The sequence below is a fragment of the Danio rerio genome, chromosome 2 (genome assembly GCF_052040795.2).
Source record: "Danio rerio strain M-AB ecotype USA chromosome 2, GRCz13ab, whole genome shotgun sequence".
NCBI lineage: Eukaryota > Metazoa > Chordata > Actinopteri > Cypriniformes > Danionidae > Danio > Danio rerio.
Window position 1 is genome coordinate 12168963 of NC_141022.1, and position 72089 is coordinate 12241051.

The following is a 72089-nucleotide window of genomic DNA, read 5'->3' on the forward strand; positions in this document are numbered from 1 at the left end:
CTACACACATTTAAAAATGTATCAAAAATTATGTATATAACATATGTATATAACAAATTATATATATAACATATATATGACATATAGCCTATATTTCTGAGGTAATCTGCCACGTTTTTTGAGAGGGTGCTCGCTGCAGAGCCATTTGAGGAGAGGTGAGCTCCAGAGAGGGGGAGCATGAGCTGTCGCTCCTCCACCTGTAAGCTGTTTTAATGCGTACACCAACCCCACCCCTAACCCTACCCTCAGTGACATCACTCGTAGAAGAAGTGCAAAAAAGGTGGAGCTCAAGCTTATGCTCCCCCTCTCTGGAGCTCACCTCTCCTCAAATGGCTCTGCAGCGAGCACCACTTGGCGTTTTTTTAACTGTGCAGAGTTGTAGCTGCTTTACTAGGCCTACTACGCTACTGTATTTCAATACTGCTCATTTTGGTGGTACTTGGAGAGACAATTTTTTTCTGAGGTGTTACTTGATGAAAAAAGTTTGAGAACCGCTAGTCTAGGGGGTCGAATCGAAATCGCGATCTTTTTACGATTAATTGTGCAGCTCTATAGTGGACCATAATTTAGTGAATAGTGCTTATTATTTACACACACACACATACACACACACACACACACACACACACACACACACACACTTTCCTTACAATTCACATTGCATGAATTTGTACAATAATCACCATCGTGTAAAACATGCGTCTACATGTGAAAATGGTTTGGAAGAAGCATGTTTTGCATCTAAATTACATAGTAAATTTACATACACAGTGGGGAAAACAAGAAAACTTGTCACAATTTTCTTAGAAAACATATTTGTAAAGGTGCTGTTGACTTGAAATTTCCACAGATGTTGGTTTAACCCTGCCAGTTCTACGCCACCCAACCTGCTGCGAGCTGATATCGGACCGGCAACCTTCCGCATGGGAGTCGGTAGCTCTTCCAAGGAGGCTAAAGACCATGGCCTCTACCATTTGTCGCTAGAGCTAATGTAGAGGTCAGAGGAGTGAGGTTTACCAGCACAGCACTTACTAGCTGGCCTCCGTTACGTTGGCAACAACCAAAGAAATCCATAGATGAAAAGAAAAATCTCATTAGATTACAAATTGAGTTATGCATAATAAAATAAAATGACGCAGGAAAAAAGTAGGGGTAGAAATGCAGTGAAACCCCAGAGAGTAGCTAAAATCTCTTAGTAGTTCTTCAGCAACCCTCTGCCCTTCATAATAATAATAATAATAATAATAATAATAATAATAATAATACCTTTTATTTATAGGCGCCTTTCAAAGCACTCAAGGACACCTTACAGCAGGGGTGTCAAACTCAATTCCTGGAGGGCCGAAGCCGTGCACAGTTTAGTTCCAACCCTGCTCCAACACACTTACCTGTAGGTTTCAAACAAGCCTGAAGGACTCAATTAGTTTGATCAGGTGTGTTTAATTAGGGTTGGAACTAAACTGTGCAGAGCTGCGGCCCTTTTGGAACTGAGTTTGACACCTGTGCCTTACAGTATGCCACAGGCACATTATAAAAACAAGACAGAAGAGTAATAAAACATAGTATTAATCCAGAAAATCATTAAAAGCAATCCTGAACAGAAAGGTTTTAACGTGGGATTTAAATTTGGAGATAGAGTCCACCTGAAGAATATCTAACCGCAGGGAATTCCACAACTGTGGTTCTATGCAGCTAAAAGCTCTGCCACCCCACCAAATGATTTCATCTCAAAATTTGGAACTAACAACAGGTCAGCTGCAGAAGATCTCAGTGAGCGCCGGGGAGTCTACCAGTGAAGAAGATCAGAGAGATTCATCGTTGTAAATTAATATAAGCTGCTTCAGTCCAACATCTACAATACCAGGATGATGGTGAAGGTTTTAGCAGGACAATGATCCAAAACACAGCCAAAGAAATTCTCAAATGCTTTCAGAGAAAGTAGATCAAGCTGTTGAATGATACATACTAGAATCCAATAGAAAATGAAAGCTCAGATTTAATAGATGAGCCCCACAGAACCATCAAGATTTGTACACTCTGTTGAATAATGTGACAACAATTCACACCAGAGCAATGCATTTGACTTCATTCTTCATATGAGAGGTGTCTTTTAGCTGCCATCATAAAAAAAAAAAACTTTTATATAAAGTGGTAAATACATCTCAGTAGTTTAGTACTTTCTCCTTGTGCCATTTCATTGTTTTGATTTGTTTATTTTTTTATGTTTGTATTGTTTGGGTTTTTACCAATATCTGGTTCAATCCATGTCATATGTCCATATATTATTTCTAAAACAGCTGGTCATTGAAGAAGTACTCTCAAGATATTTTACTGTGTAAATATAAAATGACAGTACTGGATTCCTTTAGCTTTCAGAGATGGCTAGCTGACATGTAAATCAGCCAATCACAGTTATATTTTTATTGATATAACCATGACATTTTAGGAAATACAGTTAAAGCCAAAATTATTTGCCCTCCAGTGAATTTTATTTAATTTTTTCAAATATTTCAAAATATTCCTTCAAATTTTTTACAGTATTTCCTATAATATTTTTTTCTTCTGGAGAAAGTCTTATTTGTTTAATTTTGGCTGAAATAAAGTTTAATTCATTTTTTTTTTCATTCAATTTATTTTTTCATTTTTATGGCCAATAACAATAGTCCCTTCAAGCAATATTTTCACAATCTACATTGTAAAAGTGCTATACAAATAAAGCTGAATTGAATCGAAAAGTAACAGCTGACGGTCAGCTCACGTCACGTGTGATTTTGCGGTCGCATATACATTACATGAAGACAGAAATTACATTTTTGATTGTACAACAAACCAATAAAGCCTAATAAAAACCTAATAAAGCCTTTAAATGTCACTTTAATCTGAATACAGGTATCTTAAATAACATCTAGTAAAATATTATGTACTGTCATCATAAAAGATAAATGATATCAGTTATTTAAAATGAGTTATTTAAGTGATTACGTTTAGAAATGTGTTGAAATAATTTTCTCTCTGTTAAACAAAAAATGGGGAAAAAATACAAAGAAGCTAATTCAGGAGGGTTAATAAATCTGACTTTAGCTGTATATAATAAATAAATGACATAAAACCTTACAAACATTTATATTAAATCAAATAAATATATACACATTACATTATAATGAAAAAAAATAATTGCATTAATGAATAATAAAAAATATTACAACATATTTTAATTTTATTTTAAAATGTACATAATGTAACTTAATATAAACTAAATATTTAACAACTAATATTTAGGCCAATTACTAATGTGATAAAGATTTTTCAGCAAAAGACATTATACATTGTTTTTTTGCATATGCATTATCATATTTTTGACCCTGTAGCCATCTTAGGTTGTACATGTATGTATGTTTTTTTCTTTTATCCCAAAAATTATTAGAATACAAAAAAATCAAGCTCCATGAACACATTTTGTCCATTTTTTACTGTAAACAGATTGCACACATTGCTATGAACTTAATTTGTACAACTTTTTCAATATTTAGATTTTTTAAATTATAGATCTTTAAACTTCAAATATTGCCCTATTCTAACAAATTATACATTGGTAAAAAGCTTATTTATTTAACTTTCAGATAATGTACAAATGTATTGTTGTCCTGGTTCATATTCTGGATCCATGCAACCCTTGCAGAATTTTCTGCTAAAATTAAATATTTAATATAACAATTGATTTCTCAAGTATCTCTTATTTTACTCTGTAATACCAGCAAAAACAATGATTTGAACACACAAAGTATATTTCAAACATATAACTAAACTAAAACTTTGAACTAAAACTGCAGAAGATGCTCATTTTTTTAAAAATACCTTCTGACAAACAAATAAAAACACAAAGTTGTATCTTAATTTCAACAGTGAAAGAATGCAAACACTTTTTACAATGCATGTCAAAGCCGCTTATAAATCCACAATTCTTATCAAACTTCAATTTGTGAACTGTTGTTTTAATTCAATATCTTCAGGTCTGAGGTGATAGGCTACTGTGGTCTCCACTGTTTTTCATTGATTTGCTGAAAGCCAGCTCACCACATGATGCCCTTGGCAACACAAAGTTGCTGCCTCCTCTATTTCAGCAATGTAAACAAACCACGGCAACCAATAACCATAGATACGTTAATATATAATAATAAAAAACACGAACCATACAACTAATCAAACACTGATCACATCATAGTTTGCGCAACTGTGGCTATCCTTAATATTTAAACCGAATATTCACAAACCACACAATAATTCTCAAGGGCAACATTTTTCCACGTCTGAACACAAATATCCATTTTGAACTTTAATTCCAGCATATGACAAATGAGAACGACCACTTCTGCGGCATATCTTCCGTTTAATATCGATGTTATAAGTTGCGAGAAAGAGAGAGGGAAAAACTAACACCGCAAGAGGATGTACAGTAGGCTACATCAAGTAGGCTATGAACAGCAACTTACCATAATACGCAGACGGGACTTGGGATTTTCTTGCCATCTCAGCATGGGTTTTGTAGGGTTTGCAGGCGCAGGTTGGTTTGAAGAACAGAGTGTCGCTCGCCAAATTCCAAGTTTAATAGATTCCCTCACGCGACTTGCGCGTCAGTGATGTTTACAGCGGAGCGTCATCAAACGTGCGGAGCGTCAGACTGTCAGTGTAGTGAAGCAGTGAACTAGCTCCAGCATCACTGCAAGTGCTGGATCTGAACAAAGGTGTACAGGATGTATATCCATCATCTAGCCAACCCAGCCAGCACAAGCAGTCTGCAGAGTTATATTCTTATTGAATAATTGGACTTAAATTTAACTATATATATATATATATATATATATATATATATATATATATATATATATATATATATATATATATATATATATATATATATATATATATATATATATTTGATTTTTTTATTTATTATTTTACAATTATTATGTTATATAAGGCTGCATACAATTTTACTGTTATCTGTCACATTATACATAGTTTATACTGAATAAATGAAGCTGTCCGTGCAGATCTTATGACTGTCTCAAACGCGTAGCTTTAGCGACGACTAGTGGCAATATTCTACACTGCATCATTCATTTTTGTCTCTTCAGACTCAGAATGAGATTTATTCGCAAAGTGTGCCCAAACACAAAAGGAATTTGTGTTTTGTGTGTGTGCTTTACATGCAGGAGCTCAGGGTATCCTGCATATCAATACAAGAGGAAAAAAATAAGAGGAAAATAAAGTAAATAATTCATTCATTTTTTCATTTTCTTTTCGGCTTAGTCTCTTTATTAATCCGGGGTCACCACAGCGGAATAAACCACCAACTTATCCAGCACGTTTTTACGCAGCGGATGCCCTTCCAGCCGCAAAACATCTCTGAGAAAATAAAGTAAATAATAGCCTACAAACCATACACTTATATACAGCCAAGTCTGAATTTATTAATTCCCCTGACAAATCTTGACTTTAAGTTTTTTTTAGCAAAAGTTGAGAAATATTTAAAGAAACTTTAAGTCAGAATTTATATATACATTTTTTTGTATGGCCACTTATCATAAAAGCCATTTATTATGAAGCCACTTATTTGTAAATAGATCTTGTATTTCTAATTAAAACTTAACAATTGCACATAAATCATGAAGATGCATATATATATATATATATATATATATATATATATATATATATATATATATATAGAGAGAGAGAGAGAGAGAGAGAGAGAGAGAGAGAGAGAGAGAAAGAGAGAGAGAGAGAGAAATAGAGCGAGAATGAGAATGAATAAGAGACTTAGTAATATGATATGAATGATATGTATATATTGAATAATAATGTGATATATTGAATAATGGCAATGCAGTGGCGGAGTAGGTAGTGCTGTCACCTCACAACAAGAAGGTCACTGGGTCGTTGGTTCAAGCCTCGGCTGGGTCAGTTGGCGTTTCTGTGTGGAGTTTGCATGTTCTCCCTGTTTGTATTTCCTCTGGGTGTTCCGATTTCCCCCACAGTCCAAAGATATGTGGTACAGGTGAACTGGGTAGGCTAAATTGTCCATAGTGTATGAGTGTGTGTATGAATGAGTGTGTGTGTGTGTGTGTGTGTGTGTGTGTGTGTGTGTGTGTGTGTGTGCGTGTGTGCGTGTGTGAGTGTGTGTGTGTGTGTGTGTGTGTGTGTGTGTGTGTGTGTGTGTGTGTGTGTGTGTGTGTGGATGTTTCCCAGAGATGGGTTGTGGCTGGAAGGGCGCCCGCTACATAATAATGTGCTGGATAAGCTGCCGGTTCATTCCACTGTGGCGACCCCGGATTAGTAAAGGGACTAAGCCAAAAAAAAAATAAATTAATTAATAATGATATTGAATAATATGATATACAGAATAATAATATAATGTTTATATTTATATATAAATATATATAACTGAACATGTCCATCCCTTATGACCGCAATGCACCCATCTTTTGCTACTTCCAGCAGGATAACGTACCATGTCATAAGGCACGAATCATCACAGACTAGTTTCTTTAACATGACAATGAGTTCAAAGTGCTCAAATGGCCTCCACAGTCATCACACCTCAATCAAATAGAGCAGCTTTGGGATGTGGTGGAATGGAAGATTCACATTGTGGATGTGCAGCAGACAAATCAGCACTTGCGTGATGCTATCATGCGGACCAAAATCTCTGAGGAAGATTTCCAGTACCTTGTTAAAACTATGCATTGAGGGTGGAGGCAGTTCTGAGGGGGGTTTCAACCCAGTGCTAATAAGGTGTACCTAATAATGTGGCTGGTGAGTTTTTATTTTTACCTGTTTTAATAGTACACATAAGAAATACAAATATGTATTTACAAATAAGTGACTTTATTGGTTACAGAATGCATAAAATGCAAGGGTACTGTGTAGTTTATAGCCAAAATAGGTAGCAACTGATGTGCCAGCTATTGAAGTCGCACATGGCCTGAGGAAAGAAACTGTTTTTATGCCTAGATGTTTTTGTGCATAGAAATTTGTGGCGTCTGCCTGAGGGAAGAAGTGTGAACAGTTTGTGGTGTGGGTGAGAAGGGTCTTCATTGATGTTACCCGTATGTTGGGCAGGCCCATACCAATAATTCTTTCAGCTGTCCCAAAAGTCCATTGTAGTCTTCTTTTGTGTGTAATGTACTTTCATTCAAATAAAATATATTTTATTTATTTATGAATACATTTATTATTACACCAGATAAATAAATTTTTTAAACCATATTTTATCTGGTGTGAAAATAAATGTATTATTTTTTTGTCGACTTAGTCCCTTTATTAATCCGGGGTTGCCACAGCGGAATGACACAGTGGATGCCCTTCTAGCCACATTCCATTTCTGGGAAACATCCACACTGCAGACAATTTAGCCTACCCAATTCACCTGTACCACGTCTTTGGACTGTGGGGGAAACCAGAGCACCCGGAGGAAACCTATGTAAACGTAGGGAGAACATGCAAACTCCACACAGAACCGCCAACTGAGCGGAGGTTCAAACCAGCAACCCAGTGACCTACTGCGCCACTGCGTCACCAAATTTATTCATACATAAGTAAATGTTTACACACATTGAGTGAAATTGTTACCCAAAAATATACTTTTAATTGTACTTAGACAGTTTCCTAAAAACTTACAACTGTATCATCATTTACTCACCCTAAACCTGAGTTGCATGCTTCTGTTGAGCACAAAAGAAAATGGAAACCAGTAACTATTGACATCCATGTTATTTGTTTTTTTCTATTATTGATGTCAAAGATTACAGGTTTTCAGCTTTCTTCAAAATATCTTCTTTTGTATTTAACATGATTGGAACCAGAGTAAATAGTGAGAATTTTTCTCTTTTCTTCTATTTTATTCTACTAAGTTCAAGCAGACAATTTAAAAAGCAAATTACAGTAACCGAACAAAAATAAAATTGTTTCACCATCATTTAGTAATGCAAAGTGAAAGAAATTGCATACAATTTCTTGTCAAACAATCATATTGCATATGTTCCACCATGTATATAACTCCAAATAATTTTCTCATTATTCTTCTTACAACACAGAAGTAAGCTCTTTTCTGTGATTGTTTTAGGACTTAATATTCATTTTCCTGTGGAGGGAATGACTAGGCAGTATAAAAAAGCAGTAAACCTTCAATTCAATTTAATTCATGTTTATTCCTATAGCACTTTTGCAATGTAGTTTGTGTCAAAGCAGCTTCACATCAAAGATTTTAGTAAATTGAAACACTGTCAGTTCAGTTTTCTGTGTTGAAGTTCAGTTTAGCTCAGTTCAGTGTGGTTTAAAATCTACTTGCTTCACAAACAAGTGTGACTATTATTATACATAAAGAAATAGCATAATAAGAAAATACCAGTTTGGAGCATCAGTCAGAAAAACTGGCTTTTTTGGTCAAAAAATCAATACAAGTAAATGAGACTGGTTGTCCCGAGCCAATAAGGTTTCAATGGCTGCCTACACCCTTAAGTGAAATAATAAAAACAATATTGTAAATACTGATTTTGATGGATCCATCCTGCCTTGCATCAACGGTTTAGTGGTGGTGGCAGTAGTGTAATGGTATGGGAATATTTTCTTGCCACACTTTGGGCAAACAACCAATTGAGCATTGTGACAACACAACAGCCTACCTTGTTGCTGACCATGTCCATCCCTTATGACCGCAGTGTACCCATCTTTTAATTGCTACTTCAGGCAGGATAACGTACCATCATCACAGACAATCATCACAGACAATTTGTGAGAAAGAGATTGTAATAACAGCATTGTATATACTGATTTGATGGTTATAACTAGGACCAGGCAGAATCTGCTGATATTTTGTGATATTTCTGCAGAGAATTTAGTACAAAATCTATGGATATATGCAGAATGATTTTAGGAGTATCGTACTAAAAACTTAATATGTGAAATAAAAAAAATAACAGCTTTTTAACCTATACTTAATGTTTACAATGCAGACCCGATTAGATCCACTTATTTGGTAAATAAAGCTAGTCTCTTATATAAGATATCTACAAGAGAGAAAATATTACTTAACAAATTGTATTGTAAATGAATCATATGAGCATTTGCAAACATGTCAAAATTATTACTGAAATTAATTTAAAAACTAAATAAGTATAAATTTACACAGTTTTCTGCAAGTAAATAAATGGACTCAATGATGGGCTAAAAATCTGGATTTCTCCATGCAAAGATTCTGTGTGGGCCTATTTGACTTACAGCTTTACAACTTAAAAAATGTATCTCAAAAAAAAAAAAAAAACATGATTATGCTTGATTACCTGTTTATAACTAATTCAAAACATGCAGCATCAATTTAGTGGGAGATGACACGTCCAGAAAAAGATCGTCTACGAACTTTGTCCTATTGTGGATGTCAATGGTTGCATGGTAATAAACAAGAATACTAAACCACAGAAGCTCATTGATGAAAGGGCTGGAGAGGCACAGAGTCCAAGTTGCTTGAAGTCCATTGTAAAGTTTTCTCTGTCTGTGTTGATTTGAGGTGCAGCTGTTGTTGGTCCACTGAGGTTTATCAAGTCTAAAGTCAATGAAGCATCAGAACCAGAAGATTTTAGAGCACTTAGCACCTGCACCACAGTGTCAAAACAACTTCTCACTGGTTTACTGACCATATATGATTGGCCTGCCAACTATCCCGAACTAAACCACATAGAGAGTTTATGTATTGTCAAGAGGCAAATAAGAAACATCTGACCAAATAATACGGAGGAAAAGAAGGCTGTTATCAAAGCAACCTGGGATTCACTAAAGCCTCAGCAGAACCACAGGGTGATCGCTTCCATGCAACGCTACATATTGATTCATTTAAAATTAGCCCAAACCAAGTACCAAGTGCAAAAGTGAATATACTTTGGAGAACTTTTTTTTAGCAAATCTATTTTTGATTGGTCTTTGAGAAAATATTTTTTGAGACAGGATGAAAGTCACTTAGGATGAAAGTTTCATATAAAAAAATTCATATGTAAAATTCATATATAATACTTTTTTTGTTTCAAGGTATTGAGGTCAGTTCAAATCTATATATAGTGCTTATACTCAGACAGTGTGTGACTTCAGATGCACCATCTGTCATACAATAACCTGTATGTCCTTTCAATGCATGATCTGAAATTTGGAATAAATCTGCTCTGCGCTGCTCACAGACACTGTTTTCTAAATTTCACCACTAATGGAGTGTTATTTGGCAAGTTAAATAGTTGTATAAACATATTCTCCAAAAACTACATCAGCCTGCATTGTAGAAAAAAAATAGAATCCAGCTGCAGCTGCCACACAACTGTTGGAAATCTCTTGTCACCCTTGTGACCTACAGTCCTCCATATGCAGTATATGTATGTATATCTAGGGATAGTTCACCCAAAAAAAAAGAAAATTCTGTCTTTTATTCTGCAATAACATCCACCTGGATGTACTTTATCCCTTATGTGTCAAAGTCAGCAGACAAGTACAGCAGAAGAAGAAATTTGGTACCAAAACCAGCTTTGGCAATCCGCAGGGCTTCAGTGACTGATAAACTATAGTTGATGGACTGATAAACTCGGTTACTGGAGGACTGCAGCCCTACACAGTAGGGCTACAGTTTCAACCCTAATTCAAGAGCTCACACTTTGCTGATGATTGATTATAAAGCTTGTTTGGCATGCTGCCCAGGAAGAGAACCCTGAGCTCATAAGATCCTCGAGCACGGGGCTCCCTCCTGTTTGCAAGGCAAGAGGGGAGTTTGAGCTCAGGTAGATCTCGAGAACTCCCCTGGTGTAGTAGCTAATGAACAGATAGTGATTGCTCTTAAGAGATTTATCTATGGTGCCGACTTGGATTAGTCAATTAACTTAAGTTGCATGTTTTTTGATGATGGAAGGAAACCGGGAACCTGGGGCAAACCCACTTGAGCACGGGGAGAAAATATAAACTCCACACAGAAACATCCACTGGCTTGGTAAGGACTAGAACCAGTGACATTCTTGCTGTGAGGCAAAAGTGCTAACCACTGGCCAACCGTGCCACCCTTCTAGGAAAGGAGGAGGAGTAGGAGTGGAAGAGGGGATTCTGCAAAATGAAGATGGCTGTTTTATGGAACTTAGGGTATTAATAGTGGCTTAGGAATTGTCTAATTGGTGAATCATAAATTGAATAATTTAGGGCCGGCTGCAAGCAATCATAAGCATGTGATCCTCTCGAAATTAGTTTAATAATAAACTTCAGTTAAACACACCTGATCAAACTTATTGATTCCTTTAGGCTTGTTTAAAACCTACAGGTAAGTGTGTTGAAGTAGGGTTGATGTGCAGAGCTGTGTCCTTTCCAGAACTGAATTTGGCACCCCATGTTCTAGGGCAAGGGTTTTCAAACTTAGTGCTAGAGGTCCGGTGTTCTGCAGATTTTAGCTGCAACTTTTCTCATAACTGGTTTCATGCAGTCATGTGATGCGATTCCACAGGTCAGAGTTCACTAAGCTTGAACTTTGCAAAGCAGTGAACTGCAAAACTTGTCAAATGAGCTTGTGTTTCCGGTCTGTTGCATTCGCATGCAAATGAATAGAAGTCTATGGGGCGAAAAGTGCAGTGTGAAGAGTAGGTTTCAAACAAAACTGAAGGAGTTTTTGATTAGGTGTGTTTAATTAGATTTGTAGCAAAACTGTGCAGAGCTGTGGCCCTCGAAAAAAAGTGATTTTGACACCTGTGCTCTAGAGGGTTAAACTTTGAGACACTGTTGCTGCATTCCAAAGGGAATATATTGAAGTGACAACAATCATGGCCCCCAAAAATTAAGTGTCAATTTAAACCAAAGTGCTCAAAACTAGCTACTTTAAAGGGCCCTTCAGAATTAAAATATGAAATCAAGTTACAACTGATGTATACACTTCATGATCCTTTGCACAAAGAAAGTTGTTTAGTGTTGCATATTGCATTCCGTTCAGAAGAGCTCATCCGTATGCCCCAATCTTTAGACATTAGGGCACGAAGCCCACCTAAATCTATTTTCCAAACTTATTATTTGAATTTATAACCCATTGGCCTCCAGAATTTGGTGGGAAAAAATTGTATTCAAGGGTCTACACACTCTGGCTTCTAAATACCTATCAGATCTTCTACCAAAAACCCTCCTATAGAGGTCTAAGACCATGTAATTTTAATTTATTGAAAATACTTTGAAGCTTAATCGCAGATGGAACCAAGTCTTTTCAATGGTGGGTCTACAATTATGGAATGGCCCCATCTCTACCAGTTTATAAATCTCTTCTATAAACTCATTTGTTTTCCTTTGCTTTTAAAATGTAAAATCTGCTGTTTTTCTATTCTATTTTAATCCTCCATGCTACATAGAGCAGTTATTGTCATTTTTATTCACTGTTATTATTTGTTTTTTTTACGTACAATTACTTTGGTCAGCCCCTGCTGTTTTGAACGTACTTTAAACTAAACTAACGCAGTGTCTATGCTGTGAAGATCCACCCTTTTCAGTGCTGAACTGCAACTGCAGTTTTATACCGACCGTCTAATGAGATTCTCCTCATTATTCTGACCTCTCTCATGCATTTGTCTTGAATAGGGATTTTGAAGAGACTTGAATCATTCAGTGACACTGTAAAAACCAAAAACTATAGAAATCAGACATAAAATGACCAGCATATCTTGCTAAGGAGTTACAGTTTCAGTCACTTTGGAATGACTTGCAAAGTCAGACATGTTTAGCTGGCGTTTATGTTTAGACTGCTAGTTAAAGAGGGATTGGCAAATAAAGAAATTGCCAGCTGGTGCTAAATTAACAGTAACTTGAGAATTGAAGAATAAAATTGAATAAAACCATATTTGTAAATGTTAATGAGTGTTCTTTGACAAATATCTCTTATACTTGAGAATATACAGTGCTGAGCATAATTAAGTACACCACATTTTGAAAATGAATATTTTTATCCTTTTTTCATGAATAGAGGCAAATATAATATAAATATAGACAAATATAGATGTGTTTTGGTGCATTTAAACTAAAAATTAATTACAGCCTACAAAATTTCAGCTAAATGTCTTTTTTTAAATTTAATTAATAAATTAATTTGTTAATTTATTTATCTATTTATTTTTGCTTTTATTGATTTTCCCTCTTTTTTAAATTTGTATTTAATATTTTGGGTATTGGGTTAAGGTGTAAGGGATGGTAAACAGTGTATTTACAAATGTAATTACAAAAGTTAATTACAGATGTAATTACATACATGTATTTAATCAAGATTAGGTACACAGTAAATACATGTATTTACATAATAAGTACATTGTAAAAAACTATTAATTTCTGTGTAAGTACATATTAGTTAAGGCCACTTAATATAAAGTGGGACCAAAGTAATAACCCAAAACAAGCTTAAAACTACGGAATGATTCAGATTTTAATGTCTTATCTTATGTGCTAGGGCTGGTGCTGTGCTTTGAATATCTTTTCTGTGTGATGAGCTGTGGAATGAGGTGCTGTGATGGCAAACAATAAATTGAAAATCTATTTCTTCCTCCCTGCAGAACTCGTGTTCTGCTCTCTAGCCAAAATCTCAAATGCAGCCCTGCCAACCAATTCAAATCTCTGCTCCCATTTGTGTGAAAGGGTCAAACCAGAGACGTGTCAATCACTTTAAGCAAGAGTGCCTTACACTGATTATTTCCAAGTCCCTGCATTACTGTAAGACTGCAAATTGGACACTGCATTAAAATGCTATACGGTTCACTATCTCAGAATCTGTCTGCATAAATAAAAATGTGATTAATATATTTGTCACTGTGATATTTAAAAGGGGTACTACAGTTCCCCCACAAGTCCTAAGACATGGGCTATTGGTCAATTGGAGCTAATACGATGCCAAAAAAATTTTGATTTGAATAGTTTTAATTTAATTAGTATTTTAATAAATCTGAATTTTTATCAGGGTTTCTGGAGATATCGTAAAGCCAAATTTAAGACTTTTTAAGATCTTTTTAAGACCATTAAGAATTAAATTTAAGACCTATATCGCAATTTCAAAAACACGCGAGAGAAAATGCAAAATCACAAAATTAGTGGTAAAATAAATTTATTTAAATTGAACAGTACTAAAGACAGGTTAGATGCACCATTGAAATACAGAAAAAACAAACAAACAAACATCTTAATGCTGATTTATGCTTTTTTAATTTGTTTGTTTGTTTGTTTGTTTTAACAAACTTATCCCTCAGACTTTTCCAAACTTTTACAAAAACTTTCCTCCTATCCCACTGCTATTGCAATTTCTAGCCAAGAATTATTGGTCATCTGGTTCTCCCTATGATCACGCATGGATGGATGTCGGTACAGACGTACCCGTTTCAGACAAAATATCATCAAACTGTTTTATATTCAACTTAAATCAAATGCGGCACCGCATGAACTGTTCACCCGAGTCTCAAAAATGTCATTCCATATAGCTCCACTATGGCGTTATTTCACTGACAAATGTCGTGAGCGCAGTATTACAAGTCAAGAGCGCATTCATGTAATACGAGCGAGTGCATCCCAGCAGTGTTATGGAGGAAACACAAGACACAAAAATTGTGAGTCCGCATCGTCCGACAGAGCGAGAGCAGATCCTTCGCACGTGAGCTGCCAGTGTTTTGAGAGCTTGCGTGCAGTTTTGTCCACGAACAGGGAAACCGGCGCATGAGCAAAGAGATTCGCTCTTGTAATACTGCGCTTACGACATTTGTCAGTAAAATAACGTCATACTCCGCCAGCCGAAATCATGTGGCGCGCAATCCCAGCGAACCTCCGCAAACACAGCGATGACGTCACATTCTCCAATAACAGAAAGATGATTGGCTATTGCAAGCTGACCTCACTTGTGGTTATAATACCGCAAATTACAATTGGACTAGTGAAATAAAGAACTACAACACCACGAAAACCAAGCAACAACAACAAAAAAGAATTTAAATGAGCATTAGAATAGAGGTCTGCATTCCCGAGGCTGTCCCGCAGGCGCCGCGGGACCCGACCAGATTTCTACGGCGCGGGTATAAATTTCCGAATAAATCACGGGAGCGGTCGGTAATGGGTTTAATTTGGGACGGGAGCGGGCTGTCTAGCAATATCGCTCCCGACTCCCGAGTGAGCACGCGTATGTATGTGTGTAAATGAAATAGCGCGATGCTGTGTTTAGCTTGTTTGTTGCAGTGTGTGTGTATGTATGCGCACGCGCGAATGAGAGATATATATGTATATGTGTGTGTGTGTGTGTGTGTGTGCGCGTGAGCTTTGCCTGTGTTTGTGCTTGGTGCTTATGAGTGTGTGTTAGAGGGCACGCGTGCGCGAATGAGAGAGAAAGCTTTGTTTGTGTGTGTGTGCTTGGTGCTGTGCGTGTGTCAGTTTATACTGTTATAGGCTGTCTGGACTGTATAACTGGGTGATTTTCGGTTTTGTTCTCCCCCGCTCTTTAGCGGGATCGGGCGAGGCGGATAGAAAACGGGGCGGGTCGGGCAGCGGGACATCAAGTGCTTAATATAAGCGGGAGCGGTCGGGTTCCGGCTAAAACCTGGCGGGTGCGGGCGGGAGCGGGATTCAAAATTTAGTCCCGCGCAGATCTCTACATTAGATGTAGCGTTACATGGAAATCGAAAAATTTTAATGAATATTGAATACCTGAAATTTAAGACAACTGAATTTTTTAAGGCTGAAGTTTTTGTAGACGTAATTTCAAATGTTTTTTGTGTGAGTTCTGAATTCTGAAGTCTTATCCAGTTTGAAAATATTTTTTCAAATGTTCAAGATGAAGAAATTCAGAACATCAAATTCAATGTTTTAGGATTGAAAGCCAAAAATTCAGATATGAAATTCAGATTCAGCAGAAAGTAGGTCAGGGTTGATCAACAGGGAAGACTGGACGATCACCGAAAAATCTAACTAAGCATTTTGGCCAATCACAGAGCTGCGCGAGTTTACTGGTGTGGCTCAGGAGGACACAATTCTTTTGCAAACTGACTATCAGGGCTCAGCTATTTTTAGTTTGTGTAATATATACATGCTTCGGTGAACCAAATTCAAATATTAAATTCAATAACATCTCATTGGTTAATTTTATTTACATTTTTGGTGTTTTGTGGGATTAATAGCTGATTTTGACCTATACTGTAACCTCTGGTGGGTTATTTCAGCAGACAGAGTTCTCTTACACCTTTACCAAAGTCACATTTAAGGGCTTTTCAAGCTCTTTCCAAGTGCGTTTTCAAATTGTCCAAGCATTTTACAACTGTAGTAAATGACATATTTGCATGCGCACACTTCTTCATCAAACTGTATAAGATGCTATTTGTTACAATATTCTATAGTACAGCATAGCATATAGTATAGTATTTTAAGAAAAATTGTAATAATACGTTTGCCCAAAGCCTATTATAAACTCTTAAATGCTGTCTCTTTTAAATATCATCTATTCACATCTAAAATGTCATATTTAACCTTACATTTATATTTATTTGAAGGATCAGATTTTTCCATATTTTTAAAATTGCATTATTTTGGGCTAAAATACATTGAAATTAAATGTCCTATAAGGGTGGCGCCAAATCTCTGTCACTGAATTGTAAATTCAGATTCGTTCAAATCGGCTCATTTATGACTCACCATGAATGACTCGCTCAGAGATTTCTCGTTAACCTCATTTGTTAAGTGCTTAAAAGTTTGTTTCAAATAGTAACAACATAAGAGGTGTTTTAAAAAGTCTATATTGTTGTGAATGGTGTGTACAGGGAAAGCCACTTGATGAATTTTCAACAATGTTTGCTTTATATGAACTGAAACTGAAAGCTGCCCTCCCTATACTTAAAAATTTTATATAAGGCTATATGTAGATAATTTTTTATCTATTTTTAAGCTATTTCCTAATCCCCCACCCTCAAGCAGAGGCGAGTGATTCTTAGTTTGACTTTTCGGTGATTGTCTACTCTTTCCTGTTAGTAACGCCTAACCTACTTTCTGCTGAAGCTGAATACCACGATTTTAGGATACTGAATTTGATGTTGTGAATTTCTTAATCTTGAACATTTGAAACTATTTTTTGCAAACTAGATGAATTATGAATTCAGAACACTAAAGATCTGATGTTTGAAAATACGTTATAAAAATGTCAGTTTTCTTAAATTTCAGATATTCAATATTCATGAAAGTCAAATTCAAAACTTTATTTTATATATGGCATATAAAAATTCAGATTTATTAAATTACAATTCAATTGAACACTATTCAAATTTAGATTGTTTTGGCATATTATTGGCTCCATATTGGGTAAGCTACAAATTGTCTATAGTGTGTGAATAAGTGTGCATAGATTTTTCCCACTGATTAGTTGCAGTTGGAAGGGCAACCACTGCATAAAACATATGCTGGATAAGTTGACGGTCCATTCCGCTGTGGAAACTCCTGAATAATAAAGGGACTAAGCTGAAAAGAAAATGAATGAATTAATATTTCAAGATAAAATTTCATTCATTTAAAATAAAAAATACTGAATTATTGGGTGTAAAAAAGTCTAACATATCTTTTCCAAATAAATGATTAAAACGTTTCAACACAACCTAAACCTTCAAACATTAATGGAATGCAAGTTCCTGCACAAAAAAAAAAAACATTAAAAATAAATGAAAGGCAGCTATAACATCACAAAAAAAAAAAAAAACACTACAACACTAGATGGTGCCATCAGCATTTAAGTGTGATATCAGATCTATAAAAAAGGAGAGTTGATCATTGTGTGAGAATAAAAAGCAATTAGTCAAAGCACAGAACAGAACCATACCAGCCACATAATTACATTCTCATTAGATTAATCAGTATACTCTTCCTTTTGACAGGTTCAAATACAAATAATAACTAACAGGTCAACAACTGCTGGAACAAATGGATAAGTAATTACTTCACATATCATAATAAACACGATTATTCAGTCCACTATAGCACATCTGACATTGTCATTTCTGATATTGTCAAGCACTGCATTTGAAATGACACACAAATTAAGTCACAGCCATGTCTATGAACACTATGAAATCTAGCATTTCATTAACAATCTTATTTCATTACAAAAAAGCCTCTTTCACCAATATAAGGTCACACTTTATTTTGATGGTCCGTTTGTTGAATTTAAGTTACATTGCAACTAATTCTCATTAGATCATAAGTAGACTAGGTTGGGGAAATGGCTGGGGTTTGGGTTAGTGTTAGTTGACATGTACTTGCATAGTTTCTTATAGTCAGTCAAATGTGTGTTGAAGGAGCAGTATCAACAGATATTAAGCAGACAGTCTTCTAATACTCAAGTGGACCATCGAAATAAAATTATAAAATATAACACCAGTAAGTAAATCAGACTTGGACAGTTTTTAATATGATTTATTTTTAAGAGGCTCTGGAATGTGTGGCAGAGGTAGTTACAAAAAAAAAATCATGTGTGTTAAGACATTTAAGTATGAAAATTAGAATTAGTCTCTCTTCTTTTCCCTTCCTTTGAAAGCGTCCATGAAGTTGAAGGCCCCGAAGTACATACCCAGGATGACTGATTGTTTGTATGGGATGACACTGTGAAGAAGAAAATGTTCATTTGCATGAGGATCAGTGAACGTGTTATTAAAATATTACATTTTAAATACAATTTTAAATATTACATTATTAAAATCATATCCATGCATTATTCTACAAATAGCTCATTGGAACAAAAACTGTTTAACTCTCTTTTGTTTTTGTATCATTACACATCTCCTATTTACAAAGAGAGCATGCACTGATGTAATCATTTTAAATTGCAGCATAGCAGCCAGAAAAAGAGTGAAAGGACAATGTACAGGACTGAAAATAACGACCAAGCCTGAAAACGAGCTCATTCGCACCTAATTATACCCTAATGGACAGAGACTCAACACTACTGGCGTCATTCTAGAGGAATAGTAACACGTCTAATATGTGATTTAATTATTTAATTGATAGGATTAGACTCTGACACGTTTCTGTGAAAAGACACAGAGGACATTAAAATAATAAAGAGTGCGTTTTTCCTCTTTCAAATACTGCAGCCTTCATAATTACGACTGTACTGTCCAAAACACATTCAAGACTGAACACAGATTGGAATTAATTGGCCAATTTTATGCAATGAAGTCTGTCTCATGGCCCACACAAACAGGTGCTGCTTTATCTTGCGGGTTTGTCACTAATGGTATCAGTAATTGTCGCAGCTGCATAAGTAAGAGCTTCTTAAGGGTCCTTCGTGTTCAAACCGCAGCCGGGTTAAAGTTGTTATGAAACAGGCAGCAGTACAGATGAAACAGAAAGTTCTACAACCTGTGCCATGTGTTGTTGTATTAATACGAAACCGTGCGTTTCTCCTTAGGCGCTGTTTACACAAGTGCATTTTCTTCTTTAAAATGTACACGTTATATTACGATTATGCCTGGTGTCCACAATACAACCAATGAAAATGGAGCTTTTGATGCTTTTAAATACTGAAGACCGCATTTGGAAATGTCCCTGTGAAGATGCTTTTCAGGAATATTGAAAAGACTCAAATAGACCTACCTTTGTTTAATACATTTTAAAAGTAGCCTATTTTTTTGGCAGGGTATCTAATTTTGTGTTTTCTGTTGCAGACCATTTCCTTTGTTGTAGTTAAGTTGCGACATAATGGAAAATGCAAATAAAAAAAGAAAGTAATTTCCAAATTTACTTTAACTTGTATTTTACTGCAGACGATATGAACACAAAATATTTCATGTTCATTTCATGAATTTAATGTATAAAATTTGATAAACATTTTTCAAATGTGGTTGGAAAAAGTTTCTACTTCTAAAGTCTTCTCTTTCTTCACATTCTCTAGAAATAGCCATACATGTGCTTATAACCTCCCGGTTAGACTATTGTTACTCTCTATATTTTGGGCTGCCTAAGTCTCAGATCGCCTACAGCAACTAGATTTGAACAAAAAGCCCGAAATATGCACATCACTCCTATTTTGAGGTCTCTTTATTGGCTATCTGTGACACAAAGAATCGAATTAAAAACCCGTCTCTTTGTGTATAAAGCCCTACATGATCTGGGCCCCCATTAATTATCCCAACTGATTATTGTCTAACTCCGGTTTCCCCCACAGTCCAAAGACATGCGGTACAGGTGAATTGGGTAGGCTAAATTGTCCGTAGTGTATGAGTGTGTGTGTGTGTGTGTGTATGTGTGTGGATGTTTTCCAGAGGTGGGTTGCAGCTGAAAGGGCATCCGCTGCGTAAAAAAAAAATCTGCTGGATAAGTTGGCGGTTCATTCCACTGTGGCAACCCAGGATTAATAAAGGGACTAAGCCGACAAGAAAATGAATGAATGATTGTTGTCTAAACTCCACCCAGACACTTGCGTTCTGCTGATAAGTTTTTATTAAAAATCCCTAAGGCCCGCCTTAAAAGTGAACGTGCATTTGCCATAGCAGGTCCTCGACTCTGAAACGTGCTGCCGTTAAAAAAAGACTGCCACAGCCAATTTTTAAGTCTAAATTAAAGTTATTGTTCTTGTTTTTAATCCTGTCAATGTGGTCAACTGTGGTAATATATTTTAATTTCTTCAGTTTTTTTTTTTGTTACACCTTTTATGCTCTCTTAAATTTATGTGCCTGCTGTTATTTTTTATTATGCCGATACTGTTTGTTTGTATTTTCTTTGTAAAGCACTATGTGCGGCCCTGTGGCAGTTGGAAACGTGCTATATAAATTGAACTTGAACTCATGTTTTGTCAGATTAACTTCATTTCATTTGTAAATATACATCCTTTACTGTCATTCAGACCTGCAACACATTCCAAAAAAATGGGGACAACTTAGGGCTAGTAATCAGGTAAATCATTTAAATAATGATGTGATTTGAAACAGGTGATGTCAACAGGTGATTGTAGTTACTTTTTGGTACAAAAGCAGCATCCAAGAAAGGTCTAGTGCTTTAGGAGCAAAAATTGGCAAAAGATCGCCAGTTTGCCAACAAATAGATAAGAAAATTATTGAAATGTTTAAAGAGCCCATATTATGGGTTTTTGAAAATTCCCCTCCATGTAGTGTGTAACACAGCTCTAAGTGAAGTGAAGTATCCAGCTAAGGCTTAAATCTGTTAGTGTACAGTGTTTAAAACTGTTGATTCATCTATAAAAGAGTCGACTCATAGTGCTTCAAACGAGTCGCCTTGATACCGATTCATTAGGTGTTTCGCCATGACGTACGAACGAAACCAAGTTATTCACGTGCACGTGCAAACCCGGGAGATTTCAAACCTGAGGCCCCGCCCTCTGACGCAGAAACCCAAACACACACACACACACCCACAAACACACACACACACACACAAACATGCCGGTCGATTGAAGTCACACTGCAGATGGATATATTGAGTCTCTACCCAAAGATGAAACCTCAGCATTATAACCAAGCAGTTGGAAACTACTGGAAACTTCATGCTACAAAGAATACTTCATCAGCGTTTGTTAAAGGAAGGATCAGTAAAGAGTAACTTACTGATGGACGTCAGGATGGATTTTTCTTTCTCCATTTCTCAAGTGTAAGTACTTGCGATTAAAGTTGCCTCGTTGACTCTAGCTTGCAAATGTATTTAGTTGTGATTTGTTACTTGTAACCGCGTGTACTGTATCAGGTTAACTGGCTATATTCTCTTATCGCGTGCAAAGTCACGTTAAAAACGCGACACGTGCTGCTTTGTTAACGGAGCTCCGTGGACGAGGAGTAGTGTGTGTGTCTGTGTGTGCGTGTGCGCGCGTTGTCGTCCGGAGCAGGGTTAAGTGTGTGTGTGTGCAATATGTGTGTGTGTGTCTGTGAAAAGAGCAGAGTGAGAAGCTAGGAGATCTCCTCAACTGTTTTTGGAGTTTTTGCTCAATAAAATAGTTAGTCGTCTGAATTTTCAAGTCCATAGTCTGTATTTACATTGACCCACTGGCAGCTAAAATCCACGCCTACACTATCGAGCGTGTATGAACTGTGATTACTTTTATATTGCTGATTAGCTGTTTGGCATTTCACTCTCTGACTGAAGGCAGTCGACCAATCGCAACAGACTGTCATTGGTCCAATCAGCGCAGATTAGCTTCGCGCTAAGGAGGGGTTTGGGAACAAATGAATCACTGGACGATTCATACAGGAGTCGCTGGGATAACTAGGTAAAAATAAATGAAGATTATAAGACCACGAAAGTGTTTTTTGACCTTGCATGCATATTAAACTGTTGTTGGAGAACCTTACAACCAAGATATGACCCTATTTCATGTATAATATGGGCTCTTTAAAAATAATGTTTCTCAAAGAAAGATATTTGGATATTTTATCTTCAAAAGTGCATAACATAATTAAAAAGATTCAAGGAATCTGGAGGAATTTTAGTGCATAAAGGATAGGCACAAACCCAAGCTGAACTAGCCTGATCTCAGATCCTTCAGGTGGTACAGCATCAAAAATCATCATTCATCTATAAGCAATATTACCACATGGGCTCAGGACTGCATTGGCAAACCACTACTTGGTTACTTTGGTTACCAGTGTCCAGAAGCATCACTGACTTCTTCAGGCTCGGAGGCATCTGGGAGGGACATCACACAGTAGAAACATGTGGCCAGATGAATCAGTATTTTTAGGTATTTTTTGGGAGAAATCAACGCTGTGTGCTCCGAAAAGACAAAACAAAAAGGATCTTCCAGACAGTTACGAGCAACAAATTCAAAAACCAGGGTCTGTCATGGTATCTGCTCGTGTCAGTGTCCTTGGCAAAGGTAACTTACATTTCTGTGTTAGCACCATTAATGCTGACAAGTACATAGAGGTTTAGGACCACTATATGCTGCCTTTAAGATGACTTCTTTTCCAGGGACTTGCATGCATATTTTAACAAGACAATGCAAAACCACATTCTGCACACATTACATAGTCCTGGCTTCAGATTAGGAGTATACAGGTAATTGACTGGCCTGTCAGCAGTCAATTTTTGCATTTTTGTCTGTCTACACTGAAACACAAGATCAGGGTTTCCACACTAAAACAGGATACCACTCTTTGGAATTCTTAAAACAATCCATTCTCGTGGTTGGAAGGGGCCAAAGTACTGTGGGCACAAAGTACAGCCATAACAAAACGTAGGTGTTTCAAAACTGAAATGCTTTAATTAGGATGGAGGAAATCAAGAACTGCAGGCTGGCAGAAATCAAATGAAATCTAAAGTGTGTTTATCTAAATATCAACCAAGTAAGCGATACTAAAAAGAAAAATTCCTCAAAAAGAGATTTACACACAGCGCTTCACTCCAAGCACCACTCTTATGCGTTTACCCTCAGGTAAAGCAATGTTTCACACTGTAATTTAGTAAATTAGTTCATCATAGTGAATAAGCAGAGATTGCCTAAAGCTGACTTTCTACTTTCTGTCAAATAAGAAGTAAAAGACTGCAAATCTGATGCAACCCACCCAACAAGATGGAATGCATTATAATCGTAATTATGAGCGTGATTTTTTTCTTAATAATGTTAATTATTTGCTATGATTAGCTCTAGAAAACATCCTGCACAAAAAAAACTGTCTGATAATATTTTTTTTCTTCTGGAGAAAGTCTTATTTTATTTTGGCTAGAATAAAAGCAGTTTTAATTTTTTTTTAAAAGCCGTTTTAAGGTCAAAATTAATAGCCCCTTTAAGCTATATTTTATTTTAATAGTCTACAGAACAAACCAAAGTTATACAATAACTTGCCTAACTACCCTAACCTGCCTAGTTAACCATATTAACCTAGTTAAGCCTTTAAATGTCACTTTAAACTGTATAGAAGTGTCTTGAAAAATATCTAGTCAAATATTATTTACTGTCATCATGGCAAAGATAAAATAAATCAGTTATTAGAAATGAGTTATTAAAACTATTATGATTAGAAATGTGTTTTAAAAAAAAATCTTCTCTCCGTTAAACAGAAAATGGGGAAAAAATAAACAAATATATATTTCGGTCTATATTATTAGGCTATGAGGCAAGTTGTTTTAAGACTTTTTTTAAACCTAATTATCTAATTTATTAAATCGCTAAGCTTGGGTTAAGAATGACCCAGAAATTGTAAAATAAATTTAAAACATAATTAAATTAAATAAGTTGGTAAAGAACACATAGCTAAGAATATCATTAGCTATAAGCAAAGGTAAAGTCAGTCCGAGAACACAATGAATCAGTGTTCCTGTTATTCATTCAGTGTTATAATGTCCCTGGGCAGATGAGTAAATCCACACACCTGTCCTGTCCTCTAAGATCAGCGCACCAGAAACAGTGTCATTATGTGTCACTGCTTAAAGCTGAACTCTCAGACCTTTAGTTACCCTTCAGACACTTCTCAGACTCAACACCCTCCCCCTCTTTCACAATGCAGCAGATTTCTTTTGACATCAATATACTATAGTGAACTTGTACACTGACTTACTCTACTAACTTACATGTTTAACTTCCAAAATAACTGTGCCGTAGGGCTTCACAATATATTACTAAAAAAAAGCAGAGCGGACATGCTGCATTTCTGAACAAAAATAAAACATTAGTAACAATTTCTGTATGGTTGAAAGCAAAACGAGAGCAAAGAAGAAACTGTACTCAGCTTTTGGGTTAATTGATTGTTCTTGGTCAATGTTTTAGGTGGATGTAACTAGTGGAGCAAAGTAGCAGTGATATTGACGTTTTTAGCTTGTTTACATTGTTAAAATGTGTTTTATGCAACAATTAAACATTGCTAATGAATTGTGAGGCTGTTTTCTTCTCCATGACATAATATGATCTGTTATTTTATCATTTTCTAAAATATCGTATTGCATTTTAAACATCGCATTACTTAGCATACTATTTATTTTCTACAATATGGCACAGCCCTACTTTGCTGCATGTACTAGTGGATCTGGGGATAACCTTGAGTATACAAACCAATTAATTTGTAGGTCTCCGCCTCTTCATAAACATAAGAGAAACCCAGTATATAGAGATGTCAGCAATATATGCTATTTATTTTCTGTCGGTCTTAGTACAAAATGTAACTTCAAGGGGTAAAACTTTAACCCTCCTTTTAACACTGTTCACCCTTCAGGTCAAAAATGACCCGCCTTTTAAAATAAACTTCTAAAATAAAGCAGCTAAATTTAATTTCAATCCTCAAATCGATTTTGCATGAAGAAACCATTTACACATTGTGTAAACAAGGCTGCAGAATGTTTTCTCCACTATTATGGAATCTCAAGAAAAAAAAAAGGAAAAATTGTACATTATATTAGATTTATTTCATAATTTAAAAAATATTAGAAACAACAATTAACCTTTGCGATTTTTACTCAATTGCTTTTGAATTTCAATCATGATTAGTCTAGTCTCGAGTGACATAAGCTCTTAGAAATCATAAAAAATTCTATATCCATAAAACATTTCTTATTAATATCAATGTTGAAAACGAATGTGCTGCTTAATATTTTCAGAAAACCATGCTACTTTTAAAAAGCATTTATTATAACAGAAAACCTAATAGAAATGCTTTTTTGGAGCACTACAAGCTTGGACTATGAACATTAAACATTTCTATCATGATTGCAGTTGCTTAAAAAGGCTTTGTAACTCGTTTTGAAGACATAAGGAAGTATGAAAGACATGAATAACAACAAAACATTTAAATATGACATTTCTACAGAATAATATTTGTAGTATAGATATAAAACTAGTATAGAAAAAAATTACTGGTAAAAAATGCATCAAATACTAAGAGACATTTATTTATTCCAAGTTTGATATACTTTGAGTGTACTCACCCTTTTAAAGCCATTAAGAAGTATAAGGACCTTGGCAGTAAAACGAAAACTTGGTCGGTCAGAATGGCACTGACAATCCTCTTAGCAACATAGTCAGGCTCCAACATCGGCATCAGTAGAGGCCACCTGCACATAGAGTAAAACATGCTTTGATTCACAGGACATTTTTTATTAAAAATAACCCAAAATTACTGTATGATTGGGTTACACAACTTAGTAGTTTTACTGGGTTGGTTTAAACCTGGTAATTTAATATGCATTTCAGTCAGTCGAAATTGGATCAATTAGATGAGGAAGACACATTCCTGTTTACCCCTGGTGTTTTAACCTATCTCTTTAATCAACTTTTGAAAGAAAGACTCTATGGATTACAGAAAATGTTATGTAGAACAGCAGCTTTAATTTCGGTCAAATCTATAAAACTGCATGTGGGGGTTTGTGTCGGAACCAGGACTTCCTTTTTTCACCATTAAACTAAACCTTTAGTTGGCAACGTTTCAATTCCACCATCCTATAATGTTTAATAAGTTGAGTAGGGAGAGAAGAAGTGTTCTTTTGTGGCTATTTGAACTTACCCAAGCCATTTACACTATGAAAGCAATACATGTGTTTTGACAGCACCTGGGGGACTGTTTACAACTGATATTAAGATGCATTTTTAGTGATCAAATCACAAGTGAACAACACTAAACAAGTGTGGACAGACAAAAATTTTTTAGCTTGTCCACTTTCAACCGCTAGCAATGACATTCCGATGAGGAATTCATAAAGCATTCATGGCAATCCCTCACGCAGATATAACTGATAATCCGGTATCACTTTACAATAAGGTTCATTAGTTAATGCATTTACTAACATGAACTAATCATGAACAACACATGTACAGCATTTATTAATTATAATTGAACATTTACTAATGCATTATTAACATCCAAGTCCATGACTGTTAATATTAGTTAATGCACCATGAGTTAACATGAACTAACAATGAACTACTGTTGTTTCATTAACTTACGTTAACTAGCATGAACAAATACAGTAGTAAATGTATTGCTCATTGTTTGTTCATGTTAGTAAATGCATTAATTAACATTAACTAATGAACCTTATTGTAAAGTGTGACCGATAATCCTAATATAGTAAAATACATGACAATCTATGTAAATAATAATACAAAATTAAATGTATTTAGATAATGTTTATGGCGACACAGGGGCGCAGTAGGTATTGCTGTCGCCTCACAGCAAAAAGGTCGCTGGTTTATGCCTCGGCTGGGTCAGTAGGCATTTCACGTGGGTTTCCTCCAGTTGATCCCGTTTCCTCCTCAGTCTAAAGACATGCGATACAGGTGAATTGAGTAGACTAAATTGTCCGTAGTGTATGAGTGTGAATGAGTGTGTTTGGATGTTTCCCAGAGATGGGTTGCAGCTGGAAGGGCATCCGCTGCGTAGAACATGTGCTGGATGAGTTGGTGGTTCATTCGGCTGTGGCGACACCAGATTATTAAAGGGACTAAGCCGAAAAGAAAATTAATCAATGAGATAATGTTTACGCAACCCTTGGCTAAAGTTATGTGAGAGCATGTGATTGGCCATGAACACAAAAGAAGTAAAGGCTGAAACAATAAATTTTTTACCCTAACCTAAGCATAATTTATACACAAACTAATAGAATAATAATACACAAAAAACACTAAAAATGTATAATAAAAACTAATGCCTTGTAGAATTCTTTCAATTCATATTGCAAAATAATCAAGTATAGATATTTGTTAAACAAATTTCCATGACTTTTCCAAAATGTAGGTAGGTTTATTTCATTTTACTGTACATTGTAAAACCCAAAAAGTTAAGGTAACTCAAACCATTTAAGGAAACCGATTGCAACAAACTATTTAAGTAAAAAAAAAAAAACAATCCTAATGAGTGCTGTAAACTTAATCCATTTGAGTAAACAAAGCAATTTTAGCACAGTAAAACCCGATAAATAAAGAGAACTCAAACCAACTGAGTACTGTTGAACCCAATAAGTTTAGGCAACTCAAACCATTTGAGGAAACCGATTGCAACAAACTTGCTCCATTTAAGTTAAAGTAATGAGGTACAGTATTTAATTAACTCATTACCTTCAACACTCAGTTCAAAACTCTTTTCAAATGAGTAAAATTAACTTTCAGTAAATGTTTATTTCAGTTGATAAAGTTGACTGTTGGGTTTTACAGTGTAGGTTTTTTTTTTTTTTCTAAAACATTTCCAGGCCTGAAAAATAGCAAGTCAAAATTCCATGACTTGAGAGTTTTCATGACCATATAAACCCTGCATATCCATAGACACTTCGTCATTTGAGGTCATTTTTCAAAGTGGACAAAAGTGAGATTCAAATACCAGGTGTGATTGAGATTGTGCCTCTCTTGTCTATTTAATACGACCGACCAAAACAAATCTGTATAACAAAAGTTAAACGGGCCCTTAAGGGTAAAAGTCCAGGGAAATGTTTAGGTATGGGCCTTTTCTGATCTTTCAAACTAATATTGAGAAAGAAGCTCTGACTAGTAACATAATAATATGAGGAGTGGGTGAAAGTTTCATTTACACTTGTATATACCACACCTCTTGCGATCAGATGAACAACAAAAAAGCATTTTAATGCAAAGTATAAACATGGCCAAAGGACACAAGGTACAAATGCAATGCTTTCCAACAGCACCTGAAGACAGAAAAGTGGAATGCTGGGAACATTTTAAAACTATTCAGATGACATCTGAAGGTTCCATTAATACACAAAGTTTACACAGCCCCTAGTGACATTACTAAGCATGCATGGACAGCAAAGGTCCATGCTGAAGGCTATGAATGGCATAGTAATACCAAATAGCTGCTCTCCTAAACAAGCTGCAACAAACAGTTTACAGCAGAGATGTCCAAATTTGGTCGTAAAGGGCTACTGTCCTGCAGGGTTTAGCTCCAACTTGCCTCAGCAGACCTGTCTGGACATTTCTAAAATGCCTCATTAGTAGGCCCACACGGAATCTGCGCGCGCAGGATTCCGCAGATTTTCCGCAGATTTCTGCAGATTTTTAGCCCATTATAATAAATTCTGTTTGTTTACTTGAGTAAATGTGTAAATCGGAATTTATTCAGTTTTTATTCAGTAATTTATTACTTTTTATTTAATATATTAAAGTGTAACAGGGTTCGAAAGAGCGACCATTTTGGTCGCATATGCGCCCGAAAATTAATCTATGCAACCTCATAATATATTTGGGCGCATTAGTGCGACTGCAGATAATGGTTGTAGTGCGACCTGTTTTGATTTTTTGTAAAAACGTGCTGAATCGCTCTTCCCTGCCGCTATATTGGTTCATATTAGCTGTCATTCACTCAAGGTATTCCGCTGTCAGATGACAGGGAAGGAGCTTTTATGACCACGGGAAATGCAAATGGCTGAAGAGTGAAAACTTGAAGCGCACAGCTTTGCAAACCCCACCTAAAGTTGAGGCGCAGATGAAAGCGATCATGACACGTCACGTGGTGAATAATGATCCGCCAGCTGAGATCAATCGAGTACGCGCTTCTTGGAGAAGGTGCTCGAATCTCCATGCGTTGCATTCACTGCGTTAAGCGCAAATGTCTGGTAAAAGTCAAATCTACTACTGTTCATATCATCGCCAAAGAAGCTTGCCTTTACTAAGTTTACACTGACACTGCGGCTCATAACAATGACCAGTATTGCGCCGATGGTTAGCGCAAGAATCCTACTCTGTCTGCTCATAAATTGGGTCGGCTGACTCGCCAGCTTTTCCACTAACACAGAAAAATGAAGATCATCTCAGACTGAACCTTTAAATTGACACAAACTGAAACCAAAACTTTTAAAGAGTGATAGAAGTGAGACTTTACTTACTTTCTTTTGTCTATTCTTTTTTGAGGTGTATGTTATTTTTATATTTATTTACTGATGACTGCTTTGCAGCTTTCATCATTGAATTGAATGATTTATTATAATCTTTTGTTTGTTTTGTTGCAGAAATATTATTTATTAAATTGACATGCATATAAAAACAGCAGTACAAAATAAATATTTCTTTCTGCAATGCTTCATTTTTGTTTGATGCAAACTATACAATTATTTTTCATAAAGTAACAGACTTTTTATAGCAGAAAACCTACATTCATGCACATTCAAGGCAGCATCATAATGAGAAATGTAATTCATTGTTACTATTATTGTCATTTTTATTATCATTAATATTCTATGGCCTAATTATTAGACATTCATTTTGGAATTATTGCACACAAATATCAATGTCTTCGCAGCATTAGTTAGATAGTTGTTTCTGGTTTTTGTCAGTCCTGTTAATGTTGTTTTAAAATACAATAAATCCATTAAAAAACTATTTGCAGCGGTGCTCATTTATTTTTGGTGGGTGCTCCTAAATTTTTTCTGGTGCTCCTAAAATTTTTTTGGTGCTCCTAAATATTTGAAGTTGGGAGCACCGGTGCTACCAAGTAAAAAAGTTAATTTCGAGCCCTATGATACTCCGCTGGATACTCCTAAAATAATTCCGCAGAAATCCGCAGATTTTTACCAAAATTCTCCGCAGAAATAGCAAAAAACGTCCGCAGATTCCGTCTGGCCCTGCTCATTAAGGCCTTGATTATCCGTTTCAGGTGTGCTTAATTATGTTAAGAGGCACAAAGACTCTGATCAAGTTAAAACAAGTTTTTAGTGTCCTCAATGCTTTGTCAAGCCGCATGAAGCACAGTCTGTGTCTTTATTTTGATAGTATACATTTGCAAAACTGTGTGCAAAACCATTCCTACAGAGAGTGTGATTACATCCAACTGGAAAACCATAAAGACTCGAGAAAAAAATGTTCTCCTGACAATCCTGTTTAACGGAGAGAAGATTTTTCCACACATTTCTAAACATAATAGTTTTAATGACTCATTTTAATAACTCTAATAACTTATTTCTAATAACTGATTCAATTTATCTTTGTCATGATGACAGTAAACTATATTTTACTAGATATATTTTAAGACACTTCTATGCAGCTTAGTGGCATTTAAAGGCTTAACTAGGTAAATTAGGTTAACTAGGCAGGATAGGGTGATCAGGCAAGTTATTGTATAATGATGGTTTCTTCAGTAGACTATCAAAAAATATATATAGTGTAAAGGAGATAATGATTTTCCCAGATTTCCTTGACTAGACAGGCTGCATAGCAGTAGCTGAAAGGCATTTGTCTATTACTTGCAGCTTACTTTCAGTTACTTTTCGGCTTCTTCTTTTTGATGTTGCTTCACAACTTGACTCTTTATTGGGGCAGTAGCAGCTGGATGACAGAGAGAAGACTTTAGATATGATGTATTACCATGTCACACGTACCTTCAAGCTGCAAATTTTGCATATTGGATGAACTAAAAAAAAAAACTGGAAAAAAAGTACACTACACTGGCTGTGGTTCCTCTGGTTGTCAACATCATGTAATGCCGCTATTTTTTTGAAAGTGCTTTTTTATTTTGTTTGAACATACATTTTTGGTGTTTGGTTTATTCTTGGTTTTGTTCTTCAATATGAAAGTCAATATCATAAAGCTGTGGAAAATAGAATGGCAGTAAGCCAGAAGAATGAAAATGGGTTGGACACACTATTTTAATCACTTCATGTATTGTTTGATGATAGATTATCGTTTTATAATGGATTTAGTTTGATAGAATTTTTATCCAAATTTTTATCCTAATTTTGATGTGTTTTTTGTTGGTAAATCTCCCTTTTATAGTTTTTCTAAGTTGCTTTTTGCTTTGGTGAATTTCTCACAACAATTAGTAAAAACGTGTCCAATGCTCAAAATGGATAGCTCATTCCTCAAAAGCAAGTATTCATTTCAATGAAAATGTCACTGTCATCAAGATGAAAGCCCTGACACCATTGTTTATCAACAAGATAGTTAAATGGCTTTGTCACATTTTCATTATGACTGTACATCTTTTCCAATGCAAAAAAAAGTCTTTGGTTTTTTTAAATCTTTTAAAAAAGATTTTGGTGACACTTTCTGAAAATGCTCAAGAGAGCACTATATACTATCTGCATAGCTGTTTGTAAACTACAGTGAAGTTAAACATCACTGCATTTAGTGAGATATCCGAGTACAAGACATTAAATATGTATGTTTCACATTTTTACTGCATTTGCTCGTTGCAAGTCTAATTTATTCACAGCATTGTGCAAAAGAATAAATACACCCTTATTTACAACAAACATAAACTTCCTTTGGGTAGAGCTGTGCACAGCTGTAAACAATATTGGAACTGAACCTACAACATACACAGTCTGTAAATCATTCATAAAATCGTTCGATTTAGAAGACATTTTGAGGAAAAATGTATTTTTTTTATTACAAAATTTGCTTAACAGATTTTGACAACTTTTTCAACATTTTTGTAGGTAATAACTCAAGTAATGAAATAAGGACTATTAGTTTTATATGGAATGGCTATTCAGCATTAGGACTGCAATATTAATCCGGGGTCGCCACAGCGGAATGAACCACCAACTTTTCCAGCACTTTTTTACGCAGCGGATGCCCTTCCAGCTGCACCGGAGCACCCAGAGGAAACCCACACGAACACAGGGAAAACATGCAAACTCCACACAGAAACGCCAACTGACCCAACTGAGGCTCGAACCAGCGACCTAGCTACCTTTTTGCTATGAGGCGACAGCTCTACCTAATGCGCCACTGCGTCGCCTCAGCAGAGAGTTGTATGAAAGCAACTGATGAATGTCCAAAAGCACTTACAATTTGTTGGAAGGAATGAGAAACTGCTACTACGGTGTGCACAAATGACTTTTTGTTTGAGAAATGCATCAACTGTTGTGCAAATGTAAAGTGTTGTGAAAAATACACCAAAGCCACTGAGAAAAACTGTAATAAGAGAACCAAACAAAAGTGATTGGAGTGAAGCGAGTTCGAAAAAAGCGGTTATTACAAAATTGCAGTTATCACGACAGCCCTACAGAATAAAAAATGTGTGCCATCTTACTTTGTCCCACATCCATCAAACAGTCCTGTGTTGATCAAGAATGGGCAGACAATTGTGGTCTTGATTCCATCCTTCCCTGCTGATAACAGCTCAAGGGCCACTGACTCGGCAAAACCCACAGCAGCAAACTTGCTTGCGCAATAATCTGTGTTGAGAAAGATAGGAGACATCTGTACAGGCAGTAGTGGCAACCAGTTTCAGGCATTTCAAACAGCTGCTCACTGAAATCTCCTTGTAATAGGACCTGTGTCACAAACTATGATAACAATGCACACCTGAGGAACTCACAATAATCACTGTAACATCTCAGATATCCACTTCCTGTTAGAGAGTGTACACTTAACACACGCCTGAGGGTGTATAACTTTTACATACATTCAAAGGATAATGCTTAAATTGTACACACTTTAGACTGTGATCTATAAAGATCAACGAACATGTTTGACAGATCTACAAATACATTTTTTTTCATGTCGACAAACATGAAGAAAAAAAAAACATCTGTTTTGCCAAGTATTTTGTGTCATAGACTTAAAGCCTGAGAGGAATTTGTTGTGTAAGAGATTAGAGGAGGTTACATTACCTGCCAATCCATTGACACCTATCAAGCCAGCAGAGCTTGCAACACTGACCAGATGTCCATGGTTTTTGTCCATCATGGCGGGAAGAAATGCTTTGTATGTCTGGAAAAGAAACATGACCACAAATGGACACTTATGCAGAATAAAGGGCTTCAAAATGAGAGATATCACTGGTCAAATATGATAGTAGGAAATGATATTTAGCCGTCCAATCCTACCCAAAAATGGGACATTGCATTCACTCTCAGTGTCTTCTCAATGAGGGCATCAGGGGTGTCCATAAACTTCTTACCGCTAACAATGCCAGCATTGTTTATTAATATGGTGACATCACCAATTTCACTTTTTACCTAAAAGCAAACAAACAATATTAGTTAGGCCTGTCAGAATAATCAATTTATCGACTTATCGCACAACACATGGACAAGACCTCAATCATTTTTGGTGATACAATAAAGATAGCTCATAATACATAAAAAACAATTCTAGCAATATCTAGCTGATATTTGTGCAACATCTCTATCGTAGGTGTTAGTATTCATTCTTCCATGGGCAGGAGCCACAACAATATTCATCCTTCCACGGCTACATTACAGCTTCTCATTCATTCAGTCATTTTTTTGTTCTGAATAACAGGTTATAATCACACCAAAACGTACTAAAAGGTAAGTGAATTATAACAGCGCAAACTTTCTATAACCGTAGTAGTGTTGTGCGTTATTTTTTTAACTCTTTAGGGTAACATGCTGACTGACAGGTGCGTGGGGCCAGCAAACATGACGTAACATAGCTTTCATTTAAGATGAACACAGTTTCCATAATTATACTTTATAGATAAAGGTATGACTTTATTTTGCTGGAGTTGATGGTCGTTTTACTTCATCAATGCCGTTCTGTAGGTCTATTGGAGACCATTCTAATAAATGTTGGAGACATACTTGTTACATAAATGCACTAAATCGCACTTCAGCAGTGTTTTTTTGAGAGCGCACAAGAAAATCTGCACTTGAGCAGTGTGAGGGGGCGGTGCAAGAAATCAGCGCCAAAGCAAAGAGATTGGCATGCTCGTATAACATAAATACGATCTCGAAATTTGCCATTGAAATAATGCCATAGGTAGTTTGTAGATTTTAGTTAAAGGTCTGCCGCCACAGCTGGAAAAAAATCCTAGAGGAAACTGACTATAGTATGCAATAAAAATAACTTTACAATATTTTCATGTGGCTGACAACCGAAAATAGATCTAGTACCAAATATAAAAGTTTTTTTTACCTTGAATATATATATATATATATATATATATATATATATATATATATATATATTTTTTTTTTTTTTTTTTTACATTTCTTATTATTAACTGAGGATAATAAGATAAGGATAATTAATTTAGGAATAATTTTCAGATGGAGATTCCAGTTATTAAATTGTTTAAATTATTATAATTAAATTAAATATTCTTAAAAATATGGAAGAGCGTACTTGCATCGTGGCGATATTATATTGTCATTCTAGCATTATATAATGAGTGGCATAAAATTTTGTGTAAAATTTTAATCTTAAAGTGACAATAATATTGTTTATCTCAATATATTTTGGTGCAATATATCATACAACAAAAAATAAGTGTCATGACAGGTCTAAATAAGAGTAAAACAAAAGAGAGATAAAGACATGAGATTTTTTACTAGTTACAAGGGACCAAGGTCCCATTTACACTAATACTTTTTAGTATGAAAATGATCCACGTCCACACAGGCATTTTACCTAGCGTTTCTGAACAGCTCCCTGTCCACACTGCACTGCTGAAAACGCACATCACGTGACAACACACACTCTGGCATGCACTGCAGCGTATGCGCACGTCTGAGCCCCAGGCAGTCAGCGGGTGCTTTGAGCACAGAACCCCAGGTGAGAACTGTGTATGTCGGGCGGTTCATCGAGAATTTAGCCATGGATCTAATCTCATTATATTTGTTAAAAGTGATAATTAAATCATCTTGTTGTCTATATCTGCCAACATATTCCCTGACTTTGGTCTTTTGAATCTATTAATTTTTCTCAGGTAACGTGTTTTGACTGAGCGCAAAGATAAGTTGATATATTAATTTATGTAACCACATACACTGATTCTGCACATTTGTCTGATAGCTTGCCTTAATTTCCTATATTGTATAAACTTATTGTATATCACACTTTTACAATGGTCATTATTGATTATTAAATGTGCAAAAGAGAAAGGGTGTGTATCGTATTTTTCACTGAAAATGAAAGGAGGCATTTATGTTATAGACTTCCTTTTTTGCGTTTTAAAACTAAAACAAATTAGTGTTAACAGGACCTTATTATGCTACTTTTTACAAGATGTAAATTAATTCTCTGATGTCCCTGGAGTGCGTATGTGAAGTTTCAGCTCAAACTACAACACAAATAATTATTTACAACTTAATGAAATTGTACCTTTTGGGCTTTGATCCAAATTGTGCCATTTTAGTGAACATTTTTTTAAATTCAAATGAGATTGTGCTCTATTCAAAAGGGGGTGGAGCTACAAACGTCTATTTGTCACAATAGTGACAGTCTCTTTGCCTATGGAGACTACAGCCTTCATTTCTGCATCCTAAAATTCGACAACTATAATGCCTATAAGTTGCTGACATTGTCTTTGGCTGGTATGGTGTGAAAACTCTAATGGCGAATGACTTCTTCTCACTCAAGGGTGTTTATGCTACTGAGGAAGAGATTGTCACTAATCAGCAGGGCCTTCAACCACTGATCACATGTAAAAAAAGGGAAAATGTCCATCAAAATGTTTCTGCAGAATGTTTTTATCAAGTGTAATTATAAAAAAAATACAATAAATTAGTTCATTTGTACCATTAGAAGCTGGATTTACACTGCTGCAACAAAACTTTGTTTCAACCCCTTATAAAAGATAAGCAAACTCACTTAGGTCCACATTTGAGTTTGAAACTGCAGTAAACTAATAAAGCATTGTTTCAAAACAACTTACTCTTCTATAACCCTTCATAAACAATGTCATCAAATCATAAACAATAGCATTATATGCTTTCTATTGTATGTGACTTTAAATCAAAATTAGTATAGCATTTACCATTTAAAAATGACTGCAGTATACAGTATGTGTAACTGTGTCACAGAGTGCATGTTTACATTACAGCACAGAATGATTTTAATTGTTTTTCTTTTGCACAGATAGTAGTTAAATCGAAATACAAACACTTGTGTATGTGTTCAACAACATCTGTTTGTTTTTTTATATATAGAAATTTCTGTATAGGATAACTAGCAAACTGCAATCCTATCTAATTTTAGGTTGTGTTCTTGACCTAAATTTAACCTTCTTATGAGGAATAGCAAATGTGGAAAGTAGCCTGTAGGTACATTATGTTTTGGTGAGGTTTACACGAGAAAAAATGTGTATCAACGATATTACTTGATGTACTATTAATGTGGTCTTATATTTGGAGGTCAAACTGGTCTCTAAAATGTAAAAATGACTGACGTTTAAATAAAAAAAAAAGCATTTGCTGTGTAAATCAGTTCTAAATATTATTTTCAGAATATCATAAGCGCTATTGTATTCTGCAATTTGAGCGCTATTAACAATGATAGGTAGCATAATTCATTTTCTTTTGCAGCTTTTATATTGACTTTCTATCTGCACAGGGATTTAGCCTTGCTGCTGGGTGAGATTCTCTGTGGTCATTATTATTATAAAATAAAACCCTGTAGGGTGATACCGGATCCCCTGATTTATGCAAAATTCCTCATAACTTGGTCACGGTTTAATTTGCAATGATGCCCAGCTGACTTTATAATCTCACTAATGCTGTTGCCAATTATGGAATTAATCAAATAAATGACATTAAAGTTAGATTCAAGCTGATATAAGAAGAAAGTAATATGTGAAACTAATTGTTCAAGGAGGCATGACAACTGAAAAATAAACGTGACTGGCATAAATAATAGACTAATATATAGTTAGCTTAGGGCAAAACAATATATTTTTTTAGCATTGATATCGCAATGTTTGCATCACCATCACAGGATCTGCTATGTCGAATCGAGATTATAGTTGACCAGGAGCCATAGTAGAAAACACTCTTGATTTGTTGAGTGATTGCAAAGGTTATTGATAAACTTAATGAACTGTTTGTCGTTTACATGTTTTTAAGGATTTTAAGACATTTTAAGACAAGCAAAATAATTAGGCACAAGAATTATACTGTTTTTAACTTTAAAAAAATAATGAATTGTTATTACATATACACTACCTGACAAATGTCTTGTCGCCTATAAGTTTTAAGAACAACAAATAATAGCTTGACTTCTAGTTGATCATTTGGTATCAGAAGTGGCTTATATGAAAGACAAAGACCTCCAGATTACGCTTATTTTACCAAAATAAAATATGATAATGCCTTGATTTTAATTATTTAATTAGAACAGTAAGGTCTGACTTTGTTTAGACAAAAGTCTTGCCACTTAATAGAAATAATGTATAGTATATAGAAAATAAAGTCACAGTGCAGTGGAAAAACCATTAATATGGTGTATGACTCTCATGAGCTTGGACGACTGCATTCATATATCTCTGCAATGACTCAAATAACTTATTAATAAAGTCATCTCAAATGGCAAAGAAAGTGTTCTTGCAGGACTCCCATCAAGATTCTTTGGATGCATCTTCAAAACCTCCTTCATCTTACCCCAGACAAGCTCAATAAGGTTCATATCTGTGACTGGTTTGGCCAATCCTGGAGCACCTTGACCTTCTTTGCTTTCAGGAACTTTGATGTGGAGGCTGAAGTATTATTTCTTGTTTTTAAATGTAAGTGCTTACATTTTTATTAGCGAGCCTTTGTTATAGATCAGATGCGAGCCGTCAAATGAGAGGTTTGGGGGATGTGGTCGATTTGATGTACAAGCCTGTGGCTCCATCTGGTAGTCTCTTCTGTGCATGCCCAGGCTCCAATTTCAGCAGTGTTTTGCGACAGTTTGTGCCCATTATGAGGCGTTTTGCCTCAAAGGGTTCAATGGAAAAATGTTGCGTTGTCCTTATTTTTTTTTACAGTCATTGATTCTGATGGTATGATAACCTTGGATAAAAATATCACGGTGTCACGATATTGTGATCACTGCTCCAAAATATATTTTTTTAAATGTCTGGTTAAAAAACAGCAACTTTTTTGTTAAGAAACATTTTAAACATTTTGGATCAGTAGCCTTTGATTTGCAGGTTCCTTTTCTGCTGTGGATACTATTGCCTTAAAACTAAATAAAATTGTTATGAAAAACATGTAAAATAATAAAATAAAAACTTTGGTGGTTTTAAAACCCTGACTTTTCTAAAATGCCTAGTTTATTTCTTCTTTTAAACATAAAAGTTTGAAACTTATAACCACTGACTTCCATTGTAGTAAAAACAAATACTATGGAAGTCAATGGTTACCAGTTTTCAGCATTCTTTAAAATATCTTCTTTTGTATTTAACAGAGGAAAGACACTCTTGAAGGTAGGAAGCAAACAAAAGGGTAAGTAAATAACAGAGTATTTTCCATTTTTGGTGAACGACCCCTTAAAGCTAGTACTAAAAAGCATGCATGGTTTTGAATGAAATACTCTTCATTCCAGCAAAACAACTCACAGCGGCGGTTTGAACTCGGCTTACCTGATCTGCCACTCGATACACTGCTTCTCTATCACTGCAGTCACACTGGTAATAATGTACCCTTGATGCCCCTTTTTCTTTAACCTGTTCTGCAGTTTCTTTCAAGCCGTGCACATTAATGTCCCACAGCACCAGTGAGACGTCCAGTGAGGCAAACTCAAGGGCCATCAGTCTGCCAATCCCACTGCCTGACCCGGTGATGAGCACAATCTCTCCAGACACATCTTTCTTCCTCAGGGGGATGAAGAACTTTAGGAATGCTTCCAGGTTGTAGTAGACTGTCAAAAATATCAGTCTAAGAGTCTCCAAGAGAATGTTCATTTTGAGGTGTGCAGGTAACCTTATCAACAACATGACACACAGAACAGTGAGTTAAGACAAGCTAATACAAACACTTAAGAAACTAGTGAAATGTAGTCAGAAACAAAACAGCTTTTTTCAACGTTAAAACTTATACAGATAAAAGTAAACTGTAATGCTAACAGGGCTTACCTTTCTGTAGGAGATAAGTTACAAAGGACCCGAATGGTGAGTCGTTCCCGTGAAGGTCGCGGTTGGTAAATAAATATTTGTTCTTCACATTAACATGAGAAAAATACAACGAGAACGCGCGCGCGCGCACTTTGTGAATGACGTTACTTCTCCCTTCTCCGCTTCTCGTTACTAGAGGGACGGCAAGCTACTTCGCCAGTCAGTAGTGCAGGTTAACTGGAGTTTACTTGATTCTGTGTTTTAGATCTACGGGAAAGGACGGACGGACTGACAGGGCTGGGAAAGGCTGAGAAGCACTGCTGTCACGTGGCTCGGCGCAATCCACGCATTGGCTTGTGGGAGTTAAAGTATTTACTAAAGTATTTATGGCGTTTTGTCGTGACTTGTTTGAGCTGTTCGACTACACAGCAGTCTCATAGACATAATCTTATTTTAAACTGTGGGATACAACGTATAATTTGCACCTTTTTTGATTTAAAAGACATTCTTTAAGCGGCACACACGTTTCAAGAAGTTTCAAGAAGTTTGTGTAAGTAGTCTCGATTTGCCTGCTGTGGTAACATCTGGTGGTATGAATAAACTTTTTCGTCTGTTTATTTCGTCTACTTAACCACAGAATGCGTCATAATTAATCTTACTTGTTAATATATACAAAACATTTGAAAGTCGACAGCTCACAGCCACTGAGTTAGGACCATAATGCATTTCATACCGAAGACAAAATTGATTAATTAAAAATAAAGCTAAACTATGCAATGTAAAAAAATAAATAAGAAAAACTTTAGTAAAAATTGTTAATTTCATTATTTATTTTAGCTGTTTTTATTTTTTATTTTTACGAGATAACTTATTGAATCCGTTTTGAGCAAGGCTGTAACAAAAAAAAAAAATGTGGAAAAAAGTAAGCGCTATGAATACTATCCGGATGCACTGTAAGTGTAATTACATTTTCACTTTTAAAATAATAGAGCACAGTTCAAGATCCCATTATTAATGGTGGCAGAGAAATCTTTTATATGACCATCCCCCATTACACTTAACATGCTGCTATTTAAGAAAACACGTGGAATTAAAAAAAAAAAAACTGCAAATTACGGAAAGATCTGCATCTGTTTGGCAGCACATGTGCCTCAAATCCTCACAAGACATACACATTTTTACAAAACACGCTGTATTTTCTCACAACGCAAACAAATTATGCTGCATTTTCTCACAACACTTTTAAATAGCAAAGAACACATCTAAAAAGTTTCAAGGGGACCCTAAAATGTGACAGACCTGGCTGTTTAGGTTATGGTTATTTAGGTTATTAAAATACAGAGGAAAAGTGAAAGAGGATGTTAAAATAAACAAACAAAAAACTCATCTTTCAAAGACCTAACTTCACTGCAATAGTCATGACACAGCGATGTCCGTCACGGTTTTGGGTCTGCTTACATTTCCGTTGTGTCCCATGCTATTTGCAAGTGTTGTGAGAAAACGCAGCATGTTTTATTAATTTGTTTGTGTCATGTGAAAATTCATTCATTCATCCATTTTCTTGTCAGCTTAAGGCTGATTTATACTTCTGCGTCAAACGCTGGCATATGCTACGGCGCTGACGCATAGCGCTTCGCCGTGGCCATCGGCGTCGCTGACGTGCACCTCTCAAAAAATGTAACTACACGTCGCAACGACACGTAGCGCAAGCTCTGTGATTGGTCGGATTGGTAGCGCTGACGAGTCTGGGCGGGACTGAGAGCCGTGTGAATGGTGCGAGCCCGATGGAGCGATTGTTTACAAGTGTGGAGTCCCGTGAAAGAGCTCCGGATGGAAAATTTTGTTTTGTGTTTACCTCATAGTTAAAGTTGTTGCACGTCCGCCGGTTCCTGCCTCAAAATGAGCGAGTTTGAGCCACTTGTACATCCCGGAAGTGTTCAGGAAAACAAAACAGCAGCGAAGAAACTCGACACAGAGGAACATTTACACCTCACTGCCAACTAGCGTTTCGGAAGTGTAAATGCAGACCAACAGAGACAGCGCGCAGAAGTATAAATGCACAGCTACGCGCGTTGCATGCGCCGTGGGTTACGCCAGTCACTTGACGCAGTAGTATAAACCAGGCTTTAGTCCCTTTATTAATCCGGGGTTGCCACAGCGGAATGAACCGCCAACTTATCCAGCAAGTTTTTATGCAGTGGATGCCTTTCCAGTCACGACCTACAGTATCTATGGGAAACACACTAATTTACACACATACACTTATACACTATAGATTTAACCTACCCAATTCACCTGTACCGCATGTCTTTGGACTGTGGGGAAAACCGGAGCACCCGGAGGAAACCCACGCGAACACTGGGAGAACATGCAAACTCCACATAGAAACGCCAACTGAGCCGAGGTTTGAACCAGTGACCCACCGTTCTTCTTGCTGTGAGGCGACAGCACTACCTACTGCGCCACTGCTTCGCCCGTCATGTGAAAATTAAAAAAAAAATTCAAATTATGTGTTTGCGTTGTGAGGATTTGCAGCACGTGTGCTGTCAACAGATGAAGATCTTTTCCTAATTTGCTGTTTTTTTTTTTTTTTTTTGTAATTGCATGTGTTTTCTTAAATTGCAGCATGTTAAGCTCTCTCAGTCACCATAGTTTTTGTGTGCCTCTCATTGAACACTAGTAAGACAAGTAAAAAAAACGATATCCATAAATCAATATCTAAAAATGTGTAGTAATAATATTACCACTATCTCTCTGATCCAAGTCTTTCGAAGTCTTTTGACATTTCCTGAGTTACATAATAGTAATATAATTCTTGTATGAATAATAATATTCAATCATTATTTTCTTATTAATATTTCCTTGTAATAATAAAAATGACATTATATACTGCTTAAAGTAACTGTTTTATGTAATGAGTCAATGAATGACTTCCTTGATAATTATAACTATAACACAGGCCTGAAGTCAAGGGGGGTTCGGGTGGTTCAAAAGATCCACCTGACAAAGGTCCAGAATTTGTCTCATACAGGAACTCATTTGTCTTATTTTGACTTGTTATGCCATCATAAGTTATCAAAATAACCCATCGAAAAAGGCTTTAAGACCAAGTAGAATCTGATGCAAGTAAAGTCAACTTTGACTGTATTGTTGTTATAGAGAAAACATTTCCATAACGTCTTTTAACTTCTTCTAAATAGTGGACCTTATTGTTGTAAAAAAATAAAAGCTCAAAATAATACTTATTCGACTGTTGTTGTGATCCATTAATTTTCAAATGTACTTTTTCCTTACAAGAAAAGCTAAAATTGTGAAGCTTTACATTTTTATGTTTATTATTATTTTTTTGATTCAAAACGTATAATTCTTAGACTGTGGGAAGTTGAATGTGCTAGCCAGTTTGTTATTTGCCTAATAAATGACAATAAACACAGTTCACTAATAAATCACAGTTTTAAATGTAAAACTTTAACAGACTGCTATTTTTTTCTCTTGGTGATATAAAGTGTCCTATAAATAAGTAGCCTTCATATTTCTTTATTCTAAATGTTTTGAAAAAGGTTTTGGTACATTAAAAAGTGTGACCATGTGATGAGCTAATCAAGCAAAAAAGTGCTTAAATTGTCACTAAAATGCAATATAAAATCTCATAATTAAAAAGAAAATGAGTCGAATAACTGCAAAAAGGTCCACTTTTTGGAAAAAAAGAACCACCCCTTTCACTAGGCTGTCTATGGGCATGTATCACTAAATTTATATTTTTTAAATCTCCCTCTATAGCATAATTTTTGAGTCAGGCCCTTACCGTAACTAAATTTTATCATCTAAATAAAGAAACAACAAAAAAATAAATAAATAAATAAAACATAATCTGCTTCAGCATTTTGTTCATTTGTTAGTTAGTAAATGACATCTTTGATAACAATCATGTCATATTTCCTCCCCTCCCCCTCCCCACCCCACCCCCACCCCCCTTCTCTCATACACATCTCTTCACTAAATTAATCCTTCAACATGAATACATAAATAAAACAAAATAAAATGAAGCTAGTTTGCTTGAGTAAACTGTTTGATGTTAGTTACATATTTCAATAATTTGTTCATTGTTATTTATTCATTACTTCAATAACTAATAATTCATGAATAATCATTGCCGGTTCATTCCACTGTGATTCCACAGGGACTAAGTCGAAGGAAAAATGAGTAACAATTATAATAATGATTTTTTTTTTCATTTTTCATTTCCTTGTATGACACTTTTTATGAGTTGAGACCACACCACAAGGACAATATCCGTGCCCGCAATCAGTCAATCAATAACCCACTAACATTATCTAATCTCTAATCTTGCCTCTTATGAAATTCACCATTGCCACAATAAATAAATAAATAAAAATAATATGAAGGTGAATTACCTCCTGACAGTTACCACACAATTCCTCTTAACAATAACACTTTTATAAATAGATCCCTTGTCATTCTCATAATAAATAAAATAAGCTTACAACCAAACAAACAATAACCTAATCTATAGTAAACTGTTTCATGTGAAATAAGTCATTCCTACCAAATAAAACAGCTGCTCATGTAGGACTATAAACTGAATAGTAAAAATGTTGCTATCAAACTCTTCTAAAGAGAGCCATTAAGGTAATTAGACTCTAATAAGATAGCTTCATTCAGCAGGATGGCTCAATTTGTGAAAAACAAATATCTCAAAGAGACACTTCTCTTCTGCAGTAAGATGAATTTATTGTATTCTGTACAGCTAATAGCTCAAAATGTTGCCTCGATTTAAACAGGAACAAAAACTGTATAAAGTTTTGTAAAGGAAATGCATTAATCATTAAGACATCAAGTGCAGACAGCAGACTTAACCTCACCAACAATGTTCAATGAGCGAAGCGGACTAATAATGTGATGAGATGAGAACAAAGCAACACCGCCAAAAGTGCTTTTCATTTGTGGGGACGTGACCCAGAAATGGTTCGATTATTGTCCTCTGTCTTTACCAAATGTCTGATTTGTGATTCCATGGTAAGAGAATGGAAAGATGAATTTTTTTTTTCAAAACACAAACCCTAGAACAAACATACACTGTACATTATAAAGGAATATTTAGCAGCAAAGACAAAAACAAATGAAATAAATAGAAATTCAAAATGGCTTCACATGAAATTGGTACAGTGCAAGCTCTACACAAAGTAGGAAGAGGGTTGTTTTAAGATGGGTGTCCATGTTTTTTGCTCTAATCCATGAATCCTCCGTATCTCTTCTGCATGTCGGGCAGCGCCGTCTCGCCTCCTTCCTCCCAAGTGCGTTTCAGAAGCCCACCGCTTTTCTGGTTGTCCAACCAATCAGGCCTGCCCACTCTTCGCATAAAGCCACCATATCTCTTGTGCAGGTCTCTCCCAGTGTTCTCCTGTACACTCCTCATGAAGCCCCCATAGCGTTTGACCATGTCCCCATCAGGCTGATCATCTGACTCTGAAGAGAGTCCAACTCGGAGGATCTCTCGCAGGAGCTCCACCTGTTGGTCTTCAGCTCCATCGTCTGCCTTCTTCATAAAGCCTCCATATTTCTTACTGATGGCCCCTGTGCCGTCACTCTCAGCTGGGGCTCCTGTACCGATTTCTGCTGCTTTTTTAATCATAAAGCCGCCGTAACGCTTCATGAAGCCACCATATTTCTTGGCGAGAACATGGTTTGCACTCTCTTCATCTTGCTTGAGGCTGTCGATGGCAAGGCGATCCTCTTCGGTGAGGATGTTTTTACAGATTTCGATTTTTCTGGAGTCCACAGACCCTTCACATTCTAATGTGCAGGCCTATAAGAGAGAATGACCAATCAGTCCAGCAGAGGGCACAATCATTCAGTCTGCTGTTAAAAAGAGTGATGATGACAGTCTGCGCAGTGGAAAATGCTGTCAACTGGTACTAAAACAGCACTCTTATGTTATGACTTGTACTTAATAACATATATAGTAGAACAAGTGATCATACTAAATTGAATTGTATTTTAAATTATTTAAAAAATTGCTGACAATGTTTGTAAGTAATGACAAAGTAACAATTTATAATAAGCAGTATTATTAGTATGACAATATTCCTCAAAGTCTTTCATGTGCCATCAAATGATTATGGTTCTACATTATTCCTGACACAATTTCTTGGTATCTACTACACCCGTTTGAATGATTGATAGTATTTTTTTTCTTTTTTTGAAAAGATAAAATAATAATAAATAATTCATTAAAACATGGACACATTCTAATGCATAAAAAGGTAAGGTTTTTATTGCATTTAAAGTTCCTTTTCACCTTCTCACATTAATTGCAAAAAATTAACTAAATATGAAAAATAAACGTATAATTAATTCTATCATGTCTAGTTAGAGCTATTTAAGTGCAGATATATTTAAAATAACAGTAATAAAAATGTTTTATTATATATATATATATATATATATATATATATATATATATATATATATATATATATATATATATATATACATATATATATATATATATATATATAAATGTTTAATGATATATATTTATATATATATATATATATATATATATATATATATATATATATATATATATATATATATATATATATATACATACATAAATCTTTTTACATGGTATAACCTATATAATGTAGACTTAAGTCATCTAAAAGGGTGTTTTTCTAACACATTAAAATATTATCATATATTCAAAAAAATATTTCAGATATATTTAAAATAATAATAATAAAAATGTTTTATGATATATATCTTTATATATAATATAACATATACAATGTAGACTGAAGTCAGCTTAAAGACAGTTTTTCTCACAAAATAATATATAGTCAAAAACTCATATAATATATAGTCAAAAGTTCACATAGTTGAAGTCAGAATTATTAGCCCCCCCTTTGATTATTATTATTTTATTATATCCCAAAGGATGTTTAACAGAGCAAGGAAATGTTCACAGTATGTCTGGTAATATTTTTTCTTCTGGAGAAAGTCTTATTTGTTTTATTTCGGCTTGAATAAAAACAGTTTTTAATTTTTAAAAGCCATTTAAAGGTCAAAATTATTAGCCCTTTTAAGCAATTTTTTTTTTCTCGATAGTCAACAGAACAAACCATCGTTACACAATAACTTGCCAATTATCCTATCCTGCCTAGTTAACCTAATTAAGCCTTTAAATGTCACTTTAAGCTGTATAGAAGTGTCTTGAAAAATATCTATAATAGCATTTACTGTCATCATGACAAAGATTAAATAAATCAGTTATTTGAAATGAGTTATTAAAACTATTACGTTCAGAAATATGTTAAAAGAATGTTACCTGCGTTAAACAAAAAATGGGGTAAAAAATAAACGGGGCTAATAATTCAGGGGTCTAATAATTCTGAGTTTAACTGTATATTTAAAATAATAATAATACATGTTTTATAATATATATGTTTTTTATATAATATAATATAATATAATGTATATATAATGCAGACATAAGTCATCTTAGAGGGTGTTTTCCTAACACATTAAAGTAATATCACTCATAATATCAAAAACAAATAACTTGTTTTTAAAGGGTTTTTATATTTTATTATAAAATAAAACAATCGTTTAACTTTATAACTATCATTTAAAAATGTTTTTCACACTGAGAACAAAAAATAGGCTAATAAGAAAGAAAGAAAGAAAGAAAGAAAGAAAGAAAGAAAGAAAGAAAGAAAGAAAGAAAGAAAGAAAAAAAAGAAAGAAAGAAAGAAAGAAAAGCTTTTTTAGGAACCAATTGTCGATAGGTTTTTTGCATTTTCCAAATATATATATATTTTTCCTATTACTGTGAAAATCACATCGTGGAACCTTTATCTTTAAGAGGATGCTGAAGGCATTAGAAGAGACACAAATGCTGAAGGCTCCTTTTAAGCCTCGCAAGCAGCATAGTTTTTATTTAAGCTGAAAGTCAGTGTTTGTATAGTTTTGCCAAAAAATGTAACTCAAATATATCCAGTTATTAAGGAAAAGCTGTAAAATGATTGTTTATAGCCTTATTATAACACTATAGCTTAAATATGCAGACAGTAAAACTATTATAAAACAATACAATTTACAATTATTGTCGCCTTAATAATAATAATAATAATAATAATAATAATAATAATAATAATAATAATCTAATTGTATTTAAACGCCTTATTAACTGGGCTACGTGTGACAAATTGCTCCGACCTTTGAAAAATAGCCTACTTTTTTTGCTGAAACACCAGTAAAAATGCATCGTCATTAAACCTAGCGTCACTTTTGTAATAAAGTATATTTTGAAGCTGAAACTCACCAGTGTGTCGATGTCTGTCTGTCGGAGGAGCCGGTAAACGCAGAGCGCGCAGTCTCTGCCGCATTCAGCCCGAACCATGAGCACGAGACAGGCGCTCAAAGCCACAGTCCACCAGGAGTTCATCATTAACGCCATGAGCTACAAAAACGAACATTTAACCTTCACACACTTGGAAAACATTAAGTAATCTAGAGTCTTGCAAAGTGATAAATTATATGGTGATTTATTTATAAACTAATGATGCGTAGAGTTCACAAATTAATAATAATAATAAAAGCATGCGTTTATAAAAACACCCCATCAATAAGCTACACTAAATTATTTACATTGTCCTACTTTTAATCCTTTTGCAAAGTTTTTTATTCCTCCGTCAGTTTACCTGTTAACAGCAGATTTCTCTGGCAATGTCCACTGTAGTTCTAAATATGTTCTCTGAATATTTTCTCAAAAGGAGCAAAAAGGAGATGATTTACAGAAAGCTCACTATAGCCAGCCGCTTATCACGGATGCTGCGGCGTTTTTCGTCTCGTATCTGCTGTCTTCCAGCTCGAGGATAAACTCCACACCTGCTCTGTTCCGAATCGACGGACACTCACAACTTTAAGCAGTGTCTCCTCCTGACGTCACGCGCCACACCGTTTGCAGTCTGACGTCGGCGGGAAGAGTCACGCAACAAGTGATGGCGGTGATGATGTTTTTGCCTAAAGATAATCAATTAATGTGTTTTCCATACTCGAATTAGGTAACTGTTATGTAATGACTAGAGCACATTTACAGTATGGCTACTGTTAATATTTGTGTGCATAGGTAATAGGATTCATTTAACTCGAACTAACACTAAATGTTGACTGCGTCCAAAAGCATGGACTGCTGACTTGTTGCCTTACTGCCGAAGCAGCATTCGTGATTTCTGACAGATTTCCTAGACAGCATTATTTATTTGGGTACAACTAAATAGAGAGAAGTGAATATTTGCTAACATCTTACTAAATATGCCATTAAAAGAAAAAAAAAAGAAAAAAACGGTCAAAATGTAAATATATACACAAATGGCACTGAAGCAACACTTTATTTATAGTTCATTTCAGAAATGGAACACACAGGATTGTGTGATATCGAAGGCAGGCACTTTAGGTACACCATAGTACCGGGTTGGACCCCCTTTTGCCTCAGAACTGTCTTTATTCTTTGTGGCATAGATTCAACAAGGTACTGGAGATATTCCTCAGAAATTTTGGTGACCTAGCATCACGCAGTTGCTGCAGATTTGTCAGCTGCACATCCATGATGCCAATCTCCCGTTCCACCACATCCTGAAGGCGCTCTATTGGATTGACCTCTGGTGACTGAAGGCCATTTGAGTACCGTGAGCTCATTGTCATGTTCAAGAAACCAGTCTCAGATCATTCGCACTTTATGACATGGGTCATTATCCTGCTGGAAGTAGCCATCAGAAGATGGGTACACTGTGGTCATAAAGGGATGGACATGGTCAGCAACAATTCTCAGATATAAGCTGTGGCATTGACATGAGGCTCAATTGGTAATAATAGACCCAAAGTTTGCCAAGGAAATTTCCCCCACGTCATTACACCACCACCAGCTTGAACCATTGATACAAGGCTGGATCCATGCATTCCTGTTGTTAAGGCCAAATTCTGACCCTACTATCTAAATGTTGCAGCAGAAATCGAGACTCATCAGATCAGGCAACGCTTTCCAATATTTTATTGTCCCGTTTTGGTGAGCCTGTGTGAATTGTAGCCTCAGTTTGCTGTACTTAGCTGCCAGGAGTGGCACCCGGTGTGGTCTTCTGCTGCTGTAGCCCATCTGCCTCAGGGTTGGACGGGTTGTGCATTCAGAGATGCTCTTCTGCATACCTCAGTTGTAACAAGTGGTTATTTGAATTTCTGTTGTCTTTCTCTCAGCTCAAACCAGTTAGGCCATTCTCATCTGACCTTTGGCATCAATAAGGCATTTGGACCCACAGAACTGCTGCTCACACTGGATATTTATCTTTTTTGGACCGTTCTCTGTAGAGATGGTTGCGCTCTATATGGTTGTGCATGAAAATTCCAGTAGATGAGCAGTTTCTGAAATACTCAGACTAACCCATCTGGTACCAACAACCATGCCATCGTCAAAGTCGCTTAAATCACCTTTCTTCCCCATTCTGATGCCCGGTTTGAACTGCAGTAGATTATCTTGACCATATTTGCAAGCCTAAATGCATTGAGTTGCTGCCATGTGATTGACTAATTACAAATTTGCATTAACAAGCAGTTGGACAGGTGTACCTAAAGTGGCTGGTGAGTATACAAACGGATGCTGTCTTCAAAATTCAATCAGAACAAAGTACCTGAGAAAAATTTGGATTTGTATGTGCCTAGATGCCTTCCTGCTTTGGAATGCTGCCTCCGAAGGCAGCATTTTAAAGCTTTCAAATGTAGCCTTAATACTTTATTATTTGCCCCAAGTTGTTGTTATGTTGAGCAATTTAATCTGATTTTTTCACTGCTTTAATGAAGGATGTTCTACTGGCCCACATTGGCCATCATTTTAAAAAATGTAGCCTAGTTCATTCTCTTCAGACAACAAAGCGATTTTGTCGAGGGTCCATTGTGTTGAAGAGTGCTGGTCAGCAGGTTATATGAGCATTTAAGATTGACTTCTAATACTGTCCAGGCAGACAGCATACCTCTTTAAACCATACAAAGTGTTGAAGAAAGAAGTTGGTACTGTATTTTCTCCTGAAAATGACTGATTGCTTAGTCCAGCCACACTATCTGTGGATTTGCCCTGAGCATTACTGTGTCATGCAGTATATTATAATCAAAATCCTTGTTATTTTGACTGCTCAATCTGAGGTCATTGTTTTACATCCCTCATTTCAGTATTTTCAAATATCTATCCAATAGATGTATCATAACATTTACTCATCTAACCCATTTTAGGGATATGCTATTTGCTCAATTGACCGAATATCAGTTTATAGGGAAAAGTCAAACTCTTCCTCATTGAGCTCATGCACAACTGACGTCACTAAAAAGCAATTTGAAAGTTACCACAGGAAATTATAGATCGTTCTATTGCAGGTTCCATCATATAGTCTGAAGTACATGAAATTGGTTGTCAGGATTAAACCAGATCAAAGGCTTTAGATACTGGAAACTACTGCTAGCTCATTAGATTATAGGATGTAAATGAGAATAGAATAAAACGAAATCTAACTTTTGTTTTGTTGACTGCATTATATTTGACATTTTAGGGCACAATAAAACAAAATTATCCCAATTACTTTTCATCCGTATAGTGAAATTCATTGATTCATTATTGATAAGATGGCAGATGTGAATGGGAGCTTATAATCCCCAATAAATTACAAAAAAACTATTCTAATGATAATTAGTAAATAATGAATATTACACAGTGTTAGAACATCCATTAATTAGCAGTTTCCCATATTGTGTTATTTATGTGTTTTGCATTTATTTACACTATCAAATTGCATTATGAGAACTACTGTAATCTTACTATGTTACTTACGATGTTGAAAAGTTTAACAAAAAAGTAAAAAAACTTAATTTGATTAGTAGTTTTAGTTGTTTGAACTTATGTTGGCTGGTTTGGTCATACTTTAACTGTTATTATACTGGGTTGTTGTTTTAATAGTTGAAATCAAAACTTTACCTGGAAGGGCATTCGCTCGTAAAAACTTGTTAGGTAAGTTGGCGGTTCATTCCGCTGTGGCGAACCCGGATTAATAAAGGGACTAAGCAGACAAGAAATGAAATAAAATCAAAACTATAAAATCTCTTTGAATTTTTTTCTTTTTTATTATTTCCCTAATAATGTTTAACAAAGCAAGAAAATTTTCACAGTATGTCTGATAATATTTTTTCTTCTTGAGAAAGTCTTATTTGTTTTATTTCCGCTAGAATAAGAGCAGTCTCAATTTTTTAATAAACATTTTAATATATACAATACAATAACTTGCCTAATTACCCTAACCTGCCTAGTTAACCTAATTGCCATAGTTAAGCCTTTAAACGTTACTTTAAACTGTATGAAAGAGTCTTGAAAAATATAATATTATTTACTGTTATCATGGCAAAGAATAAATGAATCATATAGTAAACTGAGAAAATATCTTCATCAGTTTGAGTGCACACAAATCCTTACAACGAAAACACATTTTTAAAAAACACTTTCAAATAGCACAGAACGAACCTGGCTATTTATGTTATGCTTATTTAGTCTAATAAATACTAAAGACACGGGAATCAGGATGTTAAAATAAACCAACAAAAAACAACTACAACTTTACTGAGCGATAGTCACAGCACAGTGGCATCCATCGTGTTTTTGGGTCCTCTGTTCTGTTCTTTTTGCAAGCGTTGCGAGAAAATGCAGCGTTATATTAATTTGTTTGCTTTTTGTAATGTGTATGCATTTTGAGGATTTTCTAAAATAGCAGCACGTCAAGCTCTCTTGGGCACCGCACATTTGAAAGTATAAATAAAAGTAAAATACCTGAGAATCCTTAGCTGTGGGTACAGTATTCATTTTTACCCTTAAATTTTCAGTGTAACAATAGATTGGATGGAGTGATGCGGTGGGTGGAAGGGATGGGGGGGGGGGGGGGTGCAACGTATTTGAGGACCATGAGGGAGACGTGCGATTTCCGGGAGATTATCATTTGTTATCTATGCATTTGCTGGAGACTCCCGGACCTTCCAGGAGACTTAGGATGTCTGGCTTCATCAAACTGACCTTCAGCATGCACTGGGGTGATTTGTTGACGAGTATGACACGGCTGGGATGACAATCAGCACCTCCAAGTCCGAGGCCATGGTGCTCCACAGAAAAAAAGTTGTTTGCCATCTCCAGGTTGGAGGAGTTCAAGTGTCTTCGGGGTTTTGTTCACAAGCGAGGGAAAGATGGAACGAGAGATTGACAGATGGATTGGTGCAGCCGCAGCAGTAAATGCTGCAGTCTGTCAAAGCTCTTTATTTACCGGTCAATCTACATTACCACTCTCACCTATAGTCGTGAGCTTGGGTCATGGCTGAAAGGACAAGATCTCGATAAAAAGCAGCCAAAATTTGTTTCCTTCACAGATTGGCAGGGTGCACCCTTTTAGGGTAAGGAGCTCTGTCAGCCAGGAGGAGCACGAAGTAGAGTCGCTGCTCCTCCACATAGAGAGAAGTCAGCTGAGGTGGCTCGGGCATCTGTTTCGGAAGCCTCCTGGGTGCCTACCTAGGGAGGTGTTCCAGGCATGTCCTGGCCTCAGGGAAGACCCAGGACATGCAGCAGGGACTATGTACACCCAGAGGGGCTGGAGGAAGTGTCTGGGAAGAGGGAAGTCTGGGTTCTCTCCTAGAGCCTGATTTATATACGTCAAGTGATTGGCGTGATCCACAGCGCATGCAATGCGCGTTGGCATGCATTTATACTTCTGCGTGCTGTTTGTCTATTGCTCTGCAATAACATGTCCAAAACGCTAGTTGGCAATAGGTTTTTAAGTTCCTCTGTGTCAAGTTTTTTCGCTGGTGTTTTATTTTTTTAATGTTAATTTAAAAGTAGCTTAAAAAAAGTAACTTGCTCATTTTGAGGCGAGAACTGGCGGACATGCAACAACATAAATCATAAGGTAAACACAAAACAACAGTTTCCATTTGCAGCTCCTTCGTGGGACTCGACACTTGTAAACACTCGCTCCATCTGGCTCACATGGCTCTTACCCCTGCCCACACTCATCATCACTACCAAGCCGTCCAATCAGAGCTTGCGCTATGCATCATTGTGACAATTATGTAGTCACATTTTTTGAGAGGTGCACGTCAGTGATGGCCACAGTGAGGGCTGTGCAACAACGCATATGCTGTGTCAATGCGTGCGCATGATGCAAGTATAAACAACCTAAAGACTGCTGCCCCTGCAAATTCATTCATTCATTTTCTTGTCGGCTTAGTCCCTTTAATAATCTGGGGTCGCCACAGTAAATGAACCACCAACTCATCCAGCACGTTTTTACGCAGCGGATGCTCTTCCAGCTGCAACCCATCTCTGGGAAACATCCACACACACTCATTCACACACAGACTCATACACTATGGACAATTTAGCCTACTCAATTCACCTGTACCGCTGTGTAACTCCACACAGAAACGCCAACTGAGCCGAGGCTCGAACCAGTGACCTTCTTGCTGTGAGGCGACAGCACTACCTACTGCGCCACTACGTCTCCACATGACATTAATTGATAAATAATAAATCAAATAATACAATCTCAATACTTTGCGATAGTCCGTTGAACTAGGTTTTACCATAGAATAGAATAACTTTTTTTCTACTTGAAAAAAACGTTAGTATGTTGTTTTATTTTTACTTAACTCTTACACTGAACAATGATGGAACATTATTTCACCCATATTTTGACATTTTGTTTTACTAAAATGTATTTGAAACATTAAAGCAAATGCTTTACGTGCATCTAAAATGCTTTCTGTATTTAAAATCACTTCTGCAAATTTTATTTCATGCAAAATGTGACTACCAGAACTAAATATTATATGGGTTCATTAAGGTAATCCTTGATGGTCATCACTTTACAGAGCAATAACATGTATTTCGAGGTGAATTTTATTTAATGCTGACTAAATTCATATCATGCACACTTTGTCACTTCAAAACCTTAACATCTTTGTATTGAAATGACTTTGAATCAAATATCACAGAGCTATGAGCATAACTAAACATTTTAGCACGACGTCTAACAACACAATTAAAGGCTGTAAACACATTCCTCTAATTAGGTAGAAACATGGAGGCAATAACATTTCAAAGACAACATTGGGACGGCTAAAAATCATTTCTTGAATCCAATTAGGAAACCCTGTTCATGGAAATGGTAATTAATTTTAATCAGTTTGAAAGAGAAGTAATGCTGTTCTTATTAATTCAGCAGACTCCACGAGGACAAATTTGACAGACCTCTGCACATAATCAAGCACTTAGTCACTGTCTTAAATTAAACTGTTAATCATTCATTCAGCTTTTAAAAATGGTCTATGCTTTTTTTATGAATTTGGAATCAAACATCTTTCGATAATGGATCAGTGTAACAATCCTCCTGACCCGAACTATGCTGGTTTTCCTCATGTAGTAAAAAAAAAACGAACTTTCCTCTAGGCTAACAATGAATCTAATCTGTAAATTAATCAAATAAAATGCAAAATGAGAAGCCATGGAGATTGCGAGTAACACTTCAGTGTGGACCTGTTTTAAGTGGCAATTTGCATAGATGCCACCATAGCTTTAATGTGCCGCTGGGGATTTTGAAAGCATCGTATTGATCCATTAAACTCGAGGGAATTACAAGGTGATGATGGTTTTGCCTGCCGGGGGGTCATAGCAGGGAAAATACTCTAGTTTAGCACACCATTCCACTCCCACTGGCATGTTATCTTCATAAACTCTACAACAAAGTGCTAGTTTCATATTAATGAGCTATGAAATTTATGTAAATGGATATTTTATTATGACAGGTTTGTGCATATTTAATCACGGTATTAATAGTTAAGATGGTGTTGTCCTAATGTTAAAGGGTGGACTCAACAAAATAAAACTCTGTCCACATGATGTTACCTACCTGAATGACTTTTTTTCTTCTGTGGAACACAAAAGAAGATATTAAGAATTGTTCATACAATGAAAGTATATGTTTATGTACATTAATGATCAGGTTACGGAACTAGAAACTCAAAATTCAATTTCTCCATAGGAAAATACACTGTAAAAAATGCTGGGTTCCAAACAGTGATGTTGTTCTAACACAAATTAACTTGACATAATCATTTTTACAAATTTAAGCGGATTGAATGTAAAACAGTTTAGTTGTCCCCCAAAAACTTAAGTATGTTGTTTTAGCTCCGTTTAAATAAGTTGAACAAGCAGCAAGATTTTTAAACAAACGTCACACCTTTAAAGACAGACCTGTTGTAAGGTTGATAAAGAGTTAAATGCATTTGTTCTCATAAATTTATTTTATTTTTTAAAACATTTATATCATATTAATCATTTATTTTTAACTGTGGAATTTATTCAGAAAAACTTTTCTGGAACTGAAATTTCCAACATTAAGTGCCTCTGATTAAGTGATTTTCGACAAAAAATAATAACAAATAATAACTTGACTTCTAGTTGATCATTTGGAAATGTGACAGAAGGTTTTTCTGATGAATTATCTGTTGAACTGCAAACCAAATCATCACAAATACTGCAAAAACCTATATTGGAACCTGCATGGACCCAAGATTCTCACAGAAATCAGTCAAGTTTGGTAAAGAAAAAATCATGGTTTGGGGTTACTTTCAGTATGGGGGCTTGTGAGAGATCTGTTGATTGGATGGCAAAATCAACAGCCTGAGGAAAGAAGTCCCTGAAAGCAAAGATCAAGGTGCTCCAGGATTGGCCAGCCCAGTCACCATTCATGAACATTTTTGAGCATGTCTGGGCTAAGATGGAGAAGGCATTAATGATGAATCCAAAGAATCTTGATGAACTCTGGGAGTCCTACAAAAACACTTTTTTAAATAAATAACTATTATTAAGTTATTGAGTTATTGCAGAGATGTGTGGATGCAGTCTTCCAAGCTTATAGGGGTCATACACAATATTAATTATTTTTTCACTGCGCCATGACTTTATAGTCTATACTGTACATTATTTCCGTTAAGAGACAAGACTTTTGTCTAAGCAAAGTCAGACCTTACCGTCCTGATTAAGTCATTAAAAATCAAGGCATGATTATGTTTTATTTTGGTAAAAAAGTGTAATCTCAGGGCCTTTGCCTTTCATATATGCCACTTCTGATACCAAATGATCAACTAGAGGTAAATCAAATCAATGTTTCTATTGTTGCGATTCTCCTCTTAGCTGGTTGGTTTGGTTCCCCATGGTAAAAATGAAACATTTTTTTTCCCTTTTGATACAATCTATACCTCCTCTGATAATCAAACTTGAATTTGGATCAATTTGTAAGTATTGTATTTACTTGAAATATTTTGAACCTGATGGACCCTTATCACATTTATGGGTTTCTCAGTAGCGGAAGTCGTCTTAATTGGGTAAACATAAAGTGCAGTGAATGGGAGAGCACATTAATTTTTTGTTTTGTTTTGTTTTTTATATTCACATTTGCTGAAATAAAAGAAAAACCACTTAACCCTAGGTTTGACCGTATAAGGGATTATCTTTTGAATAAGTACACTTTAAGTCACTTTTAAAGAAAAGTATTCACTAAATGACAAGCACACGTGCGAATTGACGGCAAGTTAATCCTTAGGGAGCAACAAGGCTGAGGTGTGAGTGTGTACACTTTCTTTTAAAAGCTTAAAACACTTATTTTAAGACATTGCATGAGCCTTGAGTGTTCAGAACACTCAAGGTACCCATATTGTGCTATTTTAAAGATTTCTATTTATTTTTTCTTCTTTTTTTTTTTAGGTATCCAACTGTGAAGGTGCTTTCAGCTTGTAGAAGCTTTCCCTAAAGAGGGTCATTAGTGCTTGACACTGGATGTTGCAGTTTTTAATATCCATGGTAGTAGCTGGCCTGTCTCCCAGTGTGAATACCATGACCGTTGGTTACTGTGGTGCCATGACTTTGATGCAGCTGTAAACCTCACTCCCCTAAGATTAAATAATTACGTTAAATCAATGAAAGCAGTTAAATCTACTGCTTATTCACAGACAGCTATAATGATATCCTGAGTTTATTCCAGCCACATTGGGGGTTCCATGTAACCAGTGAGAGCGCCCTCTGGCATTTGAAGAAGAATTACTCACAAGAATGCTTTCCTAACAAGATGTATATGACAATTGCAGCTTTTGCTACATTGTGGTTGCGAGATTGTGTTGATTTAATGTCCAGCTCGTTGCAGAGGGGGGTTACATAAGTGCAGTTACCTAAAGGTGTGAGTCAAATAGGGTTCCAGCTTGCAGAAGTTGAAACCTCAGTGCACTTGCTTTAAGTGCAATGTAATGAAAAGTAATGAAAAAAAATTCCTGTGGTCTTTTTACAGTTAGTGCACCTGCATCCTATGCCTCCCATCATGTCGGTTTCTGAGATTGGGGCCAGTAGAACTCAGGTGCTGTGACCAGAAGTAGAGAGAGGTTTCTGAGGGTCTACTCTGCTCTGATGGTCAGAATTCCCAATCTGTTGCAATTAGCATGTACTAACAGCAGAGGTCAAGAATCTTTTTTCACCAAAGAGCAATTTATTTATTTATTTATTTTTTGCGATTTTTAATTTTTATTCTTGCTTTAAAAAGACATTGAAAATAAACTATATATATATATATATATATATATATATATATATATATATATATATATATATATATATATATATATATATATATATATATATATATACTGTATATGTCATAGTCAATAACTATTGACTATGAAAAATACAGGTTTTCAATAACAAAACCGCATGTACAACTCAAAAATAAACAAATAAGAAGCATCATATTTTAAAATTTTGTCACATGCGGGAGCTAGACAAGGAACAAACCGAGTTAAGGATCCAATAGCTGGTTTAATTTGATTATTTGTTAAGGCAAACAAGGTCAAAATAGGGATGGCTGACGTGAAACTGATGTTTCAACACAGTGTCGAAATCCCGAAGTGCAAGTGTTTCGAAACACTGAACCGAAGCATGATCTGAAACACTCAGGTCATGTGACTAGTGTTTTGAAACACTTGGTCAAGTGACTAAAGCGATTCAAAGCATCGATCAGTTCAGAAGCATTTCGAGACCTGGCAAATCTGCATTTGACTGACAGGGTTAACATCTGTCTCATATAGCCTATAGTGTTGTGTGCACGTTGTTTCTGTGCTTCAAATGGCTTTTTGATTGGAATCCCGACTTGTACAAATTCTCCGAAATCATGATTATACTATTTTAACCATGTTACTGTTTTATGGTCTAGTCTAGATAGGAGACAGCACAATTTTTGTAACACTGTAAAACAATAAATAATATTTTTATAGTTCTGTGATGATCGGGTTTAGGGTTTGGGTGGACCTTAAGAAAATACAATAAATGGGAAATTTAATGAATATTATAAATAATTCTTGTTAACTTCTGGCCACAACTGTGTCTGATCTACCTACAGCCCTGTTTTATGGCCAAAACAAGACATTTATTCACAGTTTATTCGGATGTCATACCAATGTTAAAACAAAACGATACAAGAACAAAACCTTTCAAACTGATATTAAGCATTCAAAATAGTTGTGTCAGCCTGGATTCGAACCTACTATACCTACATGGTGGTCAGGAACCCTCACCGTTCCACTAAATCATTTGAATATTCAATCATACAAAGTGGAGTTTAATACCTCAATTTGCTCAACTGTTCTTTGCTGAAACTGTTCCAGTGCAATACACAAAAAAATGACCACTAGGTGTCACTGGAGAGATGGGTTTTAAAACGTTTCGAAGCTTTGACACATTTGCTTCAACTGTTTCAGTGTTTCATAAAGCCTCGGTTTGCCCACCACTAGGTCAAAACTAGGAATGGCTGACGTGAAACTGACGTTTCGACACAGTGGCGAGATCCCGAAGCGCAAGTGTTTCGAAACACTGCACCGAAGCATGATCCGAAGCACCCAAGTCACGTGACTAAAGTGTTTCGAAACACTTGGTCACATGACTAAAGCGATTCAAAGCAATGATCACCTTAGAAGCGTTTTGAGACCTAGCGAATCTCCATTTGGCTGCCAAGGTCGGGAAAATATTGTTTTTATATGGGTTAGTGAACTGTGCATGCGCACGATGTTACTATGCATCAAATGACTTTTTGGGTTCGAATCCCGACTTGTACAAATACTCCGAAATCATGGTTTTATGTGTTTTTATCATGTTTCTGTTTTGTGTAGCCTAAATATGATACAGCTGCAGTTACGCCATCAATTTAGCATCATTTTTGTAACACTGTAAAACAATCATTAATATTTTTACAGTACTGTGATAGTTTGGTTTAGGGTTTGGGTAGATGTTACGTACAATAACGTATACAGACGTATACAATAAATGGGAAATTTTATGAATAATATAAATAATCCTTGATAACTTCAGGCCACAGTTTCTGATCTAGCAACAACCCTGTTTTAAGACCAAAACAAGACATATTTATTCACAAATTGTTTATTCGGATATCAGACCAATGCTGAAACGATTCAAAAGCAAAGCATTACCAACTGGTATTAAAGCATTTTAAAATAGCTGTATTAGTCTGGATTCGAACCCATTATCCCCGGATGCTAGTCAGACACCTTATTTGCTCCGCTACATTAATTGAAGACCAATCTTACAAAGTGGGCTTTAATATCTCAATTTGCTCAACTGTTATGTGCTGCAGCTGTTTCAGTGCAATACATAAAAAAATGACCACGTTTTGAAACTTCGACACATTTGCTTCGACTGTTTCAGTGTCTCATGAAGCCTCGCTTTGCCCACCACTAGTCAAAACAGGAGTAGCTGGTCCATAAAGTACAATCTATTAACGTAGCTAGTCAAAACAAGCATAAGGTTGAAACAGACAGCAAAACAGGATCAAACGCTAAACAAGAGTATGTGTGTTGTATAAATAGTCTAAATCATCAGTGATCACAAGTCTCAGCTGTGTGTGTCTTATCAGCTGTGATCGGCAACTGGTGTGTGACATGGCCTGATGGGATTTGTAGTTCCTTAACAAGACATATGTAGTTCACCAGCGATCGTGACAAATTTTGACAATGCATTTCTTTTTTTCTAAAAGCAAAAACTATTTAAAATCAAAATTTTTACTATTATATAGTACAATTTTGATTTATTTAAAAAATTGTTTTTTGCTTACTTTATTTTAAGGTACAATGCTGACTATTAACAAACAATAAACTATAGGTTTTTACACACAAAACTCCTAATATGCTGCTTATTAGTAGTTATTGATTCAATACTCAGGTTTAGGTATTGATTAGGATTAGGGATGTAGAATAAGCTCAAGCAGAACATGTACTTTATAAGTAAAAATAAACAGCCAATATTATAATAACAGGCATGCCGCTACACTGAGAATTTGTACGTAAACTATAGTTTTAAAATCACATTTAAATATTTTACAAAAAAAATACTGAACAATTTTAATCAGGTCAAATAACTTGTAACAAGGTATGTGGCAACACACACTGAGTGAGTGCAAGGCACTGTTATAATTTTAGCTAATACATGTTTTAAAGAGCAACTGGAAAATTATCAGCAAAATAAGGCAGCTCTGTGGTGCAGTTGGCAGCATAATCGCTTCACAGCAAGAAGGTCGCTGGTTTGAGCCTGGCTGGGTCAGTTGGCATTTCTGTGTGGAGTTTGCATGTTGGTTTTCTCCGGATGTTCTGGTCCACAGTCCAAAGACATGCGCTATATGTGAATTGAATAAACTAAATTAGCCATAAGGTGGCGCAGTGGGGAGCCTGTTCACCTCACAGCAAGAAGGTCGCTGGGTTGCTGGTTTGAGCCTTGGCTCAGTTGGCATTTCTGTGTGGAGTTTGTATGTTTTCCCTGTGTTCGCGTGGGTTTCCTCCGGGTGCTCCGGTTTCCCCCACAGTCCAAAGACGTCGTACAGGTGAATTGGGTAGCCGTAGTGTATGAGTGTGCGTGTGTGTGTGTGTGGATGTTTCCCAGAGATGAGTTGCGGCTAGAAGGGCATGCGCTGTGTAAAACTTGCTTGATAAGTTGGCAGTTCGTTCCGCTGTGGCGACCCCGGATTAAAAAAGTGACTAAGTCGACAAGAAAATGAATGAATGAATGAATGAATTAAAACATTGGCCATAGTGTACTGTATGTGTAAGAATGCAAGAATTGGGCTTGTTGGGCAGTTGGGCTGTGGCTGGAACAACAAGTTCATTTCGCCCCCAAACAACTCAATATAAATTAAAAAACATTTTACAACACAAGTTAAACATGTGTAGGCGTAAACATTTAAGAACCGACGTAAATTAGCGTCTCCCAAAATATTTAGGCTTATAGGCTTTAATTAAACCTTCATAAAATATTACTCAATTACACAAAAATTGCATATTTTCTTTTATTTAGGAAACTCACAAATTTCTGCAATTTCTGGCTTTGCATTGTCTTTCTAGTAGCTTTGTGGTTTAGTTTATAAGTGGTCAGGTTACATTTAATATAAGTGTTTAAACTTTATGTCAACATTGAGCAGTGGTGGAAAATTGTTCACATGTGTGGAAGAGTGCTAGCAAGAGTGCACTCAAACATTGTCAGAGTGATTTTTCTGATGTGCTGCATGAAGGCAAAGTTAGTGGAAATTTATTCAGGTTTTCATAATTATACTGTCCTCACTTTGGATTCCTCATGTCCTCCCACTTCTGCTCCTTTGCCAAACCTTCACACTCACAATTATTTTTTTCTAGTTTGATTTAATGACAAATTTGTTTGACATATTTTTGCATTTCCCATAGTGGCGGTGCCAGAGATGACACTGAGCTGGTCGTTGTTGAGAGTGTTTTCATGTGCAAGAATGATAATTTTGAACAAATTCCTGTGTGCATGAAAGTCCCCAAAACATTCTGAGAATGTCATCAGAAGGTCAGATGTATAAGAAATCAGAAACCATCACAAACAGGCTCATTGATGAAGCAGCTTTCTCTGAATGCTCATAATATGCAGGAAACAGCCACTTTCAATGTCCTGGGTGAAGTGTTCCAATTTTGATTCAAATTGCTTGGTAAAACGAAAAGGGGAAAAATTGTGTTTCTGTGTCCCTGCAGTGCCCAGTAGACAAGGTGGCGCAGTAGGTAGTGCTGTCGCCTCACAGAAAGAAGGTCGCTGTTTCGAGCCTTGGCTGGGTCAGTTGGCATTTTTGTATGGAGTTTGCATGTTCTCCCCTGATCGAGTGGGTTTCCTCCACTGTCCAAAGACGTGTTACAGGTAAATTGAGTAGGCTAAATTGTCTGGATTGTGTTTGAGTGTGTATGAATTTTTCCCAGACATGGGTTGCAGTTGGAAGGGCATCCCCTGTGAAAAACATGTGCTGTAAGTTGGTTCATTCCGCTATGGCGACTCCGGAATAATAATGGGACTAAATTGAAAGGAAAATGAATGAATGAATGAATGAATGAATGAATGAATGAATGAATGAATGAATGAATGAACGAGATGCCCAATAATGTCCACCATAAACTTGCAAAGCCAATGTTGATCTGTGAACTCAGGATGCACAATTTTTTTACATCATCCAATACTGCTGGAAATCTTGCAAGCACATTCCTGTTTGACAACCAGCAGATATTGTTGTGCAACAGCTGGCGGAAATAGCTGTTCCCCATTTCCTCCTAGAACTCTAAGAATTGGCCTTAATTCAGATCACAGGCCACATTAAAATACACCACTCCTATACTATACTAATGATATAATTTCACATAATTTGGGCCAACATGACATACAGTACCTTTTAATGTAATGGACACAATGCCTTCTTTCAGCTTCATCCACTAGGGTATTTCACTGCAAATGTCGTATTGTTGGTTTCAAAAAGTCTCTTAACGTTTGATTTTTTTAAAAGAGAAAATTGTTTTGTTTAAACCAGACAGAGCAGAGCACAAGAGCTTTCAATAAAATCATATATTTCTATTCACTCATTTAGAAACTTTTGATGTTCATCTGAATTTTTTTTCACCATCACCACTCAAACGTTACTTGAATCTGTGAAGGAAAAATAGATTCATAAGTGGCAATATAAGTCATGTTGTGAAATAGGTCTGTAAAAATGAATAGTTTCTACTTGGGCTGCACAATATTTTGCTTTAGCATCAATATCGCAATGTGCAATGTTCAGTCTGAAATATAGTTGAGTTGGAGATACAGAACTGTATTTAATCACTGTTTTTGTATGGAATTTATACAATTTATGCAAAAAATCTAACTTTTGTCTTAATTTTGTCTTAAAAATGTTAATTTTTGTCACGGTTCTAGTCCAAATATCTACATTTCAAAGCAAAAAAAAAAACTGATTACTTACTTGGCAGATAAATTAGCTTGTTTAAAGGGAAATATCTTAATTGTGACTTATTTCTTCTGACGGTGAAAACTAAACAATATTTTTTACTCGCTCAAAGGTTTTTTTTTTTTATTTTTGGACTAGAAGACAGAAAAGCATTTTTTTCCCATTGTGGTTATTCAATTTCTGTACCTGAATATGGTTAAGGCTCCACAGAAAACTATCAAATAGTGCTATTCAAATTGTCTTGTGAAACGTGTTCATATCAAAATATTTATCGCAGAAAAATTAAATATTGCAATATCAGATTTTTCCAATATCGTGCAGGCCTAGTACAGTGCATCATAATGCAGATGAGAACGTTTGGTATTTAGTAACAGACCATAACTGGTTAAGCACAAGTAGCATACTATGGCAAAGAAGGTGAGACATTAGTGTGCGTAAAATACTACATCAAGAGAGGCGAGCAACTAATTAACAATGCTCCTATTTTAAAACCTAAAACCTACATCTGCACATATTCTCCTGGTTTTGAGTTTCATGGCACAGTCTCTCACTAACACTAAAGGTACGGAACCCAAGATCTTCCTGCATTCTGTACAAAGCTCTATCTCTGCCATTTGCTGAACTTGGCACAGGTATTTTTGATGTTATTTAAAGAGCACCTTAATGATATGTGCCTATGCGGGTACAAAATACACTACATGTTGCTTATTACATGCCTTCAAATATAAAAAAAATTAATTATTAAACTATTACAAATGAGACTTGTTCTTGGTGTATGTTGGTCTCTGGCAGAGTTGCCCTTTGCCATTGGTTCTGTTCGATATTTTTATGGACAGAATATTTAAGCATCAGAGGGGTCTGGTTCAGGAAAAACCGGATTTCAGCTCTGCTGTTTGCAGATGATTTTGACCTGTTGGCTTCTTCAGACCTGGACCCTCAGCATGCGCTGTGGTGGTTTGCTGCTGAGTGTGTTGTGGCAGGGTAAGAATTAGCAACTTATATCCTGAGGTCATGTCGCTTGACATCTGGCTTGCCATCTTCAGGTTGGAGGTAGAGTCCTTACCACATGTGGAGGAGTTCAAGTATCTCGGGGTTTTGTTCACGAGTGAGGGAAAGATAGAACGTGAGATTGACAGGTGGATCAGTGCAGTGGCAGCAGTAAGGCTGTCGATGTACCAGTCCATTGTGGTAAAGAAAGAAGAAGCTGAGAAAAGTAAAGCTCTCAATTTAATAGTCAATCTGTGTTCCTATACTCTCAAGACAAGACAAGATTTTGGCTAAAATTACTTTTCTTTAAAGGGTGACTGGGTGCACCCTTATAGATACCCCCAGGAGGAACTTAAAGTAGAGCCGCTGCTCTTCCACACTTAGAGAAGCCAGCTGAGGTGGCTCGGGCATCATATTCGAATGCCTGCTGGATGCCTACCTAGGGAGCTGTTCCTGGGATGTCCCACTGGGGAACACCCGGGACATGATGGAGGGAAGATGTCTCTCGGTTTCCCTGGGAACACCCCAAGATCCCCCTGGAGGTGCTGGAGGAAGTGACTGGGCAGAGAGAAGTCTGAGGCTTTCTTCTTGGACTGCTGCCTTTGCAACCTGGCCCCGGATAAGTGGTAGACAATGAGATCACCAACCTTTTTGAAACCATAGAGCTGTTTGGGTACCGATTAATGTAAAAGGCTATCAGTTTAATACTCACTTCTGAAATAACAAATTTGCTTAATTTACTTTTAATTATATGTTATTGTTAATAGTTAATGATATTCATCTATGTGAAGACACTGATCATGGTAATGATTTCTCACAACAGTTTTCAACAATGATTTGTAGGTAGGAAACAGATTGAAATGCAACACTTTACAGTGTTTCCCCTAGGTTTGGGGGGTTGTTGGGGCTGTTTAGACTGACACAGACAAACAGAGTCATGATGTTAATTTGTTTCTTTCAATTACAGCAATAAAAAAACTGAACAATTATTTGAACTGAACAACTGTCCAAGCTAGAAATTAACATTTATTTTTATATATTTTTTAATCTACAAAGTGTGCAGATTTTGTCACTGCAGTGTATTTAATGGGCTTATTTACATGCTAAATTAAGTATACTTTTATACTTGACATTTACTTAAGTATACTTCTTTTTCTTAAGGGTGTATTTACTGACTTACCAAGATCAGTCTTGTACAGCCAGTGGGAGTATTGTTGGGTCAAAGCTAGGGATGCTCCGATCAGGATTTTTGCAGCAGCTACAAAGTACTGATTCCTTGTCATGGTGATCGGCTGATACTGAGCGATTCTAATGCTTCAAGCTTTATAATGCATTGAGCACATTTTCCTCTAAGTATGAACCTTAAGAGAAGATCTTGCATAGCCTAAGAGAAAAAATAAAGGATGCTGCCTATAATACCTTAAACATGTCTCTTATGTGAACAAGTCATGGCCAGAGCCAGCTTTACAGAAAATAATTTATCCATTCATTTTTCTCTGGATTAGTCCCTTATTTATCAGGGGTTGCCACAGGGGAATGATTCATCACAGAAAATAATATAACACACATTTAATAATTGTTATGAAAAATTACAATGCAATTTGGAAAAATTGCAAAAGATGAAAGAAGAATTCAATTTGTCTCAATCAAGAACAAGATTGAAGCTTACATTTGATGCATAAAAGGTTAAAATGCACACCTATAAATCTAATACTTGTTTACTAAACTACTGTTTATAGTAATGAGTGTATTACAAGAATTTATATTATTAAATATTCATTTTAAAAAATAAAGTTTTATTCATCTAATAATTTCAGTCAGGTGACACAGTGAAGCAGTAGGTAGTCCTGGCGCCTCACAGCAAGAAGGTCGCGGGTTCGAGCCGTGGCTGGGTCAGTTAGCGTTTATGTGTGAAGTTTGCATGTTGTCCCTGCGTCAGTTTACCGCTCTTTACCCAGTGCAAACACAGATACAAGGAGACTGGAGCGTGAAGCAGCCATGAAGATCAGTCGAGTCATCAAGCAGATCGCTTGGCTTGTCTGTGTTTGTGCTCAGTAAACAGTGGAGGGTGAACTGATGACCTTCTCGGCCAATCACAAGCATTTCTGTTGAGCATGTGGACACAATGGCAAATCAGCGCTGTTTTAAGAAAGCCATCAACAGTGCATTAAATATTAGCAGGAAATTAACGATTTTTCTTTTAATTCAGTATCGTGACAAGTCTAATATAGTGAAAGAATCAGCTCATTAACTTGAGTTTGATAAATATCATCTAAAGCGTGAGTTTGGGAAAGATAGTTAGCTAACTAGTGCCATTTCGCTTAACTTGAGCTCTGATGTCCCTTTTTATTTTTTACCATTCATTCAAAACGAACCTTCGGGTCACTGGGAAGGGGGAGAAATTATAAATTTGTGTCACCTTCTCTTCGCTGATAAAATATACAGCCAGGTACACAACGTTCCTATGTAACTCCCAATAATACTTTCGAGTTTCTTCCCACCGCAGCCTTGATTTCGCTTTTAATAATGGCGGCCACGTATAATCAGTCTATACAGCAGAGATTGGCTATGTAGAACTCCACTGTGCGCAATTTAGAGAGCAGAAATTTGAAATCGCGCGACAATGAAGAGACAGAAATTACATGCCGTTGTGTGAATAAGATATTACATATGGCTATTTAGCTTGTTTTTTAAAAGGAATTGTGATCTGGCGTGTTACGACTTTTAAGTTTTGGTATCTAGGGTTTAAAAGGTATTAGTTAAAGCATGACTGTAACATGGCGATATATATTAAATACAATTAACTTGACTTCCAGGGGGGGCGGGAAACCCCTAATAAAATGATAGGGGAAACACTGATTTATTTCTATAAGTCTCTGCAACTATTTACATTTTCAAATGATCACTTCTACAATTTTTTCACTAGCCACTAACAATTTTTAACAAATCATGCACTACGTTGTGCCATGTTTGTACAGATTATCAATTGTGTAACATAAATCAACTTTCAGATTTTACTAAAAATATCTCCAAATCTACAGCATTTTTAACATAGCCAACACTCTCCTAACCATAGTTTCCCCAAGTTTGACACTGGAGATTACTTCCTCTCTCATCTTTAAGCACATTTTTGCCTTCCCATCTAATAATGATTAGTTTTTTCGTAATGTGTAGCTCTAAATAAGGCTTCCATTGCTTTTTGGGAGGTTAATCATGATTAATCACAATTAAAAGACTAAAACTTGTAATTTTGGCAATTCAAATGTAAAATGTATGTAAATTTAAGACAAAAAAACTATTTAAATTCAAAATATTATTGTTTATCAGAATGTTTGTTTAACCTGTAACAGATTTCTTTATGTAAGCACATACCTGCAATAAGCTATCAAGATTCTCAGCCTGTTGGCTTGAAAGCCATATTTATGGCTAAAAGTGCATTTGGATATGTCCTAGTTGCTGGGAAAATGTAATATTATTGTATACTGACTTTTCATTAATTTTGATTTGCTGTAAAACTCAAAAAATATTTTCAATGTATTTGCTGTAGGAAATTCTAGTAATGGTTATATTTTTTACTGTAAAATGGTAATAGAGACAAATGGAGAGCCACATAGTTTTTCTCTCGTTTCCCAACTACTGATTTACAACATGGCATGCACTGAAAAGTGATGTCCTTATAAACTCGACAACAAAGAGGCAGTTTCATATTAATAAACTATAAAATATATGTAAACAATATTGTTTGATGACAGGTTTTTGCATATTTAATCACGGTATTAACTGTTGAAACTGGAGCTGTCCAGATGTGAGATTCCCCAGCACTTGTAAACACAATAATACGAACAGCAATAATGATGTTTGTTTTATTGTATCCATTTTACTGTATCAAAGACCTCTTCCTCTGAGCTAGTTTGCTTTCACAGCTCAGAAAACAGTGGTCACGCACACCAAACTCTTATTGCATTTTTCACTTTTGATCGAAACCCAACCGCTCAAATCTAAAAAACGAAATAATAAGAATCAGCCTCCGCAAATTAAACAAAGATAATTGGTGCACGATTAGCTGTAATAGTGGCTTCTGTAGTTCGCTTATAAGAAGACTTTTAATCAGCTCTCATATTCAATTTCCTGCTGGGTGAAGAAGGGATATCAGCACCATAATTACAGTGTCACTCAGGCTATGGCCGAACAGCAGCAATGACAGCAATAGTTAATTAAATTCTGCCACACATAGGAGAGCACTGGGCTATTGTATTGTGTATCACTGATATGCCATCAGCAATAACTTTTATATTTACACCTTCTCAAGTGGATAAGATACTGAATGTCGAAGGTGACTTGTGCAAACAGGAAGAGTCGCTCTATAGGGTGTGATAATGCGGTTTATGCTTAACCCTGAGACGATAATAAATGCGGCTTTCCTGCAGTTATCACTTTATTGGCCCCTGCAGTAATTAATTCAACAAAGGGCTGTGCGAAGTGCAAACATTAGCTTAATTTATTAATATTTAATATAAAACATATTTGATGTTGTACAAATTACTAAATTGAGGCTGTTTTTCATTTTCTTTATGCAGATTTGTTTTACAGAAGCTTATATACACTGAATAAAAAGGCTCATAACCATTTTTTTTAAGTTATATGTTAAATGTGACTAAACCTTTTCTCTTTTAGGTAAGTTAGGATTATGTGTGTAACCTTGATCGACACAGATCATAACCCACTGTTCGGAACACACGTGACCCGCAGATTTATAACTTTTTTGAACTTGTTAATTCAACATTTATTACAAATGCAGAGAGATTTCCCACGTCATTCAAATCATGTATATGAAAGCATTTTGACTTCCTTGTAAAATGTAATGTTGACAGAAAAAGTTGTGGTGGGACCTAAATGTTTGCATTAATGCTTTCAGTGTAAAGCTGCACAATTAGTAAACATTAATGCCCCATTCACACGGGGCGTCAGCGTCAACGCTTGACTGAAGGCGTGTCTGAAGTTGGGGCTAAAGCGATCGTCATAGCAGCGTCAGCCAATGAAATTTAGTCAGCAGTAGGCCACTGTCTAGCAGGTGTATTTGCATACAGCGACCTAATTGGCTGACACTTCCGTCGGCGCTTGAAAAGTTGAGCTAGTCCCAATTTCTGCAGCGAGCAACACCTCTAACGCGGCAACGATGGATCCTCAATGCAGTTCGGCAATGCCTGACGTCACCCATTCAAAGTGAATGGGAAGTGTTGACGCTGACGCCCCGTGTGAATGGGGCGTAAAGGATTGTGATCCCGTCCAAAATCTGTGTTTGATTGAGAGAGATTCAGTTTTTTTTCACTGTTACAGTTAGTTACAAACAATTAAATAATCCAGAAGTACTGGGATAACAGTTCCAATATAAACACAGATGTTTATGGTAAAGATGATGGAACTTGACGCTGGTGAATCTTGTAGCAATCGTTGTTTAACCAACTGGTGGCGACAAACAACCATCAAAATTATGTCACTGAATAGGTTTTCAAAAAGTATACACCTATAATGAAACATGAAGTTTTATGCGTTACAATGAAGCACGGTGGTGGCAGCATCATGCTGTGTGGATGTTTTTCAGCAGCAGGAACTGGAAGACTAGTCAGGATAGAGGGAAAGATGAATGCAGCAATGTACAGAGACATCATGAATGAAAACCTGCTTCAGAGTGCTCTTGACCTCAGACTGGGGCAACGGTTCCTCTTCCAGCAGAACAATGATCCAAAGCACACCACAAAAATATCGATGGAATGGCTTCGCAACAATTCAGTAAATGTCCTTGTGTGGCCCAGCCAGAGCCCAGACCTAAATTCTATTGAAAATCTCTGGAGAGATCTGAAAATAGCTGTATACAGTCCCTTACCATCCAACTTGATAGAAAAAAAAATTCCCAAAGACAGGTGTACCAATATTCAATGCTTGTGGCATCATATTCAAAAATACTTAAGGCAAAAATTGCTGCCAAATATGCATCAACAAAGTATTGAGCAAAGTCTCTGAATACTTATGTACATGTGATTTTTTTCAGGTTTTTTATTTAGAATAAATTTGCAACAATTTCAAAAAAATCTTTTTTTCACATTGTCATTATGGGGTATTTTGTGTAGAATTTTGAAAAAATAAATTTATTTAATCCATTTTGGAAAAGGCTGTAACATAAACACTTGTGGAAAAAGTGAAGCGCTATAATTACTTTCCGGATGCACTGTCAGTGGCGTAGCGGACGGGCCCGCAGGGCACGCACCGCGGGGGGGCCCCGCGTGATTACGGGGCCCCACGTCGTCGCGATTTTCAGTGATTGAAAATCCAGGAACCGCAATAATCAAACTCTTGGGAACAACTGTGGTCGGAACCAAAGTTCACAGAACTGTGTTCCCTGAACTCCTCTCAAGGTGGACTACTTCATTCTGATTGCTTGCCGCCGAACCGCGTAATAGCCAATGAAGTCGCGCCGATGTTTCTCGTCGCCGGTCCTCGTTAAAAAATGAATGACTTCTGGCTACTTTGACGCTCTCGCTGCTTTCGGTTTGTGATCTCTCCTCAGTTCGTGAAGGATTCCCCGCGTTGTCGCTCCACCCCGCCTCATTTCCCCGCTCCTCAATTTGTGACATAGATATATACACTAGATATCGCATAGGGACCCTGAGCATGCGTCAATAGCGCCGCCACATTGGTACAGTGCTCCCTGGACAAATGTCATTCAACCGCACTAGTCAAGACAGTGTTATTACGTGAAGATGCGGGACTTTAGCGCTGTCTACGGGTGTAGTAACGAGCAAACAAAGAAAACAAAGCACAAAGGCAGAACATTTCATAGGTAAGATTAAGTTTTTTATGTTTTTGTATGTTCTGAAATTTGTGCTAAACAGATAGGCTAGTTAGCGTTATTGATGATAACAGTCACTTACTGCATTCACCATAAGGCAAAGCAGCTCCAACTCGCACTAAATAC

At 36.1% G+C, this 72089-nt stretch overlaps 3 protein-coding genes and 1 long non-coding RNA gene across 6 annotated transcripts in view; all 4 read right to left on the reverse strand.

The window, feature by feature from the left end:
- Window positions 1-4739, reverse strand: part of slc44a5a (solute carrier family 44 member 5a) — a 252938-nt gene extending 248199 nt beyond the window's left edge. The window contains exon 1 of one of the 2 annotated variants that reach the window (XM_087239869.1): window positions 4491-4617. In XM_087239869.1, the coding sequence (XP_087095995.1) occupies window positions 4491-4527 (37 nt within the window). In that variant the 5' untranslated portion in view covers window positions 4528-4617. 2 annotated transcript variants of the gene reach the window in all.
- A 3141-nt stretch (window positions 4740-7880) lies between these two features.
- LOC147837020 (uncharacterized) lies at window positions 7881-10704 on the reverse strand. The gene is made up of 2 exons (XR_015478275.1): window positions 9693-10704; window positions 7881-9601 (listed from the first exon to the last, which is right to left on the reverse strand). It is a non-coding gene; the product is annotated as an uncharacterized LOC147837020 (long non-coding RNA).
- A 7745-nt stretch (window positions 10705-18449) lies between these two features.
- sdr16c5a (short chain dehydrogenase/reductase family 16C, member 5a) lies at window positions 18450-40068 on the reverse strand. 2 transcript variants are annotated; one of them, XR_015477647.1, is made up of 7 exons: window positions 39732-39995; window positions 39240-39579; window positions 33763-33894; window positions 33547-33646; window positions 32964-33108; window positions 22387-26040; window positions 18450-22068 (listed from the first exon to the last, which is right to left on the reverse strand). XR_015477647.1 is itself a non-coding variant. In NM_212878.2 (7 exon segments), coding segments are annotated over 6 exon segments (921 nt in total). In that variant the 5' UTR covers window positions 39561-39579; window positions 39732-40068; the 3' UTR covers window positions 18450-18554.
- Window positions 40069-44441: 4373 nt separating this feature from the next.
- Window positions 44442-48634, reverse strand: penka (proenkephalin a). Its single transcript, NM_200083.2, is given in 3 exon segments — window positions 44442-45537; window positions 48058-48195; window positions 48437-48634. Coding segments are annotated over 2 exon segments (714 nt in total). The 5' UTR covers window positions 48193-48195; window positions 48437-48634; the 3' UTR covers window positions 44442-44958.
- Window positions 48635-72089: the final 23455 nt, after the last annotated feature.